Source organism: Lynx rufus, unplaced genomic scaffold, assembly GCF_022079265.1.
Source record: "Lynx rufus isolate CCGP_SWC_20201006 ecotype Redwood Valley unplaced genomic scaffold, mLynRuf1.p SCAF_41, whole genome shotgun sequence".
In the NCBI taxonomy this organism is placed as follows: Eukaryota; Metazoa; Chordata; class Mammalia; order Carnivora; family Felidae; genus Lynx; species Lynx rufus.
In genome coordinates, this window is record NW_025814858.1 from 801,426 (window position 1) to 873,514 (window position 72,089).

Genomic DNA, 72,089 nt, shown 5'->3' on the forward strand with positions numbered 1-72,089 from the left:
TGTTCCATTTGGCACCACGCATCCTCTCAAACGCCCAGTTTTAAAGAATGCAGACTTGGGGCGCCTGGGTGGCTCAGTCGGTTGAGCCTCTGACTTTGGCTCACGTCATGATCTCGCTGTCTGGGAGTTCGAGCCCTAAATAGGGCTCTGGGCTGATGGCTCAGAGCCTGGAGCCTGCTTCCGATTCTGTGTCTCTCTCTCTCTCTCTCTCTACCCCTCGCCCGTTCATGCTCTGTCTCTCTCTGTCTCAAAAATAAATAAATGTTAAAAAAAATTAAAAAAAAATAAAGAATGCAGACTCAGGCCCAAACAGTACCTTCCCCTTTTAGCCTTAGCTGGAGGCAGCCTGTGTGTGTGTGTGTGTGTGCGTGCGTGCGTGCGTGCGCGCGCGCGCGCACGAATGCGCACGCGTGTAGGTGTGTGATTTCCAAGTGTAAGATGGAGGTGAGCTGGAGGAGGCTCTCCTTCCTGTGCAAGAGAGGCTAAGTGGCTGCAAGTCTGCACTCCGTAGTCAGTCCGCGGACGCGGCCACTGTACAAAAGTCAGCTCGTCAGCTTACCCCTCGGCCTACAATCTTTCAGGGACTTCTTGCTTCAGTCAATGTAAAACCCAGCAACCTCGCCACAGCCTACCAGCCCCTGCCTGCATGTGTGCCCTCCCCAGCCCTTCCAGCCCTGTCTCTGCACAGACTCACTCTCCAAATGTGGACATTCTCCTTGTCCACCCGCCCTACCCAGGAAGCCCCTCGCTACCTCAGGACCTCGGCACATGCCAGACCCTCTTCCCAGAATACTCTCTCCTACCACTCCCCTTCCCCCCCCCATGTCACTTCCTTTTCATTTGTCTTCTCTCATGTAAAATGTCATCCCCTTCAGGGAAATATTCCCTTAGCAGCCACCACCACCATCTAGGCCAGGCCAGGCTTACCTCTTCACGCTCCCATTTTGCACGGTACCCTCTCGTCTGCAGCACACACACGGTGACAATTTCACATAGACTGGCCTGTTTCACTTGCTTCTGCCCTGGAGACTGCTCAGCGTTACATCACGGCACCCAGCAAAGTGCCTGGTACACAGCAGACACTCCCAGCTCCTTGCGAACCCACCAACAAACAAGATCTCCTTGTGACCTGTGTGGAGTCCACACACTAGCGAGTGTACTCACTACTCACTTGTTGGCTACTGACACAGCTGGTCCGAACTGAGGTGGCATTCGAGAACTCTAGCGACAAAGTTAATAGAAGCAATCATTGTAAGAGTAACTGAGGTGTTTTAAAACCAGGTAGCAGTGTGGCATTGGGTGCCAGGCACTGAACTTTGCAGAGGGACGTTCCCTCAACTGGAGATGCTTTGAAAACAACTGAAATGTTGAGGAGACTCACAGCCAGGCCAGGGGAAGAACACGTGAGGGACGTGGCAGGTACTACAGGGAATACTGCGGGTTCGGGGCGCCACGTCTGGCCGCCTAATGGTCTGTCCTCTGGGGTAGGGCAGGCATTTGCACAGTGCCTCCAAGTGAGGGGCCTGGATCATGGTGAAAGTTTGCAAAAGGAGATCTCAACCCAACGGAAGGAGGGACAGAAAATTCCAGAGGCTGGAATGCTACCCCACGTCACCTGTGTGGAGCACCAGAGCCCCACTGGGCCTCATTTCCAAATCTGCGAAATGGGGTGATGGTGTTTTCGATCTTATAAATTATTATGAAGGTAAAATTAGAAGTGATGCTGTCTTGGGCTCCTGGGTGGCTCCGTCGGTTGAGCGTCCGACTTCGGCTCAGGTCATGATCTCACGGTTCATGAGTTCGAGCCCTGCTTCGGGCTCTGTGCTGACAGCTCGAAGCCTGGAACCTGCTTCGGATTCCGTGTCTCCCTCTCTCTCTCTCTGCCCCTCCCCTGCCCCCCCTCTCTAAAAAAATAAATAAACATGAAAAAAAAAAAGAAGTGATGCTCTCTTAGTCCATTCGGGCTGCTATAACAACAAAATACCATAGACTAGACAGCATAAAAACAACAGAAAGTGTATCTCTCACAGTTCTGGACACTGGGAAGCTCAGATCATAGTACCAGTGTACTGTTTGGGAAAGTCTTCCTGGTTCCAAGAGTCTTGTACTGTGTCCTCACATGGCAGAGGGGGTTGAAGGATCTCTCTGAGGTCTCTTTTATAAGGAAACGCACTGAACCCATTCATGACAGCCCTACTCTCATGACTAATCACCTCCCAGAGGCTCACTTTCTTTTTTTTTTAATTATTATTTTTTATGTTTATTTTTGAGACAGAGAGAGAGAGAGAGAGACAGAGAGAGATAGAGAGTGACCAGGGAAGGGGCAGAGACAGAGGGAGACACAGAATCCGAAGCAGGCTCCAACGGACAAACAATACCTTGATCTCCGGCCCTTTCCAAAGCCAACTTCTAGCATACGTCAGATCTCTTCGATGATAAATCTCAGTCACTCACATTTTCACCCACCTCCATCGCGAATTCTCCCACGTTCTGGAATTCTCCACCCTTTGGGACTGCCTTGCAGCTATGTGAACCCAGCAGCCCTCTGATCGTGGGCCACGAGCCACGGCTTTGCAATTGGAGTAGGACATCAGTGAATCTCTGCAGAGTCCCTGCCACTAAGCAGAACTGAGTATTGGACGAGTTTCCCCCAAGACCGGCTGGGCCTCTGCGATGCCTCGCATCATATGCGGCTATAATCTCCGGTCTTGAGGAAGGTGTGTTTGAGTTTGTTTTTGTTTCCAAACTTCACTGTGCACCAGCCTTTTCCCTTCCAGGGGAGACAGACCAGTTCTGCACATCATTACCAGCCCCAAGGGCATTCTGGAACCTCTCTGAGAGGACGTTCCCTACCGCGGCTGTTATCAAATCCAGCATCCTAGATTCTAATAAACCACCGTGTTTATGAGCAGATCACCAAGACTGCAAACGTCTACAACATTCACTCACTCTTCACCCTCTGGACTCTGCCCATGAAAGAAGTTGGGTCGGGGTAGATTAATAATTTCTAAGCCATACTGTCTCCCTAGGGCAAGCACCCACACATGAAGAGGACTCCACTTTACACAAATGGACTATTCCCAAAGAGCTGGGGCCTCGCGAGATCTGGATGCATTAAGTGGTAATTTTCCACAGGTGTGCCTCATCGTTGGAGGTATAATGAACATTCATTTTTAGTGCCGATCATCAATGGTAAGTTTTTTTTTTATTTTTAACATTTATTCGTTTTTTGAGAGAGAGAGAGAGAGAAAGAGACAGAATGAGAGCAGGGGAGGGGCAGAGAGAGAGGGAGACACAGAATGCAAGCAGGCTCAAGGCTCAGCCGTCAGCACAGAGCCCAACACAGGGCTCGAACCCACAGACTGCGAGATCATGACCTGTGCTGAAATCGGACGCCTAAACACCTGAGCCACCCAGGCCCCCAACATGGTAAGGTTCTTAAAACATTAATGATTTTTTTTCCTCTTCTGTGAAGACTGCAATTCCATATTTCAGTCCATGAGCTATGAAAAATAAAGCTTGGCATTTCTGACTGTGTGCCATGCACTCGCGGCACAGCTTACATGCGTTACATTCCCGGCTCTCACAGCAAGTCCAAGAGGTAGACAGTATCGTCACTTCATTCACAGATGAGACACAGAGACAGGGAGTCAGTAACTTTCCCAGGTGCTGCGGGCCGAATGTTTGTGTCCCCCCAAATGACACCCACAAGTGCATACACAGAAATGCTAATGCGTAAGGTGACTGTGTTAGGAGGTAGGGACTCCGGGAGATGGTTAGGTCGGGGGGGGGCCCTCATGAATGGGCCCAGTGCCATTATAAAAGAGAGCCCAGAGAGGTCTCTGACACCCTCCACCATGTGAGACACAGCAAGAAGACAGCCATCTAGGAACCAGGAAGCAGGTCCTCATCAAACACCAAACCCGCTGGTGCCACGATCTCGGACCTCACAAATTACACAACCTTTCAAAGTGTCTGCTTCTTATCTGTAACTCATCCTGTGACATTTGGTTAGAGCAGACTGGATGTACTGAGACATGCAAGTCACTCCTAGTGAGAAACAGAGGCAGACAAGACCCCGGCCGGTCTGCACGGGGCCCCTGTGTTCCTCAGCATGCGGTCCACCTACTGGGACACCCAAGCACCTCCACTGCTCTTCCTGAGACACGCCCCCCCAGTACATGCTTAATCTGTCCCTGACACAACACTCAGCCTGGATAAATGCCTGAGACTTCCATTCACACACCGAGACAACGAGGAGTAACAGGAGACACACTCAGCATTGAGGGGCCCCAGAAGGATTAGACTAAAGACAAGACCCGTGGGTCAGGCCAGCCCATTCGTGGCCAGGCTCCCCAGCTCTTGCCTGTACCTACGAGTGGAGCTCCAATGTGCTCCCCACTATGACCTAGGAGAGGTGCCCTTGGCTGGCCAGTCTCTGACGTCTTTCATCAGCAGTCATGAGACTTCAGGGAAATCACAAGCAGTGGCTGCCTGGAAAAGGTTGGAGGCTGTCGTCCAGCAAGGAGTCCGTGAGGATGCAAACACGCAGAGCTAATGAACCGAGGAGAGACGCATCGGATTTGCTTCCTTCGGCTCCGTCTACAGTGACCTCCAAGCATTTTCATCGCTCCGGGGATAAGTGATTTGTGAGCTCTTTGACTGGAAACAGACCATTTTCACCAGGCGGAGGCAGCACTCCATGGGGGCAGAAGAACATGTTTTCTCATGGGCTCTGCAGAGCCATGCTGGAATAAATAAGACACTGCTGAGTAATGAGGTAATGACAGATGGTGCCTTAGTCTGGAAGGGCGTCATTATGTAGGAAGGGCTCGTGTCTTGGGACCATCAGCTATGGGATGTTCGACTGGCAAGCTCCAGGAAACAAGACCACGGAAGCCTGTGTGTGCCTCACTCCATCTCCTGAGGTTCCTGAAATTCTGAGAGATTACGGATGGTCACTTACTCAACAAGGGGCTTAACTAGCTTGACTTTTGTTTAGCTCGTCAGAAAGATGGCTCCTGCCCCCAACACCAATGCTCGTGGGGGGACTCGATACACTCTGACCCTAAAACACTGACTCAAGTTGCATCAAGATGTAGTCACAGTCACATACATATGAGTAGTGAAGTCTCTTTGCTCCAGAGGCGAAGCCTTTCTTTGCCTGCAACCCATGGATAAAACACCCTCCTTTGTGTTGCTGAAAAGGAATAAATTACACAAGGAATTGGCAATGAGAGTGCATTTTCATTAACATCTATTGGGTGCTAGGGAATTACCAATCAGAAAGAAAGCTCTCTCAGAGCAGCACTAAAGAAATGCATTTTCCTTCAGTTAACAGGCTGAGCACTGAGGGATAGCAACAGGCACCTTTTGTTTCCTCCGGACGTCTCAGAAGGTGGTGGTCTTCTCAACGGATGTGAAGGACCCTTGCGCCCATCCACAGCCAGCTGCCGTTTGTCCGGCAGGGGAGCAGGAAACTACTGGTTTGTCTCCCCAGAGCCCGGGGGGCGACTCCCGTCTTGAAACACCCAACGTCCTCTCCGTGCCAGGCACCGGGCACCTGTTGTCAGTGGTCAGTTACAGGAACTCTCCCACCAGCATGGGTGAAATGGAAATAAAATTCACATACACCCAGAAATCTCCTAGATTCCAGCTCATGGAAGGCTATGTGTTCTGAGAATTGCCCAAGGGTGCAGCCTCCCTCCTGGGATGGAGAGTGACTGATCACTCATGGGGAGACTGGACCACCCGGTCAGGTGTGCATCCTGGGGCTGAAGTGAGTGGCCCTGGTCATGTATGTTTTTCCCTGAGCTCATGGTCTAGTCTGGGTCATCTGAGTTACCCTGTGCTGATCTGGTCAGACCTGGTCACGTATGCTTGCCTCCCTGAGCTGACTGATTAGTCCTGGCTGTGTGTGTGCGTGCATGTGTGTGCATGTGTGCGTGTGTGCGTGCGTGTGTGTGTGTGTGTGTGTGTGTGTGTGTGTGTGTGTGTGTTTCCCAAGCTGGTTCGTTAGTCTAGGTCATGTGAGCATCCTGAGCTTGGCTTGGCCAAGGTGCCCGTCCACAAAGGGAGGTGGGGAGATTGATCCCAATGAAATGCACTCTGCACAGGAAAGGGGGGATCCTACTAGCAGAGATGGAAGCAATGCTGGACAGGCAAGACCCAGCCTCAGCCACGTGGCTTGCATTCTAAGAGCCGTGTGCAATACTGGTATTATCTGCATCTTACAGGTGGAAACACTGGCCCAGTGAAGGGAAATGCTTGGCCCAGCCACAGACCTGGTGAATGGTGGTCCAGGATTCCAACCAGGGCCGTGAAAGCCCAAAGTCTGCAGCGTTTTCTGTAGCCTGCTCTACACTTCACCTCTTAGCTCTGGACTTCAAACCCTGCTAATGCCATTGACACACGACCCTCAAGAACAGGGTGCAGATACCGAGGGGTCACCCAGGGAAGGCACGTTATGAGCCTATTTACAATCCCACATGGACAAACTATCTTCTAAAAATGCCCCGTCCCGGCCAACGGAGAGCAGGAGAGCGGGATGTGGCTCATGCAACCACGACAGGGCATGTGGGCACCGGCGACCAGGACACAGCGCAGGTGCAGGGATCCGAATGGCACTAAAGGTCAGCTAAAGAGCAAGGAAGTGCAGGGTAGGGAAATCGGTGGGGCAGTTTCCTGGGGCAGCTGAGGCTGAGGCGTCAGGAGGCAGGAAATGAACAACAAATGTGGACATCCTTATCAAAGCTGAGATCCCTACAGGTAGGTTGCTAGGATTCATCTTGCACTAGGAATGACAGGGCTCTTTCTAGCTACCCACCTAATAAATGGTCCCATGGAGGAGCTTGGGCCGGATGCAAACAGAGCCCCATGCCTGCGGCCACGTTCTGTGTCCCTTACCACTCCCCACAGACTGTCACGCATGGCCGCCATTTTTCCAACTTCGTTCTCCTCCTGCCAGCCCACCAGGTCTGCTCCTTGCACAGACCGTGGTCCAGGGCCTTGCACAGCAGGTGCTCAACCCAGGGCCGGGGAATAATGTCCACACAGACTGAGCAGGGAACGGCTCCAAGGACCCAACCGTATTTTTATTATTTGTGGTCTTCAGAGTCCTGGCTACAGAGACCACTGGTCTGTAGAATCCAAGAAGAATACCATTGACCCGGAAGGTGTCACCATGCTGCCCTGGTCCCAGCCTGAATCAAGGGGAACCCTCAGGAAGGCATTATGATGCCACATCTCGCTGCCTTTCCCCGTTCCCTCCTTCTCCATGGGCAGAAGGAGAACCTCCCGTCCACTCATGCCAGGCACTCACTAAATAGTTCCTGAGCACCTACTGGGTGCCAGAGGCTCAGCTACATCCTTTGGCTACACCGATGAATGAACAGGATACACAGACCTGCCTCCATGGCAGAGCTCGCAGAGAATACGACTGGACAGATCAACAAGGTATTTTAAGATGGCGACAATGTCCTAACCAGAACCAGGGTGATTGAAAACAGGCGCCTTTCTATAAGATGCTCAGGTAAGCCTGTGACAGGAGGTGACAAGTGAGCGGAGACCAAGGAGCTGCTGGAATGCAGCAGAGCAAGAGGGTCCTGAGGACAGTCAGAGGGCAGGGGCAGAGGCATCTGAGACCCATCTGCTGGGCCAAATGGAAGCCCTCAGCACGAAGGAAAGGACTTTCTGCAAGTGTATGGCCTTTGACTCTCACTCTAAGTACCAGGTAACATAAGGCAGCTTTTCTGTCCCTGAGCTCATTTCCAAGTATGGGGCAATATTAGACATTCGAGGGTCATTAATATCATTTAACAAGGTGCCCCTTAAATCCCCCTGACGTGTCTTTCCACCAGGTGAGAAGCCTCTGCCTTGGGGAAGACTCAGAAGAAGGGAAGAGGGACCCTCATGCTCCTCGCACACCCCTACATCCTGCTCCCAAGACCCTCGAGCACGGATGTGAGAAGGGCAGGCCCAGTCCCAGTGCCCAGGTCAGACTTAGTGGGCACTCAGGAGAGGGATGAGCAGGTGGCCTCTGGCTCTGCACGCTGAACCCCTTCCCACACCAGCCCTCCCCCTCCCCCGTACCGACTGCGGTAGAGAGGCGGGCCTGGGTGAGGGAGGTCCTGAGGAACATGGCCACGTCCCTGGGGATGCGAGACAGAGGCACACACTCAGGGAAGGGCCCAAACAGCGGAGCGCCGGTGCAGATGCTGGCAGTGCGGGCCGGGCTGGGGGAGCCCCGCCAGGGGGCACTGTACAGTCCTGGTGTGAAGCAGGGTAGCGCAAGGAGCCAAGCAACGGCTTTGAGCAGATGAAGAACAGGAGACCAGCCCTCGAGAGAGGTTAGGGTGTGGGGGGGCTTGGGTTTTACGAAGCCCAGGAAAATCAGCAACAGCACCCGGGACTTGCGTGTTTCCACGTGCCAGGAATAACTCTGCCAAGCACTTTATAAACATGACTTCATTTAATCCCTGCGGAAGCACGCAAGGTAAGGGCTGTAGGGGTCTGTTTTCTGGCCGACGTCATATTGCCAGGAGAAGGCAAACCCTGACCACTGCTGTGTTACGACCTAGGGTTCCTCTGCCTCCGCACGACAGACTTCCAGCCTGAGTGATTCTCTGTGATGGGGGCTGTGCACCGTGGGATGGTCAGCAGCCTCCCTGGTCTCCACCCCCTAGATGCCTGCACACATCCCCAGGTGTCCCGTGGGGAGGGGACAGCCCCGTGGTGGAGAACCACTGGTCTCAACCAGTGCTCTGTGTTCGTCGACCCCAGAGAGAGAGTCTGGGCCAGGGTGAATGAAGAGCTGAGACCATACTTCCTTGAAGGCTCTCGAGGCTGGGGAGGAAATTAATCCGGCAGGGAGCAGATTCCACACAGCAGGTGGGTTGAGGCGTCTACAGCACTGTCAAAGCTCTCTGGAGGCTGCGGGAGGCTTGCGTCCGCGCTGATGTGACAGGCTCTAAAACAAAAAGATGTCAAGGGAGTGAGCGGTGACCCTGAAGATCGGGATGCAAGTGAAGTCTGCCGGCCGCGAGGAAAGGAGAGAAGGATGTGACGTGTCAGAAGACACTACGTCAGAGACCGAGAGAAGGAAAGGTTGGGAAGAGACTGATGTCCAACCACAGACAGAGAGAAACACAGTGCTGTGCCGCCAAGGGGAAGGGCAGGAACCTGTGCGAACGGCCGACTGAATGTGACCGAGAAACCAGAATGCAGGTAGAGCTGACTTCCACAGGTAGTCACTTAAGAGACACACGTGCTTTTAAATACCTGTGGCCGAGTGGCCTCCGATGGAGCTCTCAGGATGAGAAGTGTGGTGTTCTAAACTTACCTGCGGCCACCCAGGGCTGATGGCAAGCACTAGCCCAACACCTCACCTTGACCGGAGAGGGGCCCAGAGGAGCAGGTGGTCAGGACTCCCCACGAGCCAACACCCTTGACCCGCCACCCGCCCTGTGCCACCCACCCCGCCCACACACCCGGACCAGCGGCTCTGCGCTCCGGAAGCACCAGCTTCTTGCCCGCTGGGAGCCCCGTGCTCAGCCGCCTGTCCAGCCCTCAAGTTCAGCCGGCGCCTGGCTTCCTGAGGAACAGCGGTCAAGCCCAGCACCCCAGCATCAGCCGCTCTCCCTGAATGTTTTCTTTCAGCGTCAAAGCGAAAGCGACCCCTTCTTTTCCGGTGAATTTTCCAGGAAAGAGTCACCGTTTTCCTGGCTCCTCTCTCCTCTGTGGAAGCCTGGGAGCTCTTTACCTTTCTTGGCGGAACCCAGTGCTATTTATTCCTTCCAAGCAAGTGTTACACAAACAGTTCCCTCCAGCTGTATTTACTGTGCTCACAAGCCCTTGCTTGGACTGGGGGAATCTGAACCTGTGAATTGGCTTTGCAAAGCAGACCGATGTAATAGTTACACTGCTCCTGCCTCTGGCGGAAATGTTTAGCTTAAATAAGAGAATGAGGCTGGCAGTGTTTCCACGTGAATGGACCAGGACCACCACCTGGTTTTGGGGGGAAAAGAAGCCACTGCTGGTAAGAGCTGGTGTCGCCAGGGCAGGGTGCCGTGTTTGAGTTAAGAGGGACAGATGTCGGAGGAAATCTTCCAGGGGGAGAAAGAGCTGTGACTTGGGCCCTTCTCTGCAGTCCCTACAAGGCCGCACTTCCATCTGCCGTGACCGCACCACTGACGCAGGGCAGACGCGACCCACTGAACATGGTGCAATCGTACCCTTATTATTTTTCTGTATCTCCAATTTATTCAGGGAGCAGGAGAGATATTTAACAATTACTTAGCAGCCTTCTTTACAAAACGAGAGGATGAATACCGATAACGCTGGAAAAGATTGTTGAGAGCAGAATATTGGATGATCTGCAGATGGGAGCGAGTGCATGAATAATGCATTCTCCGCACCTCAGGTTATCAGGGGCATCAGCCCCTCACGGGTGTTCGAGGCCAGGCTGCTGGGCGGAGCATGGCCGGGGGATGGCAGGGCAAAATGCTGACATCTCGGCTCTCCCCGTTTTGCAAAGAGCGCAGAGCTGCACACAGAACGTGCCGCACAGAAGCGGTTGCACGTCAACCTCTGTGCTTCTCTGCAGAGCATATTTAATTTCTGCACGGCTGTGGACGGTAATCAGTAATGAAGTCACTAAATGCAAGAGGGGTGGAGGGAGATCTGTCTTCCAACCTTCTCCATTAAATTCAGGTACTTTGGCACATCTCTAATTAAGATCGGGAGGCTGAGTTCCAACTGACAAAGCACTCCATCCCCATGAGACGCAGTCAAGAGTGCTGGAGGGCAGAGCTAATACAGTGAGCAGGTAATGGCTTGGGTAATTCCAATAAAGATTTCCAGGTACACTAGATTCTGGAGGTTAACCGGCACTACCCAGAGAAGGAGCCCGTTTCTGGGTGTGTGGCCAGGTGCCTCCCAGACTTCATGGCTCAGAAAGCTGCCCGGAACCCGAGGACACCGCCCTAGAACCCTTGGACTCAGGAACCCCTCTTTCCAAAGGGGCAGTGTCTCTCCTCAGAGCTCAGAGATCTGCAGCATAAAATATTCCCAACTGGATTCACTCAGGGGAACAGGAGATAGCCTTGCCAAATCTGTGGGAAAACGGTGGCCAGGTAATTCCTGAGGGAGGGGGGGTTATGTTGCTTTATTTTCCATTCATTTAGAAATTTGGAGAAAACATGTTGACATTTGCTGATTATCCTACTTTTCCCCTGAGGAACCGAGCTCGAGAGCATTAATTTTAGATCCGTGTCTAAGAAACACATGTGACATATGAGTGGGGGATCCGGGGGTGGGGACAAGGCAGAGGACGTGAGGTGTTCTGGCTACTGTAGCTTCAAGAAAGTACTCCTATTTGGGACCAGGAGAGGCACAGAGCCCTGGAGAATGGGGGGTGGGGAGGTCTGTGAACACAGGAAGGTTCCTCCGCCACCAGGCGTCACTCTCCACAGCCATTGGCTTCCATCCATAGGTGCCCTGCCTTCCAAGGCCAGCAAGACAACTTACCTGCCCACCTGCAAGAGGCAGACACCTGTCCAGGTGAGAAACTAACTCATGGTGGGCACCAAATAAGTCCTGCCCTGACAGTCCTTTTTCAAAAGACCAGGCACCATGTAAGTCACAAAAGGCCAGGTTTTCATAAATCGTCCTTCCAGATGGTTTCCGGTGATGGCCAATATGGAAGTCATTTGCTGGCATTAAGTCTCGCTCCACAGTGTGAATACAGCTTATCTCTGCACCTTTGGATACTCCAACAGAACCCAGACAGATTCTCACTTGGGCTGTAAACTGCAGTTAGGCCAAGTGGCCTTAAAAATCTCCATTAAAGCATATTCCTGAATTCTGTGCGGCTTTGGTAGCCACATTATTTTCACTGGAGGGATTGCCATCTGTCAGGTTTTTAAATGTGGAGTCCTAGAAGTTTATTTCACAAAAGACTCGTTACTTTTCTATATCTGCCGACTGCTTTTAACATAAATTTATAAGACAATTTTAAAAACTAACATTACCACTTCCAGAAGTCTTCCTTCACTGCTTAAAGCAATTCAGTGAAATAGTCTGTGATGAGTATCAATAATGAAAACCATGCACAAACGTTTAGAGCGAACAGGTGAGAGCCTTCCCTGACCCATGTCCCCGGCAGGCCCTGTCCCCCCCCCACCCCGGGGGGGGGGGAAGAGGCAGGAAGCACCTGTTTTGCAAATTTTTTCAAGCCAAGTTTAAAAGTTATACCTCTGTCATGAGAAAAGACGTGGTTTTAATACGACATTTTAGAATTTAATAAAGTAACCAAGAAAGCAAGTAATAAAAGCAAGAGAGAGAAAATCTTGATAAAATTATCCCAATGAACATGACCACAGCAGGAATTAATCTCAAACCTACAGAGGAGGCACCGAATCCACAGCACACAGCCCTTCTCCGGCAAAGACTAATGAATCCCCACTCCAAGGAACAATAGACGGCGGTTTCTGTGAGAAGCATCGGTATGTTAAATAGACAGTCAGATGAAAATCTTATCACATGGGGGATTATGGGGATAGAAGAAAATGCAAAATGAACAAGAAGCAAATAAAAATGGATCGGCGGCTGGTTCTGCCATTCTGGAAAACCGAGTCCTCTCTGCTTTCGGTGGCAGCTGAATTTACAAGGAATCGCCTCCTTTAGGCATAATTTCCCAAGAAGGTTCTGGGGGAAACACCAGGCACATTCTTTGTCTGACGGCAAAAATGGATGCTGCTGGGCCCTCCTCGGGACACACCTGCTGTGTGTGAGGATCCTGGCTCACGCCGAGAAGGACGCGGAGCCCAGGCCTCCAGCCCCCCGCACCTCAGCGCTGCTCTGCAACCTGGCACTGGTTGGAACTGGAGGTCAGCCAGATTTGGGTTCAAATCCCAGCTATTCCTCACAGAAACTACAACACTCGGCAACATACTTAAAGTCTATGACACTTGATTTACACACACACACACACACACACACACACGCACACACACACGCACACACACACGCACACACACACGCACACACACAAACTAAGGATTAAGTATGGCATTCTGGGGAAGGCGCCTAGAATAAATACCCAACAACTAGTAGATAATGTAGTTAATGAAGAACACTGAGGTATGAAAATATGCTGGAACAGAGATTCTTAAAAGAAAATCCTAAATGCTATTCTCCCCTGTCCCTATGCACTGGCTAAGCACTAAGGAACAGTCTGGCTTTATGGTTTAGCGATGATTCACCAGTTGATTGCTAATGAGCGTGGTGATGCCACCCTAACAGCCAAGCATTAACTGAGCACTTGCTGTGAGCTAGACTGCATCCTCCACATCTGACAAGCACTATCTCCAACCCAATGGGACAGGCACCTTCATCAATCCTACCTCCTGACAAGAAAGCCAAGGGTAAGAGAGGTCAGTTTACCCAAGTTAAGCTGCTTCTGGGATTCCAGGGCCCAAATGCTTCCCCTTGACCCCGAACCACCCCAGGTACATACCAACTTTATCCAAGGACCGCCATGAGCTTGAGCCAGGCACACGGGCCTTGATCCTGGCAATGCGGACATCAGAGCCGGCACACTTGGCTGTGGCCAGATGGCAGGAGGGGCCACAGGTGAGCTTAGCTGGCACCACCGCAGGGAGGTGCCCTGGACCCTGTCTGGGGAAGGCCCATCACTACCTCCGTTTTTTTCCCTTCCAGCAAAATTACTGTGATGTTTATGTTCCCCTGGTTTGGCCCATCTTTCCCACGAGCCCACGCCTACCCCTGCCCCCGGTGCTCCCACCCTGTGGCACACTGCAGGTCTCCACTGATGACCATGAGACAGACCAGTGGCTGCCTGAGCCCCTTCTCAGTCCATAGCTCTGCCCTGCTCCTCAGCCCCGGTCTTAGGTCCTCACCTCATGCTGGATTTGCGGGGCCATGCATCTGTCCTAGCTGCAGGACGCGTGACCTGGGCCCCATCCATGGCAGTAGCACGGCCCACAGTAGCTGGGGCAGGGGTGTCACCAGGCCTGGGTGGGCTCCTGTGTGCATGGCCTGTGATCGCAAGTCTCTGACTGTCCCAGGGGATTCTGTGAGCTCACCAGAGTCCCTCAACGGGCTCTGTCCACATTGAAACGAGCCACGAGCTAGAGCGGGGTCTGTTGTTTGCAACCAAGAACCATGAGCAAGATGGGGAAGTAAAGGAGAGGTTTCTTAAAGATAACAGGGAACTAGTTGGGGTGGAGAGAGAGGGAGGAAGGGAGGGAGGGAGGGAGGGAGGGAGGGAGGGAGGGAGGGAGGGAGGGAGGGAGGGAGGGAGGGAGGGGGAGGGAAAGTCGCCAGTTTTTTGTCAGACAAAATCTAGTTGTTAAACCTTTCCTGTGATCCTGTGTGTGTGTTTCCTTTCACCAAACACTTACATCTTTTCCTGGTATATTTTTCATAGGAGGCTGCTATCCAGGCTTAACCCTGATTTTTGACCTCTACAAAAACAGCAGTTTTCAATGAATGCATGGACTTTCTTGGCAATAAGAATTCTTGGCAATGGCAAGAAAGAGGTTTGATTTTTCCCCTGGGCTGTGCTTGGGCACGTCGGAAGGGTAGCAGGTGGGTCTCCCAGGGAGACTGAGCAAGGAATCAGGATGATTTCAGTGTCACTGGAGGGTGCCCTCTGACCCCACATCACATAACGCACCTGCCACTCTGGCTTAGCGGGTCCCGGCCTTCCTGCTCCAGGGACAGAATCTGTTGGAATCAAGTTGCCCTATTTAAGGAAACGGTGTTTGACTACAGAGACCTCCAGGTGAAAAAGAGGTGGCTGTGGCAGGGGCTCTTCAGGCAGGGGCGAGGGCAAGCGCTGAAGCAGATGAGGGGGATAAGGAGGGCACAGAGGCCGACACCCCTTCCAGGGTGGCCCTTCCGACCCAGCCACGGGAAGGGTGAGAGGTAAAACCTCCCACACAGCCTGCTGGTGGCACAAGGAAGCTGTCACTCCGAAGGTGAGGCTGTGCCCCACTGAGCTTCCAGAATGACAGCAAGAACAGAGAGTCCTGCTCTCAGGACTGAAGAGTAATTTGTTAACGGAGCGCCACGCAGGGGTTCTGCCCTCTGGACGGGTCCACGCAATTAGTCACTGTGCGGGTAGCAACTACCAAACACTTATTAAAATGCGGCTCTGCGCCACCCCCTGCCCCAAGCGCCCCCGACTCCACGTGCCCAGCAGGCCAGCTCTCAGGGACAGCCCAGCTCATTTATCCTCCAAGTCCAAGCAGCAGGTGGGGGCAGGAGGCAGGATGAGCTGGGGCATCGCGATTGTGGGTCGGGGAGACCACACTGGACGTGGTAAAAACACATTAGTTCCAGGTTTCATTTTTGTCGCTGCAGAAAATCTTCATTATCCTCTTGTCCGTTATCCTCTTGTCAAGGCCCTGGTGGTTTCCAGAAGGATCCTGAGGTGGGGAGGGTTTCTCCTCTAAGGCAGGAGGAGGAGTGTATGTTGAGTGGCTGAAAATCCCAACAATGAGCCTTGTTGTTAAACCTTTCCTGTGATCCTGTGTGTGTGTTTCCTTTCACCAAACCCTCACATCTTTCCTGGTATATGTTTCATAGGAGGCTGCTATCCAGGCTTAACCCTGATATTTGTCCTCTACAAAAACAGCAGTTTTCAATGAACGCATGGACTTTCTTGGCAATAAGAATTCTTGGCAATGGCAAGAAAGAGGTTTTATTTTTCCCCTGGGCTGTCCACACTTGGCTCTTTACACTGTAACCTGCCCACGTGCACTGCACACTCATGGCAAGAAGGTCTTGCCCCTGAGCCTCTGATGTGGGTGAGGTCAATGCCCAGATACCCAGGATCAGTGCCTTCTGCAGGAAAGGCTGCTGCACACAGACCCATGGTTTCCCTCCACACCCTGCACTTGCCCCACACACCACGCCAGGCCCTCCTCTGCCCCTCAGCACACAGCGCCAGGCCTGCAGCACAGAAGGGCCCATCCACGGCCAGCTCACAGCCAGGCTGAGGAGCACGTCCAGAGGCCTCTACCCAGAGGGCAAGGCATGGTGGCCACAGGGAAAAGGATGGGTGGTGGGTGCAGAAAGGGCTCTGGAGGCCAGGCGCCTGGAGGCCAGACCTGCCAGCAATATTCAGCTGAGGGCAAGAGAGGGGACGGGAGCAGCCAAGAGTAGCCCTGGAAGGCAGGAAGGTGAGCAGGGCAGTGACAAGAGACAGGGGGCCCTGCACTGATGTACTTACTGTACATGGGGCTCTTTTAACAGACCACATGCTCACGGAGGGCAGGCCTTGTAGGATTCATTTAAATGAATAGCTCCCATGCCTGGAGCAGGGCCTGCCCAGCTCAGTGAGAAAGCTGAACGTGAAAAACTAGCAGAGGTCCCCATGAGCCATCTGTATACTGCTAATGAATGCTGTCTTGTCCCCACCGTCCCCATCAGCCCATCCACCAATGGCCCTGAGCATTAGGGAAGTGGGTGAGAGACACTGAGAAGCAGGGCTCCTGGGGCATCTGGGTGGCTCAGTCCATTAAGCCACCGACTCTTGATTTCAGCTTAGGTCATCATCTCACGGTTCGAGCCCCACCTCAGGCGCTCTGCTCACAGCTCGGAGACTGCTTGGGATTCTCTCTCTCTCTCTGCCCCTCCCGCTCTCACTGTCTCTCCTCTTCTCTTCTCTTCTCTTCTCTTCTCTTCTCTTCTCTTCTCTTCTCTTCTCTTCTCTTCTCTTCTCTTCTCTTCTCTTCTCTTCTCTTCTCTTCTCTTCTCTTCTCTTCTCTTCTCTCTCTCTCTCCCCCCAAATAAGTAAACTTTAAAAAAATAAATAAAAGAAGCAGGTCGCCGCTAAGTTGATGCCATTCAGAGCCCACCTACCCACTGCTCTGGCTCAGGCTGGATCAAAACCTGTAGGCCCAAGGGAATCACAGCTGAGGGGATGATACGAACAGGAGCCCCTGGGGCAGCCGGCGAGAGGGGCAGGGAGGGGTGTGATTAGGAACCATGCTCATGGATCTCACATTTGGGTCCTCCAGTGCCCCTGCTGAGGCGTCCCCTGGGATCGCTGTCAAGGCGCTGAGGAAGTCCCCAGGGCAAGCGTGCACACGGGCCCACCACAGACATCCGTCACAGTGGATCCACAGGAACAGCAATTGAATCAGATGCCCCACCGTCCTCTCGCCGTGGTGGGTAATCAGGCCCCCCCGCCCTGCCATGTAGTGGGTCCAGGAACCTCCCTAAGGAGTTGGGGCCTCCTAAGAAAGGGACCTGAGGCTGACGGTCACTCGTCAGCACACTTTACAAACCCAAGACTCAGGGCGGGCGGCACTGGTAATATAACCCCTCATTCCCATGTACAGATTGTAAGACTTGGCTGCCCAATCTCGGTCTCCTTGACTCCAACATCAAGACGTCGTTAACTCCCGGCTTGCCAGTGTCCAATGAGTGCTGGGCAGTGGTGTGAATGTTCTGGATGATTTCTGAGGGACTGAACAAATCAAGGGGGTCACTAGGGAATGTCTGGGGCAAAAGCAAACTGGCAGCAGCACCCAGAGAACTTTCAAGTCAAAATAAAGAGGTTTCTTCGCTCTCCAGGCACCTGCTGAGTGCCCCTTACCTGCCTGGTCCCCGCACAGTGTCCTGCATCGGCTAAAACACAAACTGCAGGGTCAGACCCAGGTTCGAATCCCAGCTCCACCACTAGCCAGCTGTGGCACTTGGGAAATGGCTCACCATCCCCAGTGTCAGTTTCCCCAGTTATAAAAAGGGAACTGCACTCTTAATAGGATTCCTTTAAAGATTAAATGAAGCAAAGAACATGCCATGTTTAGCTGGGGTCTAGAGTCGGCAATGGGGACATCTGAGGCCAGAAGAGCCTGTTTGGGGCATCTGACCTGGGCACTGAGGGATGTTTGAAACATCCTTGGCCTGTACCCAGTAGATGCCAGGAGTGCACACACATGCACACACACGCACACATACACACATGTGTAGGCACATGTGCACACACACACAGTGGTGACAACCACAAATGTCCCCACACATTGTCGAGTGTCAGCCGGGGGGCAGAATCACCTCTGGTTGAGAAGCATGGCCTCCTTCAGCGTTATTTCCTACTGGTCCTCATGCAGCGACCAATCAGAAGCACAGATGCGGGGCATAGACACTCGGGCCACAGCTCCCTCGGGAGGGTTAACAGAGAAGCTGAAGTCGGTGGGAGTTACTCTGACCCCCTGGATGAACGTGCTACGTATCACTCTCCTAGCCCCAAAACCCGCTTCTCACATCAGTGTGGCTACAGACAAGCCCCTGCCCGTGTTGCCAGGCAGTGCTCCCCCTGCTGCCTCCAACATCCAGGCCTGTCCCTGCCACTCCTGCCCCGTCCCCCCACGGCCCTCAACTCCTCCCCAGAGATGCCTCACAACCACGGCTGCAGCCCTGCCGCCTGCCGGGAGCTCACAGGACACAGGGCTGGTCCCTACTTCCTTCTGGTCTCTGCTCACCCCACGCCCTTCCAGGAAGACGTTTCTGACCTAATCTAGAGCTCCTCTCTCCAGCCCTAGGCTTCTTTATTTTTACAGCATGAATCCTGCTGGATGGACCTCAGGATTCTGCTTACTGGTCTCCTGTAGTCTCAGACCTGGAACAGGGGCCCCCGTGGGCTGCCGTTTTGTTTGTAGCTCCAGCCAGACTGCCTGGCTCTTAAAAAGCAGCTCAACAATATTTGCTGAACAGATCGAGGACTAAGATTGGCCAGAGTCCACTGGGGCCAGAGAAGTGAGTGTGGGCCACCCAGACACACTCACAGGATTGATTTGATTCTATAGACGGTGGGTGGGCTCATTATCGATTTGCCCAAAGCCAGTGAATGAGATGGAAGAGGCTGTGACCCCTCTGCAAGGAGAGGACCCTGAGTTGCCCCCCCCAAAGCAAAGCCTTTCCCGACATGGAGAAAAGACCTGACTTCACAAATCAAAAGGAACAGTAGAAATCCAAAGCCCTAGTATAGAGTTTACATACCCTGCTCGCCCTCCCCTAGTGCTCTTGAGATACTTTTACATCAATCCACTTAAGTGCAGCACCTACCTGACCTTCCTCACAAAGACCTTCCCTGCAGTCTGAGAAGCTCCCCACTGGCGGGCTTTGGAGAGGACCTCAAGGGGCGGGCCCCATCAGCTTGTTTACGGATCCCTAAAAGTCTTCATTCTGCTTTTATTTTCTGTGTCTCTAGCTGACTTTTACCTCCTATAGACCTCCTGTGGCCACATGGAAGCACCCCCTTCCCCCTTCCACCCCTTCCCCCTTCTCCCCCTTCCCGGGGGCTGCGGGCTCCCCACACCACAAAAAACCCAGCTTCCAATGGGACCCAACCCCTCCCTGACCGCAGCCTCAAAGGGACACTAAGAAAGGAAGTTTCCAGCATGATGTGGTCACAACGGACAGGTACGGTTCTACCTCCTGTCATTTCTGACACGGGCCTGTCGGTGGCACCACAATCCCTGGGTGAACGCCTGGCCCACGCCGACCCACCTCCCCCCCCAATGAAAGCAGCAGCCAGGTGGCCCTCTCCTCCCACAGCACATCTTCCCAAGGGTCTGGGAGCACACCACCCTCCCCCTGCCTGGCCCGCTCAGTCGACCCAGAAAATGAAGTGTGTGCCACACATCATGCAAAAGGGCTGGACAGACCAGATCTGGACAATACGGCTGGGAAAATATGGCTTAAAAGAGGGCAGGGCGGGACACTCCTGATCTGTCTGGGGACCCTGGGGGTGCACCAAGTGTCGGTGTTGGCACAGGTAGAGGAAAATAAGGCCATGTGAATGAAGAGGAAACAAACGCCTGTGCATGGTTCCAAGCAGAGTCCCAAGGGGGTGGAGCGCAAGGCGGGTGTAGGAGACTGAGCTTCTTGGACAATCTAAGGACTCTGCTAGGAGGGGGTGAGGCAGCAGACTGGGCAGGAGGGGTGGGGGATCTGGTCTCCCATGGGATGCAGGGGACACTGTGTGTGTGTGTTCCTGGGCCTCACTAACTGGTCACTAACTTCCTTTTCCTTTTACCTTGCAATCACTGTCGAAGCTACAAAAGACTGCGAGAATAGTAAAGGAACCCCCATACACCTTTTACCCCGTTTCACTAATACTTTGCTTGGCCAGGTTTTACATATGTACATACGTATGCGCGTGCACTCATACGTAAAGCAAAACCTTGGTTTTCGAGCATAACTCATTCCAGAAACATGCTTGTAACCCAAAACACTCATGTATCAAAGCAAATTTCAAGAACCACTGGCTCAGTTGTGACCACATGACGTTCGGCATCGTGTACGACTCATACTGCAAGACATCGCTCCTTCATCAAGTTAAAGTTTATTAGAAATGTTTGCTTGTCTCGTGGAACACTCGCGGAGCAGATTACTCGCAATCCAAGGTTTTACTGTATTTCTAAATCATTTCAAAGTCAGTTGCACATACCATGCCCCTTTGTCGGTTATGCTCAGGGTCTACACCCTGAGGACAAAACCATCCTCTCACATAGTCACAAGTCAGTGACAAGCCTCAGGAAATTGAACACCGGTACAACAGCATAATCTAAACCATGGGTCATATTCCCAATGTCATCAACTGTCCCAAAAATGTCCTTCTTAAACTTTGTTCCTGCACAGAATGCATTCCAAGATCACTAAGTGTATTCTGTTGGCCACATCTCTTTATTTACCTTCTATTCTGGAACATTCCTCCGCCTTGGTCATTCATGCCACAGAAATGTCGAGGAACAGAGGCCTGTGTGTTACTTTCAGGCTGCGCATCAGTTTGGGTTTCCCCGTTGTTCCTTCATGTTCCTATGATGGTGCATAGACACCCCTCCAGTGGCCTTAGTGGCAGAGTCAAAACCCGCAAAAACACCCAGGCATTTCTGAGTCTCAAAAGGGCTTCTTCCCGTGTGCCCGTCTACCATGTCCTGCCACTGCTGGTCTTCCGTCCCTCTTGGATCCCACCTAACCATGCTGGTGGCCTAGGAATCCACTTGGAGAAGCCACAAAGGGCTGCCATGGCCCCTGAGAGGATGCAGAGACCTGCTCTCTTCCATCGGCCTCTTTGGGGAGGCTCGGCTCCTGACAGAGGTGAGGAGGTGAGGGGAGAGTCTTGCCCTTGCCAGTGTCTGGGCCTGAAGCTCCAACGCTTGGGCTGAACAGAGGGTAGGCTGCCCTGGGCTTGATCCCACCGGCTGCTCCCACAGAGGCTCCTGGCTGGTCTGAGGGCTGGGCCAGCCCACAGACAGAGCCCTCTTCTTCCCTCCCCTGCTCTCCCAGGCGGTCAGCTTTTATAGGACACTCTCATACTCCTCCTCCAGGGCTCCCGTTAGTGGGCACAGACATTCCACTATCAACACTACGGTCAAGACTTCTGGTCCCCAAGTTGCAGGGAGGCCGGGAAGTGAGGCAGGAGCAGCCCACAGGGTGCCCCACCCACACCCCCTCCTGCCAAGGCGGCTGCCTGCAAGGCATCTCTGCCCCAGCATCAGCCATGGAGGGTGGGCTCAGTGCACGCACATGCCCCTGTCCTCTGCCCCCACTAGGCAACGCTGAGGCGTTTCCTACACTGTCCCCACACTATCCCCACGGTCTCTCAGAGGAGCCGCACACCCTTTATTGGCCCCCATCCTGCCCTGCTCCCTTACGAGCATTAACATCACTCAAATCTTGTCTCAGGATGAGTCCCAAACTCAGAGCCCCTCCCTCCCGAGAAAGGTCCCTCAGGGTCTTCGGTGGCCATGCCTGACGTGGCCTAAGCCTCAGAGAGACACAGGCTGAGCCTCCTTGCGCAGACTGCTAGACAACAAAAATGCAACTGAGCAGATTTTAAAGATCTGATTGGCTTTAGGACTCATTAATTGGGTAGCACCCCAAGCAGCAAGCAGAAGGGGCTCCAAGGAGCTGGACAAAAAGGAAGGTCCATCTAGAAGGAGGGCTGGGTAAGAGAGTTACTAGCAACAGTGAAGGGCTGTTGCAGGGAGGCTGCCATCCAGGGAGAAAGCAAGGGGTCCCTGGATCCAGAAGACCTCTTCTTTCTTTGGGGGGGTGGAGAGGCCCCCATGGCAGAGTCACTGGCACTGATGGAACATTCCTGGCTGGCTCAGACTACGTCTCTGAGGGGGGCTGAAACGCAGTTGGATTAGGCATTGAGGCCCAGTTTGGGAACTTCAGCGAAGTGACACTATTTGGGGCCTGTGGTTTTCTTTCTAAAAACACCCACAGCACCCCCACCCCACCCCGCCACCCTGCTCACCTCCAGCTCCCTGACCTTGGGGCTGACCCCGCCCTTCAGGAGGGAGGTGGTGTCAGGTCAAACAAAACTTGCAGGCAGGTCTGAGATGCCTGAGAATTATCGGAGGCCACAGGACAGGAGGGAGGGGGCAGTTTAGGGGTCAAACTGAAACTGACAAGGGTGTCATCAAGGACACCCACACCCTGGATGGGCTCAGAGGAGGGGCCCCTGAGGCCACGTCAGTCCCCCAGATGCTCCTGCTGTACTGCTGTACGTGGATGGCCCAGGGCTCGTCGGAGTGGATGACAAGCATCCCTCACGAGTTATTAACAGCATCGGTAATGGTGAGACAAAACAATCCCTGGAACACTGTGAGGCACCTCAAATTGTGATTCAATCGGAATAATCATTGTTATTGTAACAGTGAGTTAGAAAATGATTTTACGTTAAGAAACCAACAAGCGTGGAACGATTCTATGGGCGCACGCGCGAGCCTGGCCCGGGTGAGTGATCGGAGGTTGAGGGTTTGTCCTGGATGATCAGCGTGTGGGGAGGAGGGCGGGGCAGGGTGGAGGAAGACAGATATTTTCAACGCACACACTTCTAGCACAACAGCAGCAAATCAAGGGGCAGTACCCCCAGGTGTCAGAACGTAAAGGACGGGTTGGTAAGAACCTGGGTCCCTGAATTTTCATTAACCTAGGAGACGCTGGAATTGGAAAACAGCAGCGTGGCTCAGACACCAGGCTCTCAGGACTGCTGTGGAGGCAGTGTAGACAAGAAGAGTAGGGGCATTTACTCTGCTAAGTGCATTTCCGGAATCCTCTGTTCACCCTGCAGCAACCCCATCAGTCAAGCAGCTAGCCAGGCTCGGGGACACAGCCCTGAGCAGCCCTGTGCGTGGTGGAGCAGGGGCTCAAACCCCAGACTCCAACCTTCCCTGTCCTTCCAGAGAGACAGGGCAAGAATAAATGAGTGGGGGAAAGAACTGGGTGTGTGGGAGGGGAAAACAGTGCAGAGGAGAAACCACATATCCAGCCATGTGCAGCGGGGAAGCATACAGCTGAGCTCCTATAAGGTGAACCTTTTATTTCAGAAACAATCCAAGGCTAATGGGCTTGGCTATCCACTTGCTGCCACACCGTAACCAAGGCATGGGCCTCTGATTGCTATTTCAAATGTCACAGAATGGATGCATGTGGAGTGGAATTTTAAACTGGTGTGTTCCTTGTTACCCCCTCGCATCCCTCTTCTGTCCAGAAAAAGGAGGTGTGGCCTCATGCATTACCTTCTAATGAAATTTCAACATATTTTCAGTACACTACAATTTTATAGAGATGAAAACATAAAAGCTGTCAAAACACTTCAAAATGGAATTAGCCTGCAACGTCTATTCAGGCTGCATTTCTTTGTGACCTAGTTTGTCTACTTAAGACAGGAAGGAGAATCTCAAAGTATGTATGGGGATGTCTCTCCCTCTCCTGTGTTCGTCTGCATCAATCGAGCAGTTACTGAGCACGGAGTCGGGTAGGTGCTCTGCTAACTGCTGTAAAAGAACAATCTTAACCAGCAAGCACAGGCCCCGGGAGGCACGGGCACTTTTCCTTCTACATGAAAGGCCGCGAACGGAGCCTCTGGGAGGACAGGTCCCTGTGCGGCTGGCGCGCACTGAGCCAGCCTGCAGGGTGCCGCCTCTGTCCTGATTTGATACCAATGTGGGTCTCTTTCTACACTAATTTTCTGTTGCTACTGCAACAAGTTATCGCAAATGGTGGCTTAGACGACCTCAGTGGATTCTGGAGGTCAGAAGTGGCTGACACCAAGTACAGGCCAGGTGCGCCCCCCCCCCCAGGGGGCCCTGGGGGGTGGGGCCTCTCCTGTTCCATCACTCTGTGGGCACAGCGCACCACTGGCCGGCTGGCCGCTGAGGCCCGTCCTGGCTGCAGGGTCCCCTGCATTCCACAACTCCGCACCCTTCCTGCATCTTCAAGGTGCACTGAGTCCTTCTAGCCCCTCTCACCCCCTCTTTCCCTTTGGCCTCACCTCTCCCACCTCTCTTGTGCCTCCTTCTTCCACGTTGAAGGGTTCATGAGGCAATGGTGCACCTGTCCAGACAGTCCAGGAGGGCTTCCCATCCCCAGGCCCTTATTTAATCCATGCTCGGTGCTCCTTGGGCCACAGCAGAGGACGCGTCCACAGGCCCAACGGGTTACAGTGAACATCTTTGGGGGCCATTTCTCCGCCTCCCACAGGCTTCTCAGAGGCCTGTTCTTTACCATCCTTTCAACTCCTTTTCTGAAACATCCAAGCTGCTGGGATAACGCGGAAACCCATTCCTCTCTTCTCTGATGATCCATCCACCCCTTGCTACACTGCCCGGTCCTCGTTTTACAACAGGAGTCCGCAGAAAACACTTCCCCTTTGGAAGTAACAACTGTTTCCTGGCTTTCCTGCATGTTTTTCAAGCTCTCTCCTTTTATTTCTGATAACAGATCCGCCTCACCCCACACCAGCACTACTGAGATGGGCTCACGCCCAAGGTCTGCTCCTTCCGAACCTCCAGACTGGTTCCTGTCTGTTGGAAGTTTGCAGGAAGACTGTCTCTCCCCATGACATGGGATGGGGCACGGCATGAACCTTATGCTTCTGACCTCCAAGGAGGAGACCTGGTCACCACCCAACCCAATGACTTCACAGAAAGTCTCCTGGTCTGGTCACATGCCCAGCAGAAAACAAGTCACTGTGCCCACATCCACCACCCTGCCCCGTGGTAAGGGAAGGGGGCAGTTATCCTCACTTCAAACCCACAAATGGCTTTCTAACAGAACTGGGGAGATTATGGTAAAGAAAAGAAATCTGACATGTGTCACATTTTTCAGCACATGAGTCCATCGCTACGACATCACTGCCATCATCACTGCTACACATTCTCAGTACTAAATGGAACCGGAAATCTCTAAAATTTCTGATAAGGAAAATGTCTTTTGCGGAGGGATGGAGGGACAACAGTCTTTTGCAAAGGCGTGCCGATGAATAAAAGCTCGTGCCTGAGGTGAGAACTGGACAAAAAAACAGAAGAAAAAACAAACAAACAAACAAAAAAAAACAACCATGGCATCTGGAGGACTTTTCCCCAGGAGCTGAGGAACTTGGTTAAGCCCACACCAAAACAGAGTGATGAGGCCAATTACATTTTTAGTCATTTTAAAAAATAATAAATCAACAAAAGGGCCTGAGCAACAAAGGAGCTTCCTTTCCCCTCCTCTTCCTGGGAGAAGGCAGATGTGCAGGTAAAGACTGGAGTGTGTGTGTGTGTGTGTGTGTGTGTGTGTGTGTGTGTGTGTGTGTGTGTGTGTGTGTGTGTGGTTACTCTGTCCCCAACACCGTGACTCAAAATTCCGAGAATCTGAATTCTTGTGTTCTATGTCCTGCTCATCCCCATAAATGTGTTCTGAGAAGAAAAACCCTTAAAACTCATCAATGTATCTTAAACTGAGATCACTTCCCTAGAAAAATAATCTGGGGAAATTAGTGTCAAAAAATAATAGTTTATGGTTCAGTGCCTTATTTTCTTCGAAGGGGCAGAGTTCAACCCCAAGCTCACTGCAAGTAGTCGGGGTAAAAGAAAGGAATTTGTTCGAAACCCATTCTGCATTCAAATACGAACTGTCCGAAATGTGAGTAACTTGGCAGAAGGCCGAAATGTGTCTCTTCCTAGGCGGCGCTGGGCTATTTTTTCCAGGAAGTCATGTTCTGCAGGAGCTTCGTGGCTGGCTGCTTGTATCTAACATCACCCCTGAGGCTGATGTGCAAGAATTTGGAGTACAGCCCCTCCTCCTACTCAAAAACGTTTCCGGCATTGCTCCTTTGTACCTCCCCTTTACTACTACCATTTCCGGCAGTAATGGAGTGGGTTTGCCTCTAAGAGAACTGACTTCATCTTCACAGGTGCCGAATGCAGTGGATGTTCTTCCCACCTCCCTTTTGTAGACAACCAAGATGGGACTCAGAAAGACGGCTGTATTGAGTGTTCCGATGCCCACCTTTCCAGCATCTCCTACCTGACTCTGGTGCCAATCTCAGCAACCTCCCAAGATCACGTGGTGAGTAGGTGGGAGAGGACCAGGTCTGGCTGGCTCTAGAGCACACATTCCACTCCACCGAGGAATCTGGGGTACGTAACGGTCAAAATTTTGCAACCGATATGACAGCTACTACTTGTCGCTGGAGCACACGTGGGCCTTTTGTTACCCTTTTCTCCGCTGCAAGAAGAGAGCCGGCTTCTGGTCTGCCTAGTATCCCATCCTGGCTTTCTGGCCTCATCACCAATACAGCCAACATGCACCCCACCAGATTCCTCCAACTCTCCGCACCTGACAGGGTGCCACATGTACTAACAGGATCTGTGAGTGTGTCCCCTTCACGGATCCCATGGCGCTATCTGAAAAAACAGTGGGAAATCTACCAGACTCTTTGCAAGAAAAGTGAAACGTGGTTCACCGTTGGCTCTTCCCTGCAGGTCAGGCCCATCCACATGTGACTCTGGAGCAGACGGGAGGTGGAGGCGGCCCCTTGTTTCCTGCCCACCCACCCACCCTCACCACCTTAGGCGTGGCTCAGAATTACTCCCCTCTGTGTGTCTGCCACCACAGCGGAGACGCTGCTAAGACACCGCCTAGTCCAGAACAGCATGTCCTTCGTTAGCCCCTGTGACCTGCCAGGCCGGCACCTTGCCCCTGCTGGGACCCCATCACATCAGCTCTCCTCTCCCACTCCAAACTCTCCTCCACACCAGGGACAAACCTCAACAATGCACGTCGGGTGCATTCTGTGGCTCCCCCTTTCATCCCGAATGAAGTCCCTGCTCCACGGTTCTGGCCCTCACTTCAGCCGCATCTCACCCGACCTCTCCTTTACACACCTGGACCGTTTTCCAAACGGCACGCCTGACACTTCCCCCCATGGACACCATTCTGCTTCATTTCCAGTGTCACTGTCAGGATGCCACTTAACTTACTGGATGGTAGCTTCCAACTAGAAAAAAACGGAGATCTCCTCAACTCCCTTACAAGGTTGCTTTGAAGATGAAGTCACATTATATATGCGGTGCAGACCTCGAAATACGTGCTACTTGGAGATGTTAACAATGAGGAGCCCAGGGCAGCTGGTGACTGCGTAAGTCGGGGCCAGTCATGTGACCCTCCCCAGTGCCTCCTCCCCCTGCCTGAAACACGGGAACAAGAGTAGGACCTACCTCACAGCGTTGCAGTGAGAACTGAGTGGTTTAGACCCTTCGCGGAGCACCTGATGCGTGACAGACAACGAGGAAGCATTAGCCGCCATCGTCATCACTGACAAGGAGAACAAAGGCAAAAGACAGGAAGGTAAAATTAAGCTGCCTTAGAACTCTCAGCCTCCTTGAGGCAGGCAGAGCACAGGAACTCACGACCCCATGAAGCATAATGCGTAAGCATTAACGTTAATGCTTTGCTAGAGGCAAAAAGCCACCTTAGCTTGACAAAAGCCAGACCTCCAGGATCCCACAAGGCCTCTTCAACAGGCGAACACCGTCATTTTGGAAAATGCCTTTATTTCTACCTGCCCCCAAGTTGAAAGCTCCTCACAATCCCAGTGCATCTCTTTCTGCCCAGGGGTCCTGTCCCTGTGCCTTTGATAAAACCACCTTTTGGCACTGAAAATGTGTCAAGAATTCTTTCTTGACTGCTCACACCGAGCCCATATCACGTCACATCACATCACATCACCCACCACCACCAGCACCATCGTCACGATCATCCCTGGTGCACCAGGGGGACGTCTGACCCCCTCGAAGCTCCCTGGGCTCAGCCTCATGAGCAGCCGCGTCAGCGCTTGTCCAATCTGTGTTCCGGCACAGTCCTCGCACCCATCTGCTGTACAAAACCAGTAAGTAACTGCGGCGGCTACTTTTAGCACTCCCCGTGAACGAAACCCCGCCCTGTGACTCTGACACACACAAAGCAGACTAATCTCTCCCCCCCCAGGCAACTGGAGACTTGGAGCCGCCTTGTCTCGTCCCAGACAGGGGCAAAGCCTTTCTGTTCTGGGCATCGCCAAGCAGGTACCTCCATCCCAGGAGCCTGGCAGCGTCTACAGGAGGTGGGCTGGAAGGAGGTCTGCGCAGAGTCCCAGGCACAGACGAGTGTCCTTCCAGCTGGATGTCCAGTGGTCAACCTCCTGACCCCAGCTGAGAGGCAGTTCCCACCACAGAGAAACAAGTTATTGGTGCTACAGTTCCTACTGCTCCCTAATAATGAACCCTGAGACTTTGCTCTTCAAAGACTGTAACACCTGTTATCCCTGTTTTGGGGGGAGGGAGTCATGGGAAGGGGACTCGGGAGCAGCTGTGCCTGGCAGTTCTCGCTCAGGGTCTCTCACAACACTGTCGTCAGATGGCGGCTGCCATGAGAATCGCCTTCCCTCACATGCCTGGAGTCTGCACTGGGGACACTCAGAGACAGCTGGGTCTTAGGCAACATCTCCTTTCCTATGCACCTCCCCCAGCATAGTGACTTCATGCTCCCTGGCCTGGCAGCTCTGAGCCCCAAAAGGGGTATGTTCAGCAAGAGACAGAACCAAGAAGACACTGCCTTTTGGACACCTTTTCCAAACGAGTCCCAGAAGCCATGCATCATCACTTCTGCCACTTTCCCCACCCGGCTGTCACCCCGACCCAATTTCAAATGGAAGGGACATAAGACTGACTTTCTTTTTTTCTTTCTTTTAAAGTCTACTTATTTTAGGGGCAACCCGGGTGGCTCAGTCAGTTGAGCATCTGACTTTGGCTCAGGTCATGAGCTCACAGTTTGTGAGTCCGGGTCCCGCGTTGGGCTCTGTTGACAGCTGGGAGCCTGGAGCCTGCTTTGGATTCTGTGTCTCCCTCTCTCTCTGCCCATCCCCCACTCATCTCTCTCTCTCAAGTTTATGTATTTTGAGAGAGAGCTTCAGGGAGGGAAGGGAAGGGAAAGGACGGGAAAGGAAGGGAAGGGGAGGGGAGGGGAGGGGAGGGAAGGGAAGGGAAGGGAAGGGAAGGGAAGGGAAGGGAAGGGAAGGGAAGGGAAGGGAAGGGAAGGGAAGGGAAGGGAAAGAGAGAGAGAGAGAGAATCCCAAGCAGGCTCTGTGTTATCAGCACAGAGCCTGACACGGGGCTCTAACCCATTAACCCACTAACCATGAGACCATGACCTGAGCTGAAATCAAGAGTTGGACACTTAACAGACCGAGCCCCCCAGGAGCCCCAAGACTGACTTTCAGTGAGGGAGGGGCAGAGTTCCGTAAGAACACATGGACAAAGGGGCGCCTGGGTGGCTCAGTTGGTTAAGCGGCCCACTTCGGCTCAGGTCATGATCTCAGGGTCCGTGAGTTCGAGCCCCACGTCGGGCTCTGTGCTGACAGCTCAGAGCCTGGAGCCTGTTTCAGATTCTGTGTCTCCCTCTCTCTGACCCTCCCCCATTCATGCTCTGTCTCTCTGTGTCTCAAAAATAAATAAACGTTAAAAAAAAAATTTAAAGGACACATGGGACAGGGAATATCAGCATGGCCATTTGTGGAATACGCAATCTGCCATAATCTGGATCCCAGATTTTAAAGAATCCAAGGATGTGGACTATGATTCTGAAAAGTAACCAGCTTTATGAAAAAGTAAAAGATGAATCATTCCTGTTATTAACATCACATCACCTTAGCGGTCTGGCCAGCGTCCGTCTTCTCTCAGAAGTGGGCCAGGGTCCCTGCACAACAAGCTGGAAACCAAAGTGATGGAGTCCCAGACCACATCTTTCTGGGAGCCCTGTTCTCACCATTATTATTGTAATAAGAAACGCTAACTGGCATCAAAAGGAAATCATGTGAACTGTCTGTGCAAAAGGACTACAAAAAACATTTTTTTATTATTGTTATTTCAATTTCTAGATATTTCATTGTAATGAGAGAAATCACAGGCCTGGCTGAGACTTAATCTGGTATTTTGTGGTGCCGTGAGGAATATTCTTCCCTCCCAATCTCTGCTGACAGTGTAAGTAAGAGTGCCTCTATGCACTGCTGTGAACAAAAAGCACAAAAGGATTCAGAAAGTAATAACAAAGATAAACAATAAAATTTCAGCTCCCGTAATTCCCCGCTTATGTTTTCTCACTGAATCATGTAGTCCTGAGCTTTGCACTTTGCACGTGCGTGCTGCACTGTGCAGCCGTTTCATATCCGACGCTTCCCAGTGAGCCCAGTCGACACCTGCTCAGTGTGCCCGTGCAGTCACTGAGTTCGACAGTCGCCCCATAACAGGCCTTCCTGTGCGATTGCCTGGTCTTTCTCAGGCAATCAATCTCAGCGTCTGAGACAGAATGAGTTGTCAGCCAACCTCTTCCAGCAAAGGGGGCCTCCAATGTGATTACTTAAGGCCGCTCACCCTTGGAAGCAAATGCTGAATGTGGTTTTCCCAGCTGAAACCACTGACGTGGTTTTCAGCCAGCGAGTGTGGGCCTCACCAGCAGAGCGACCGCCAAGTGCATCAGGGCACCTCAGGGAACGTTCCAGAGACAGAAAGGAGGTAGAAGGAGGGAGGGTAGGGGGCAGGAGCAGGGGGAGAGGGCTCCTCAGGTGGTGTATAGGAACAGCACTTCTGTTCTGTTGAAACAATGCCCTCAAACCCAAGATAGATTTCACCATGTATTATCACATTATATTATTTACAATTCCCATTCATAAGTTGACGGACATTGGAAGTATGTCCACTTCTATGCAACGCTGCTCTGAACATTCTACGGGTTAAGTTTCATCAGCCTTGGAGAAGGGCGGGGTGGGGGGGTGGGTGTGGAAAACAAACCTCCCAGGACAGAAGGGCAGCATGGACGCACCACGGCCTTCAGCAGAACCCCAGGGCTGAAGGAGCCCAGCCCGGCCTGAGCAAGGCCACTGTGCACTGAGCTCTCTGCACAGACGACCCCACTCACTGCCCTCTACAACTTGTGACTATTTCCTCATTTTACAGATGGAGAAATTGAGGCTTTCCCAAGGTCACATGCTCAGACTCAGATCCAAGCTTTTCCAGCCACAAAGACTAGGTTTTCATTTAGGATGCTATGGAGATCCCAGCGTGGCTCATGAGGGCGGGGGTGGGGGGGAATGGTGTGGACCCCTCAGTGCTCGTCTCTAGCTAGCCACCCTCTGCGAGATCACCCGCCCAGTGGCTCTGTCCCCCGACACCCACCGTCCAGTGTAGCCCACATACCTGACAACAGCCGCTGAGTCCCTTGTCACCGAGCCCCAGCCAGCTCTTCAAACTGCCTTCCAAGGCAGAGTTTTAATTCCCCCACAGGATCTCCCTGAACCAAATCTCATTAATAAAAGCAAGAAATACGTTTTAACAAAGGTCTTGCCGAGATGCCTCTGCAGCAGCAGACGCTGTCAAAAACTTCCCCCTGCTCCTTGAGCAAGAAGGATTTTTCTCCACAGGGCAAAGCAATCTCCCTTCTGAAACGCCCAGAGTCTAAGAGACCCCCAAAAACGAACCACCAGAATCCAGAGTCAAAGCTAAGCAGCAAGGGTCATTTATTGCAGGTTCGAACCTGGACCTCTGCGCCCTCGTTGCCGGTGACGCCGAGAGGTCCTGAGAGAGGTTTTTACACCCCTTTTATAGACAGGTACAAACAAGTCATGGGAAAATCAGGAATACACGGATGTGCTAAGCAATAACGATTGATCGGAAATCCACGGATGTGCCAAGTAACAATGGTTGATCAAGAATATACGGTTGTGCCAGGCAACTATGATTGATCAGAAATACAGGGGCGCGCCAAGCAATTGTACAGAAGCGGAACAAGCTGGTTAAGCTTGGTTAGGTTTCAGTTTCCCGTAACTTAAGCTTTTAAGTTTTAATTTTCTCAGGCCTTTCATTCCCCCCTTTCTCAAGTACCTGAGGACCCAATCTTGGGTCCTACAGTGTTACCTAATTAAGCTCGCTTTCCATGTCGAGGAGCTGATACTGTGGCCTAAGGACCATAACCTGAATGGTGTTTAATCTATCTCTGATAAAGTTTATTATTTTGTTGAATATAATAGGGCCGATGGTAAAAAGAAGGAGGAGGCTTAGTAGGGGGCCCAAAAGGGGGAGAAGGTAAGGGAGAAACCCATGGAGTGCTGACCACAGTGGGTTTTCGGCTAGTTCTTTTCGTCGGCGTGCGAGGTCCTCTTGGAGCTGTTTAATTTTGGTCCGAACTATTCCTGATTTATTGGCATAAAAGCAACATTTTTCTTGTAGGGCTAAGCAGATGCCGCCTTGTTCTGCGGTTAGCAGATCTAACCCTCTTCTATTTTGTAACACCACCTCTGCTAGGGAATCTAGCTGATCCTGCAGATCTTGGATTGTCCCTGACAAGGCTTCGACATCGTTAATTAGCTGCCGAGAAAGTCGAAGATAGGAGTGTATAGAGACTCCTAATCCTGCTGTCCCGGCAGCTAATGCGCCTGTAATTCCTAGGCCTGCCAGGAGGGGGATAACAGCCACAGCTCGTTTGGATCTGCCAGCTACAAAATCTAGACTAGGAATGGGCATGGGGGTTTTTCCTGTAACCAAGTCAATATCTGGCAGTAAGGTGGCCAGGATACATATTCCAGTCCAATTATGAGGTAGATAAGTGTAGGCTTGGTTATTTCCACAGACAAAAACGGTAGTGTTGGTACTGCATAACGAGGAGTTGATAATGATGTACTGGTGGCATTGGGCAAGGGATACGATTCCTACGTCTATGTTGTCATTCTGGGAGGTAAGGTTATTTTTAAAGCACGAGGCATTGAATGGGCTAATGAACTGAACGGGGAAGGGGTCAAGTAGGGAAGAAGGTAAGCAGTCATTGGTTATGCTGATATTAATTTCAGTGGGGATGGCGATGGGTCGGGGAGTCCGCCGGGGCAGGCAAAGCCAACAATCTTGGGCTAGACTCAGGTTAGAGATGTTTAAGAGTGAGAAAGTGGCTTCTAGGATACACATTGTCTGAGGGTCTAACTCATAAGGGTCGTGCCTAGTGAGAATTAGGGGGTGGTAATTAAGCTGTGGATACATGTGTTTTGCAATTTCTTTAAGTTTCGCTTGCGTTTCTATCTGTCTGACAGTGTCTTGGGGTCCTCCGCCATCAGACACATGTATGGGGGCTCGAGGGTTCCAGCAGACGGCTTCTCCCACTGAGCCACGGCAGCCAGCCTGAAGTTGCATGTTATTATCATTAGCTTTTGCTGCCCTGACACTCTGTAGGATAGCTGTAAAGTAGGTTGTGGAATTGTCTGGCCCTATACATTGCTGATAGGAGTCATAACAAGAACTATGCATCGATTCCTGGAAAGTAGAGCAAGGGCATTCTGCTGTGGGGGGCAGGGGTTTAGGTTTGTCAACACATAACCACTGCTGTTTTTGGGGTCCTGTGATATCATAGGTCTGGGTTGAGTGAGCAATTGTGGTCCCACAGTCTTGGGTTTGAGTGTATATTCGCTGATAGTGACCACCCCTTCCTACAGAGCCAGCTATTAGTCTTTTACCATGTGGCAGGGTAAGGGTTTTAACTATGCCACCTCTGCAATCACAGGGCCTCCCATACAGAACTTCATACAATTTCTGTTTGTCAACGGGGGCATTTAGTCCTCCCTCTAGGAGTTTAAGGTTGAGGGCTAGTAGGACAAGGGTTGCTATCTTGAACATGTTTAGGGGAGGCACGGCGCAAGGTTAGTTTGAGGGGGTTTTTCTTACTCCGGTTTACAGTCCAAGTAATATTTTTATCAGTGTGTCCCACTAAGTCAGACAGCAGGTCGACAGGTTTTACGTGGGTGTGGTGAATCCAGGTGGGGAGGTTATCTACCTTGATGGCAGTGGGAGTCGTCAGGATGATTTGGTAAGGTCCTTTCCACCTGGGTTCGAGGTTTTCTTGTCTGTGTCGCTTGACGAGGACCCAGTCTCCTGGATGATACTGATGAGGAGTGGGTGGGAGCTCTGTCTCATACAGTTCTTTTAGTTTAGGCCACACGGCCTCATGAACCCGTTGTAGAGCCCTGAGAGAAGACAAGAGGCTGTTATCTTGGTCTAATTGAATGAGGTTTGACTTAAGATTAGGTATAATAGGTGTGGGTCTGCCAAACATGATTTCATAGGGTGTAAGGCCCAACTTGTATGGGGAGTTGCGAACCCTGTACAGAGCGTAGGGGAGTAACTCTACCCAATTAGCGCCAGTCTCCATAGTCAATTTAGTAAGGGTCTCTTTTAATGTTCTATTCATTCTTTCTATTTGTCCTGAGCTTTGGGGCCGGTAGGCACAATGTAATTTCCAATCTGCCCCAAGTACGGAAGCCAATCCCTGACTTACCTTAGAGATGAATGCAGGTCCATTGTCTGACCCTATCATGACTGGAAAACCATACCTGGGCAGGATTTCCTCTAGGATCTTTTTGGCTACTATCTGCGCCGTTTCCTTCTTGGTTGGAAAGGCTTCAGTCCATCCTGAAAAAGTGTCTATGAACACTAGTAAGTATTTATAGCCGTATTTGCCGGGCTTTACCTCGGTGAAGTCCACTTCCCAGTGGGCTCCTGGTATGGTTCCTCTTTTTCGGTGGCCTTGGACTGTGGTGTGTGGGTGCGCGTTTTGGAGTTGACATGTGGAACGGGCTGACACAACCCTTTCCGTCTGGTCAGAGATGTTTCTTAATACCACTTGAGATTGTCTGAGGAGATCTTGAAGTCTTCGGGGCCCCAAATGGGTAGAGTGGTGTATTTTTGTCAGGATTGCATGGCCCAATTTTTCGGGAAGGATAAGGCGGTCTCTAGAGTCCCTCCACCATCCATCTGTAACTTGGGTCATGGGGAGCTTGCGCATCCAGATAAGATCATCTTCTGAGTATTCAGGCTGTGGGGGTAAATCTCGGGGCCCTGGGTCTGGTAGCTGCGTAGGGAGTACTTGAATGGGGTTTTGTGCTACCTGGCATGCAGTCTGGTCAGCGAGGTTATTCCCTCGAGAGACTGAATCAGTTATTTTTTGGTGACCTGGGCAATGTACTATGGCCAATTTTTTAGGGGCCCAAATAGCGGCCAATAGGGCCAGAATTTCATCTTTATTTTTGATGTCTTTGCCTTCAGCAGTGAGTAGTCCCCTCTCACGGTATATTGCCCCATGTATGTGGGCCGTAGCAAAGGCATACCGGCTGTCCGTATATATAGTCACTTTGCGGTCCTGCCCCATTTTTAATGCTTGGGTTAATGCAATTAGTTCTGCCCTTTGGGCAGAAGTCCCTGGGGGCAGAGCCTTTGCCCATATCACTTCAGTCTCAGATGTCACTGCTGCCCCTGCATACCTCTGTCCTTGATGGACGAAGCTGCTTCCGTCAGTAAACCAGGTGACCTCAGCATCAGGTAATGGCCGGTCCTGTAGGTCTTCCCTTGTTCCATGGATCTGTGCTAGGACGTCGGCACAGTCATGGAGCGGGGAGTCCAGGTCAGGGTCGGGTAGCAGCGAGGCTGGATTTAAAGTTCGGGGAGGGGTGTATGTGATCCGCAAAGGATTTAACAGGAGTCCCTGATAGTGGACCATCTGAGCATTGCTCATCCACCTATCAGGGGGCTGCTTGAGTACTCCTTCAATGGCGTGGGGTGTGGTGACATGTAACTCTTGACCCAGGGACAGCTTATCAGCATCTTTAACCATTAGGGCTGTAGCCGCTATTATCCGGAGACAAGGGGGCCATCCTGCGGCTACAGGGTCCAGTTTTTTTGAAAGATAGGCCACTGGTCTGGGCCATGGACCTAAATGCTGGGTTAGCACTGCCTTGGCTATACCTTGGTGCTCATCCACATATAAGTGGAAAGGTTTAGAGATATCGGGCAGTCCCAGAGCCGGGGCCGATAGGAGAGCTCTCTTTATCTGTTGGAATGCCTGCTCAGCTTCCTCAGACCATTTAAATGATGGTTGGTTTTTAGAAACTGCGTAAAGGGGTTTGGCCATTTCAGCAAAACCTGGGATCCACAATCGGCAGAATCCCGCAGACCCCAGGAATTCTCTTACCTGTCGAGGCGTGTTGGGTCGCGGGATGCGGAGGACAGTCTCTTTCCGAGCATCAGTGAGCCATCTTTGTCCTCCTTTTAGTAAGTACCCCAGATATATTACCTCAGGCTTGCAGATTTGGGCCTTCTTAGCGGACGCGCGGTACCCTAGGTTCTCCAGCGTCTGTAGGAGGTTTTTTGTCCCCACGAGGCAGGCTTCTCGGGTCTCGGCTGCAACAAGGAGGTCATCTACATATTGTAGGAGAGACACATTTGGGTTTAATTTCCGGTACTCACTTAAATCTTCGTGGAGGGCTTCATCAAATAGGGTGGGGGAGTTTTTCAATCCTTGTGGAAGTCGGGTCCAGGTGAGTTGTCCATTTATGCCTCTTTCCGGGTCCGCCCATTCGAATGCAAAGATATCTTGGCTCTTGGGGGCCAAGGGCAGGCTGAAAAAGGCATCTTTTAAATCAAGAACAGTATACCATCGTTTGTCTGGGCTGCGGGTACTGAGAAGAGTATAAGGGTTGGGCACGGTAGGGTGTATGTCCATACCCCGTTTGTTGACCTCTCTTAGGTCTTGTACTGGCCGATAATCTCCACTATTAGGCTTGCGCACAGGCAACAAAGGGGTATTCCATGCCGAATGACATGGTCTAAGGATTTCGACGTCGAGGAGACGACGGATATGTGGGGTAATGCCCAGCCTGGCCTCTGCTGACATGGGGTACTGCTTGACCCTCACAGGGTCGGCCCCTGGCTTAACTTCTATGAATAGAGCAGGACGATGTTTTGCCAGCCCTATTCCCCCGGTTTCTGCCCAGGCTCCGGGACACAAGTGGAGCCAATAGCTAATATCCTGTTCCGGGAAGGGTGGAGTTTGGTGAAGCCGATATTCATCCAGTCGTATGGTGAGGACCGAGATGGGTTGGTCCTGGGAGTCAGTTACTTTAGGCCCTCCGGGCTGAAAGTGAATTTGAACTCCCATTTTTGTGAGGAGATCTCTTCCCAGCAAGGGGCAGGGATTATCTGGGATGACCAAAAAGGAGTGGGTTACCCTTCCTGTCCCTAGATCCACGGTTCATTGGGTGGTCCAAGGATATTTTTTAGTTCCTGTAGCTCCTTGGACCCAGGAGGACTTATCAGAGATTTTGCCATGAGGGATAGTGAGTACTGAATGCTGTGCTCCTGTGTCCACGAGGAATTGCACAGGGGTCCCCTCCACTTGTAGGATTACCCTGGGTTCGGGGAGGGGGTCCGAACCCCGTCTCCCCTATTCTGAGTTCTGGGTAAATAGGATGGGGGCCGCTTTGGTTTGCCATGGCTTTGACCCCGAGCGCAGTTGTTTCTTTTTGGGACAGTCACGAATCCAATGTCCTCTTTCTTTACAGTAGGCGCATTGGTCTTTGTCTAGGGGGCGCCTAGGGGGGCAAGTTTTCTGTTCTCCTGTGGGCCCTTGATCCTTTTGAACTATGGCGGCTAAAACTTTAGTCATTTCCCTGGTAGCTTTGAGCTGCTTATCCTCTGGAGCGTCCCGATTATTATATACTTGCTGAGCAATGCGGAGTAAATCTTGGATCTGTTTTCCTTCTAAATCCTCTAATTTTTGGAGTTTCTTTTTGATATCAGGGGCAGCCTGGTTTACAAATGACATTACAACAGCAGCCTGATTTTCAGGAGCCTCAGGGTCCATGGGAGTGTACTGCCTAAAGGCTTCCATTAATCTCTCTAAAAAGGTGACAGGGCTCTCTGTCTTACCTTGTACTACCGAGTACACCTTGGCCAGATTAGTGGGCTTGCGTGCTGCAGCCCGGAGACCCGCCATTAGAGTCTGGCGATAAATGAGCAGTCGTCCCCTACCTTCTGCCGCGTTGTAGTTCCAGTCAGGCCGAGTCAGGGGAAATGCTGCATTAATGAGGTCAGGGTTAACAGTGGGTCGACCGTCTTCCCCGGGGACCAGCTTCCGCGCTTCAAGTTGAATTCTCTCTCTCTCCTCCGTGGTAAATAGGATTCGCAAAAGCTGTTGGCAGTCATCCCAGGTAGGCTGGTGGGTGAACATTATGCTCTCTAGGAGGGCTATAAGATCTTTAGGGTTATCAGAAAACCGAGCGTTTTGAATTTTCCAATTATAAAGGTCACTGGTGGAAAAGGGCCAATACTGGAGTCGGGGATTGCCCATTTCATCGGGGGGTCCTATTTCCCACAGGGGTAAGGCTACAGTGGAGTCGGGGAAGCGAGAGCTTGGCTCACGCTGGGTGCGCCCGCGAGTTCGGCCGGCTGGCCCTTCATGGTTGGTTACATTTTCAATAGGGCTTGGTGCGGCCGCTGCTTGTAGCCTCCCTGGTTCTGGCACAGCTGCCGCTTCCTGCTCCCCCGGTTCCCCTTGAGGGGCAACCAGCGGGGCAATTGGTGGGGCAGCTGCTGCGGGCAGGGCCTGGGGTGCAAGGGGAGGGGGTAGATAGGGTGGAGGGTCCAGGGATAGTAGGTCCTGGCTATCGGGCAATATGGGATTTAGGGGTGCTGAGGGGGTCGCGGCTTGGTTGGGTCAGTGGAGCGGGCCGCGAGAATCTTACAGGACCCTGAGGAAAGGAAGGGGGACATCCAGGGTGGAGGGTTCTCAATAAGATCTTGCCAGAAGAGGATGTAGGGAACCTGGTCTGGGTGACCTTCCTCTCCTGGCCAGAGGGTTTTGGCCCTTACCTTGGCAACTATAGGCAAACAAAAAGTGCCCTCAGTAGGCCAGCCCACCCCGAAAGTGGGCCACTCTGACTGGCAGAAAGTGATGAGTCTTGACCGGCGGATGTCCAGGCTTAGGTTATGGCCTCTAGCCTGAACATCCTTGAAATTAGCTAGAAGAAGGGAGAGAGGTGTACTCTGGTTTTGTCCCATAGCCTGTATAGGAAAAAATAAATGGGCCAAGTTAGTTTCTGTTCCGGAAGCGAGTTGGATACACCTGCAGGGGAGAAGAGACAAGTTAAATCGCAAGCGTGGCGGCAAACAGAAAGTGCCTTGGAGAAGAGACCAGATACAGAACGGGTGTCCGTAACCCGAACAAAGAGTTCTGATGGGCCAAAATAGTGCCCCAGACGGGAGCCAGAGGACGTCTCCTATTGGTCCCGACTGACTGCCCTATAGCGCGTCCGCCAGGGCTAGATCAGTCACTGATACAGATCCTGCACGGGAGAGCCAGAAACGGTCAGACAACTGACACAGACACAGACACAGATACAGACACAGACACAGATACAGACACAGACACAGACAGAGCCGGCTCACTCACCGATCGGTCTCAGAAATGACCCGTTGACTTGGGGTCTGGTGGGTTTGGGGGAGGGCCTTCCCGGCCAATGCACCAAATGAAACGCCCAGAGTCTAAGAGACCCCCAAAAACGAACCACCAGAATCCAGAGTCAAAGCTAAGCAGCAAGGGTCATTTATTGCAGGTTCGAACCTGGACCTCTGCGCCCTCGTTGCCGGTGACGCCGAGAGGTCCTGAGAGAGGTTTTTACACCCCTTTTATAGACAGGTACAAACAAGTCATGGGAAAATCAGGAATACACGGATGTGCTAAGCAATAACGATTGATCAGAAATCCATGGATGTGCCAAGTAACAATGGTTGATCAAGAATATACGGTTGTGCCAGGCAACTATGATTGATCAGAAATACAGGGGCGCGCCAAGCAATTGTACAGAAGCGGAACAAGCTGGTTAAGCTTGGTTAGGTTTCAGTTTCCCATAACTTAAGCTTTTAAGTTTTAATTTTCTCAGGCCTTTCACTTTCTTCCAACAGGTCCTTGGATTGCCAGCCCGGAAGCAGCCTGAGTGTGAACTCGTATTTGTACGTGTGCTGTTACTTCCTCCCTTGTTGAAAAATGCAAATCTCCCTGGTGTACTTAAAATATGCCATTAATTACCGAACATTGTCTGGGTTTGGAAAGAAAAGAAAAAAGAAAAAGAAAAGAGAGTACATAATTGGAGACTCCCTTTCACTCTGAAGATGTTCTGGGCAACATGGAAGGAAGTCACTGGAGTGTGACTGGCTGTCACCCGGAGCCGGCTGGTGACAGTGGCTGCGAGTGCCACACGGCAGAAAGCTGCAGCCTTGGGAGGCATAGCTCCCAAGTCTTGGAAGCCTTCGGAGGGCAGAGACACTGTCCCTGCTCAAGGAGACCTTGGGTGGGCACTGAGGAAGCGGCTTTGTTTGACCGCGTGGTCTGAAAACCTGCAGGGCCCAGCCCACGCTGCACATGTCCAGCAGGGGACACAGGCATCTGCTCTGGCAGAAGAGGCACCAAGACAACTCCCTCTAAGCCAAACCTTCAAAGAGGCGCCTGGTGTCCTCCCGCGCAAAGGTCTGCAATGGGCCTGCCTTGCGCACGTCCTCCCTCTAGAGTCTCCTGCTTTCCGTTCAAGTTTACTTATGCTTGTTTCCCACGTCATCATGCTCAACAGACAGGAGGGCTGGCTAGGAGCCCTCCAGCCCTGGATCAGAGATGCACAACAGGAAGGCATGTGTCCTGGCTGCACCGCGTGGGCTGGCGGTTTCAAAGGCCAGGGACGGTGCCGGGGGCCCAGCCACACATGGCAGGTAGTCGCAGGCTGCTTCTAGTCCTCTCCACTGCCTTTGTGTTTTGCATCTCAGGAGCCTGAGTTCCGTGCAGTGCCCTGCAAAGCCGGGCATAGAGACAGCCCCGTGGAGTGCTCAGGAAGAGTGGGAAACGGGGGAAAGAGAACCGGCGGGCTCCCTGCCAATAGCTCTGAACAATGGCGTGGAGTAGTGTGGGCCCCACGCAGCTTAGATCAAGTAAAGTCATGTTCTTGCTCATCCTCCATCAAGACAGCAGCCTGCGCATCCCTGGCTGTCAGGCTTGGACTCTGGGCCGAGTGACCATCCTCCAGGAACGGCGTGCTGTGTCCACGGGGCAGATGCTGTGGGCAGAGGTCGCATCGCGCCACCAACCGGAGCAGTGGAAACCCGAGTGAAGGGAGAAGGGCCCACAGTGGCCACCTCCCACTGCCTGCCTGAACACAAACAGGCCCATCGGGTGACCTGCCTCAAAACAGCGACGAGCCCTGCCTGCTCACCTTCCCCCTGGAAGACAGCCCCGCACCTCCACTGCATGACAGACGGCCTCTCCCTCCCCCTCTGTCCTGACCCAAGACACCAATAAACTTCTGTCTCCTTTTTTCTGCCTCCGGTGAATCTGTCACCATATACATACATATGTGTGTGTGTATATATATATGTGTGTATATATATGTGTGTATGTGTGTGTGTGTGTGTGTGTGTGTATACACACACATATATATATGTGTGTATATATATGTGTACATACATGTATATATATCCATATATATACATATATATGGATATATATACACACACATGTGTATGTGTATGTGTATATGTGTATATGTATATGTGTATATTTGTATATGTATATATGTATGTATATATATGTATATGTTTGGACTCTTTCCATACTTTGGCTATTGTCGATAGTGCTGCTATAAACATTGGGGAGCATGTGCCCCTTCGAAACAGCATATTCGTATCCCTTGGATATTGCAATTGCTGCCTCACAGGATAGTTCTACTTTAGTTTTTGAAGAACCTCCATACTGTTTTCCAGAATGGCTGCACCATCTTGCATTCCCACCAATGATGCAACAGTGATCCTCTTTCTCTGCATGGTCAGCAACATCTGTTGTTGCCTGACTTGCTAACGTTAGCCATTCTGACAGGTGTAAGGTAGTATCTCATTGTGTTTTTACTTGTATTTCACTGATGATGAATGAAATTGAGCATTTTTTCACGTGTCAGTTGGCCATCTGGATGTCTTCTTTGGAGAAGGGTCTATTCATGTCTTTTGCCCACTTCTTCACTGGATCATTTGCTTTTTGGGGGGTTTGAGTTTGATAAGTTCTTTATAGATTTTGGATACGAACCCTTTATCTGATATGTTACTTGCAAATATCTTCTCCCATTCTTTCACTAGCCTTTTAGATTTGCTGATTGTTTCCTACGCTGTGCAGACGTTTTTATTTTGATGAGGTCCCGGAAATTCGTTTTTGTTGTTTCCCTTCTCTCCAGAGGACATGTTGAGTAAGAAGTTGCTGGGGCCAAGATCAAAGAGACTTTTGCCTGCTGCTCCTCGAGGCTTTCGGTGGCTTCCTGTCTTACATTTAGGTCTTTCATCATTTTGAGTTTGTTTTTGTGTATGGACTAAGAAAGTGGTCCAGGTTCATTCTTCTGCATGTCGCTGTCCACTTTTCCCAGCACCACTGGCTGAAGAGACTGTCTTTATTCCATTGGATAGTCTTTCATCTTTGTCAAAGATTAGTTGGACATATGTTTGCTGGTCCATTTCTGGGTTCTCCATTCTGTTCCATTGATCTGAGTGTCTGTTGTTGTGCCAGTATCATACTGTCGTGATGATCATTACAGCTTTGTATCATCAACTATAGCTTGAAGTCTGGGATTGTGAGGCCTCCTGCTTTGGTTTTCTTTTTCAAGATTGCTTTGGGTATTCGGGGTCTTTTCTGGTTCCAAACAAATTTTAGGATTATTTGTTCTAGCTCTGTGAAGAATGTTGGTGTTACTTTGATAGGGATTGCGTTGAATATGTAGATTGCTTTGGGTGGTATCGACATTTTAACAATAGATGTTCTTCCTATCCAGGAGCATGGAATCTTTTTCCATTTCCTTGTGTGTCTTCTTCAGTTTCTTTCATAAGCTTTTTATTGTTTTCAGTGTATGGATTTTCCACCTCTTTCGTTAGATTTATTCCTAGGTATTTTGTGGGTTTTTGTGCAACTGTAAATGGGATCAATTCCTTGATTTCTCTTTCTGTGGCTTCGTTGTTGGTGTATAGGAATGCAACCTATTTCTGTGCATTGATTTTATATCCTGCAACTTTGCTGAATCCATGGATCAGTTCTAGCAGTTTTGGGGTGGAATCTTTTGGGTTTTCCATATCGAGTATCATGTCATCTGTGAAGAGTGAAAGTTTGACCTCCTCCTGGCTGATTTGGATGCCTTTTATTTCTTTGTGTTGCCTGATTGCAGAGGCTAAGACTTCCAATTAATTCTCTGTTGAATAATAGTGGAGATAGTGAACATCTCTGTCTTGTTCCTGACCTTAGGGGGAAAGTTCTCAGTTTTTCCCTATTGAGGATGATGTTAGCGTTGGGTCGTTCATATATGGCTTTTATGATCTCCAGTTAGGCTCCTTCTATCCCTACTTTCTTGAGGGATTTTATCAAGAAATGTTGCTGTATTTTTTCAAATGCTTTTTCTGCACCTATTGAGAAGACCATATGGTTCTTGTCCTTTCTTTTATTGATGTGATGAATCACATTAATTATTTTGTGGATATGGAACCACCCCTGCATCCCAGGTATAACTTCCAGTTGGTTGCGGTGAATAATTTTTTTTTAATATATTGTTGGATCCGGTTGGCTAATACCTTGTTGAGGAAATTTGCATCCATGTTCGTCAGGGAAATTGGTCTATAGTTCTCTTTGTTAGTGGCGTCTCTGTCTGGTTTTGGAATCAAGGTAACGCTGGCTTCATAGAACGAGCTTGGAAGTTGTCCTTCCATTTCTATTTTTTTGGAACAGTTTCAAGAGAATAGGTGTTAACTCTTCCTTAAGTGTTTGGTAGAATTCCTCTGGAAAACCATCTGGCCCTGGAATCTTGTTTTTTTGGCAGATTTTTTTTTTATTACTAATTCGATTTCCTTACTGATTATGGGTTTGTTCACATTTTCTATCTATTCCTGTTTCAGCTTTGGTAGTGTATATATTTCTAGGAATTTGTCCATTTCTTCCAGATAGTGCATTTTAGTGGCATGTAATTGTTCATAATATTCTCTTATTATTGTTTTAATTTCTGTTGTGTTGGTTGTGATTTCACCTCTTTCATTCTTGATTGTGCTTATTTGGTTCCTTTCCTTTTTCTTCTTGATCAAACTGGCTAGTGGTTTATCAATTCTGTTAATTCTTTCAAAGAACCAGCTTCTGGTTTCATTGATCTGTTCTACTGTTTTGTTTGTTTGTTTGTTTGTTTTTGGTTTTGATACCATTAATTTCTGCTCTAATGTGTGTTATTTCCTGTCTTCTGGTGTTTTTGGGTTTTATTTGGTGTTGTTTTCCAGCTCCTTAAGGCATAAGGTTAGGTTGTGTCTCTGAGATCGTTCTTCCTTTTTTAGGAAGGCCTGCGTTGCTATATACGTTCCTCTTATGACCACCTTTGCTGCATCGCAGATGTTTTCGGTTGTGGTGCTATCATTTTCATTGACTTCCATATACTTAATTTCCTCTTTCACTTCTGTGTTAGCCCATTCAATTTTTGGTAGGATGTTCTTCGGTCTCCAAGTATGTGTTACCTTTACAAATTGTTTCTTGTGGTTGATTTGAGTTTCATATCATTGTGGCCTGAGAATATGCACGGTATGATCTTGATCATTTTGTACTTACTTAGGGCTGATTTGTGTCCCAGTATATGGTCTATTCTGGAGAATGTTCCATGTGCACTGGACAAGAAGGTATATTCTGATGCTTTAGGATGATGCTAAAGGTATATGTATATGTATATATATATATTCCGCCACTCCTTTGTGGCCTGCCAAGTTTCTGTGGATAGGTCTGCTGCAAACCTGATGTGTCTTCCCTTGTAGGTTAGGGACTTTTTTATTTTTTCCCTTGCTGCTTTCATTATTCTCTCCTTGCCTGAGTATTTTGTGAATTTGACTATGATATGGCTTGTTGATGGTCGGTTTTTGTTGAATCTAATGGGAGTCCTCTGTGCTTCCTGGATTTTGATGTCTGTACCTGTCCACACTTTAGGAAAGTTTTCTGCTATGATTTGCTCACATAACCTTTCTACCCCTATTTCTCTCTCTTCCTCCTCTGGGTCCTCTATGACTCTGATGTTTTTCCCTTTTAATGAGTCACTGATTTCTCTACTTCTTAAATCGTGCTCTTTTGCCTTAATCTCCCTCTTTGTTTCTGTTTCGTTCTTCTCTATAAGTTTGTGCCCTATATTCTCAGAAAACTGATTCTCTGTTCTGCCTTGTTCATCCTTACCGCCACTGCATCCATCTGTGATTGCAGCACAGTTATAGCATTTTAAATTTAATTCTGGATATTTTTTACTTCTCTTTTCTCTGCAGAAGGGGATTCTAATCTATGTTCGACTCCAGCTAGTATTCTTGTTATCGGGATTCTAAATTCTTGTTGAGACATGTTTCTTGTATCTGTGTTGGCTAAATCCCTGGCTGTCATTTCTCTGCGCTCTTTCTTTTGGGGTGAGTTCCTTGGTTTTGTCATTTTGAAGGGAGAAAAGGAATTAATGAAGTAGAAAAATTGAAATTAAAAAAAATTAAAATAAAATAATATTAAAATCAAAAATTAAACACACACACACACACACACACACACACACACACACACACACACACATCTAATAGATGATGCTACACCCTAGGCGTGCTTTGGTCTGGGTGTTAACGTGGTTTGACAGATTAGAGAAATGAAAAAAAAGGGGGGGGTGAAAAAAGACGGAAATCGTTTGAGACTTTGAGAAAATGATTACACTTAAGTAGACTAAAATGAGATGATGTGGGTAAAATAGAATTTGAAAAAGTTATACACAATAGTAGAGAATATAGTATAAAAATTATAGAAAAATATTTTTAGTAAAAATTAATAAGAAATATGAATATTTAGTTTTTTTTAGTTAAGAAAAAAGAAAAGAAATGAAAAAGAGTACAAAGATAAAAAAAGAAAAAAGAAAATAAGAAATATTTTGAAAATTTGTAAAAGTCAAAACACTGTAGTAGTTGAAATAAAATGATGGGAGTAAGATAGAATTTGAAAAAAATTACAAAAGCAAAAAAATAGAGTAATAAAAATTAAATAAAAATATTTTAAAATAATTTTATTTTTTATTTATTTTTTTTAATTTTTTTTTCCAACGTTTTTATTTTATTTTTGGGACAGAGAGAGACAGAGCATGAACGGGGGAGGGGCAGAGAGAGAGGGAGACACAGAATCGGAAACAGGCTCCAGGCTCTGAGCCATCAGCCCAGAGCCCGACGCAGGGCTCGAACTCCCGGACCGCGAGATCGTGACCTGGCTGAAGTCGGACGCTCAACTGACTGCGCCACCCAGGCGCCCCTAAAAGAATTTTAAAGTAAAAATGAAGTTTTTCTCTTTCTGCCTTCAAGAAAAAAAGAAATGAAAAAGAGAAAAAAGAAAAACAAAGAAAAAAGGGAAATTGCTTGAATATTTGAAAAGGTGAGTACACTGAGGTAGATTAAAATAAAATGATAGATTTTTCCCTGAGATCAGGAACACGACAGGGATGCCCACTCTCACCGTTGTTGTTTAACATAGTGCTGGAAGTGCTAGCATCAGCAATCAGACAACAAAAGGAAATCAAAGGCATCAAAATTGGCAAAGATGAAGTCAAGCTTTCGCTTTTTGCAGATGACATGATATTATACATGGAAAATCCGATAGACTCCACCAAAAGTCTGCTAGAACTGATACATGAATTCAGCAAAGTTGCAGGATACAAAATCAATGTACAGAAATCAGTTGCATTCTTATACACTAACAATGAAGCAACAGAAAGACTAATAAAGAAACTGATCCCATTCACAATTGCACCAAGAAGCATAAAATACCTAGGAATAAATCTAACCAAAGATGTAAAGGATCTACATGCTGAAAACTATAGAAAGCTTATGAAGGTAATTGAAGAAGATTTAAAGAAATGGAAAGACATTCCCTGCTCATGGATTGGAAAAATAAATATTGTCAAAATGTCAATACTACCCAAAGCTATCTACACATTCAATGCAATCCCAATCAAAATTGCACCAGCATTCTTCTCGAAACTAGAACAAGCAATCCTAAAATTCATATGGAACCACAAAAGGCCCCGAATAGCCAAAGGAATTTTGAAGAAGAAGACCAAAGCAGGAGGCATCACAATCCCAGACTTCAGCCTCTACTACAAAGCTGTCATCATCAAAACAGCATGGTTTTGGCACAAAAACAGACACACAGACCAACGGAATAGAATAGAAACCCCAGAACTAGACCCACAAACGTATGGCCAACTCATCTTTGACAAAGCAGGGAAGAACATCCAATGGAAAAAAGACAGCCTCTTTAACAAATGGTGCTGGGAGAACTGGACAGCAACATGCAGAAGGTTGAAACTAGACCACTTTCTCACACCATTTACAAAAATAAACTCAAAATGGATAAAGGAACTAAATGTGAGACAGGAAACCATCAAAACCTTAGAGGAGAAAGCAGGAAAAGACCTCTCTGACCTCAGCCGTAGCAATCTCTTACTCGACACATCCCCAAAGGCAAGGGAATTAAAAGCAAAAGTGAATTACTGGGACCTTATGAAGATAAAAAGCTTCTGCACAGCAAAGGAAACAACCAACAAAACTAAAAGGCAACCAACGGAATGGGAAAAGATATTTGCAAATGACATATCGGACAAAGGGCTAGTATCTAAAATCTATAAAGAGCTCACCAAACTCCACACCCGAAAAACAAATAACCCAGTGAAGAAATGGGCAGAAAACATGAATAGACACTTCTCTAAAGAAGACATCCAGATGGCCAACAGGCACATGAAAAGATGTTCAGCGTCGCTCCTTATCAGGGAAATACAAATCAAAACCACACTCAGGTATCACCTCACGCCAGTCAGAGTGGTCAAAATGAACAAATCAGGAGACTATAGATGCTGGAGAGGATGTGGAGAAACGGGAACCCTCTTGCACTGTTGGTGGGAATGCAAATTGGTGCAGCCGCTCTGGAAAACAGTGTGGAGGTTCCTCAGAAAATTAAAAATAGACCTACCCTATGACCCAGCAATAGCACTGCTAGGAATCTACCCAAGGGATACAGGAGTACTGATGCATAGGGGCACTTGTACCCCAATGTTCATAGCAGCACTGTCAACAATAGCCAAATTATGGAAAGAGCCTAAATGTCCATCAACTAATGAATGGATAAAGAAATTTTGGTTTATATACACAATGGAATACTACGTGGCAATGAGAAAAAATGAAATATGGCCTTTTGTAGCAACGTGGATGGAACTGGAGAGTGTGATGCTAAGTGAAATAAGCCATACAGAGAAAGACAGATACCATATGGTTTCACTCTTATGTGGATCCTGAGAAACTTAACAGAAACCCAATGGGGAGAGGAAGGAAAAAAAAAAAAAAGAGGTTAGAGTGGGAGAGAGCCAAAGCATAAGAGACTGTTAAAAACTGAGAACAAACTGAGGGTTGATGGGGGGTGGGAGGGAGGGGCGGGTGGGTGATGGGTATTGAGGAGGGCACCTTTTGGGATGAGCACTGGGTGTTGTATGGAAACCAATCTGTCAATAAACTTCATATAAAAAAAATAAAATAAAATGATAGAAGTAAAGTAGAATTTGAAAAAAAGTACACAAGGGAAAAATTTTACTAACAAAAACTAAAGACAGATATTTTTTAATAAAAATTGAAAATAAAATGAGTTTTTTTCTTTCTGTATTCAAGAAAAAGAAAAGAATTCTAACAACGAAAAAGGAAAAGAGAAAAAAAGAAAAAAAATGAATAGATGAAACTGCTAACAGATTGAAGTAGGACTGAAATGGCTTCATTTTCCCCTACAGATCAGTCCATGTAGCTCTTTGTAGTCCATAAATTAAGCCGGGGATGAGTTTTTGTTTTTGAAGAGCAAAGTTGGCCCAGTTGGGCAGGGCTTCATGTAACAGCTCTGCTCTCCACTAGATGGCGCTGCTAGCCTACTGTGGTTGATTGTTCCAGCGCATAGGCATTGTGCCAGTGGTGAAAATGGCGCCACCCAGTTACCAAGTCTGTTCTCCTGGATCTTCAATCGCTCACCGGTCCTCCATCTTCAGCTCTCATCCACTCCCCACTTATGCACTCTCCGTGACCAGGCCCAAGGCAGTACTCTGTCCCAAGTTTTGTCTCAGATGCGGCTGTTTTCCCCCAGCCCCTTACATCTGACAGACTGCGGCTTTGATCTGTTCCACCCCTCTGTGGGAGGGTCTCACCGAGCAATGGCCAAATGAGCAACGGCGGAGGTTGGCTGCACCCAGGAATGCCCGCCGGACTCTGCTGTTGCCAGTACCCCGACACTGTGGCCAGGTGCCAGCCCGCCCCCAGAAAAGATCGCGAGACAGTGTAGCATCAGTGTTTCAGGGATTATGGAAAATCGCAACACAGATCTGGCGCCAGGCTTCACCCTCAACAACCTTGCCCCAGCACCAGCGAATGTGGCTGTCTTCCAGGGTCTTCTGGGACCAGGTGGCGTCAACAGTCTCTACCAAATGGTCTTCCAGCAGTGAAACCACTTTTCCCCATGTGGCCTGAGAACCTCCCAGACCCCACTCTGTTCCTGGGGATTCACCTTTCCTACCAGAGCACTGCCAGGTATCGAGCTGAGGAGTTGCAGCCTTTGCACTCCGCTTGTTTACAGTCTTAATGGAATTTAAATCCTCTGCTTTCTCCGTGGTCCTTTCTCCCTTTTTAGTTTTGTTCCTGTGGGTGTTTCCAATTTTCTACTTTCTCTCCAGCTGCTTTTGGAGAGGCGTCCTTTTCCCGTATGTTTTCTCCCTCCCCCAGTCTCCGTCCTCTCTCTGCCCACAAAATGGGTTCCCTACCTTTTGGGGCTTCTTGCTCCCCAAGCTCAGCTCTTTGTGTCACATACTTGCTGAAGTCTGTGGTTCAGGTTGTGCACATTGTTGTGTTATACTTCCAATCAGTTTCTAGGTGTGTAGGATGGTTTAGTGTTGGTCTGGCTGTATTTCATGGATGTGAGACACACAAAAAGCTTCCATGCTGTTCTGCCCTTCTGGCTCCTCCCCCAGGATATCATTTATCGTAGCTGAGAGTGCAGTATCCTTCGTTATACCTGGGAGTGTGAATACATTCAATCTGCCTGGATGTGCTGTCTACATTTTCCTGCCCTGGAGAGCAATATCCATCATGTTCCCTTTGTTGCTGTGTCTCTTATACTGCCTGAGAGCATGATCTGTTTCATTATGTCTAGAGTAAGATTTCTGGTTTATTGCCTTGAGGAGAAATCCCAGTCTCCTAACATGGGAGTGTCACCTTTTTCTCCTTTTGGGAAAATGGTTTCCATCATTTCCATGAATTTTCCTGGGAGCATGATCTCCAACATTTCTCCCTGTAGGGCAGTCTACAATTCCTGCCTGAACGTGTCATCTCTGTCATACTTACTGGGTGTGAGAAACCATAGTTCTGCATAGAAAGGCCATCTCTTTCATCCTGCCATTGAGCACAGTCTGCATAATCCTGACTGGAGGTGACTCTCCCTCTTCCAGCCTGGGAGACTGACGTACTTCATCATGCTTAGCAACATGAACTATATCATTCTGTCTGGAATTCAAGTTCTCAGACATACCGTCTGGAACATGATGTCAGTCAACCTGCCTGGGACTGCTGTTTTATTCATCCTACCTGGTAGCACATATCTTGCATGCTGCTTCAGAGAACCCTATGGTCATTTACCTTGCTAGAACAATCATCGTCATCCTGCTTGGGAGCATCATCTCTTTCATCCCATGTCAGGGTCTGGAAGAAGGACCTCTTTCATCATACGCTGGAGTACCATCTACAAATTCTACTTGGGACTGCATATCTGTCACCCTTCCTCAGAGCACAATCTCCAGCATCCTGCCTATGAAGACTGTCTTCATCATCCACCCAGGGAGCATCTTCTCCAACATTTTCCCTGGAGCACATCTCCTTATCCTGCCTGGAAGAGTGGTTACCTTCATCCTGCATGGGACATCCATCTCCGTCGTCCTGTCTTGGTGCCTGGGAGAATGATTTTTCTTTTCATCCTGCACTGGAGTGCCGTCTAAGAAACCTGCCTGGTAGCACGTATGTGTCATCCATCATGGGGGCATGATCTTCACCATCCTGCCTCATAAGACCATATCCTTCATCCTGCCAGGGAGCATGTTCTCCAACATCTTGCCTAGGAACATGTCTCTCTCACCATGCCTGGAATAGAGGTCCCCTTCATCTCTAGGACCTCTACCTCTGTCATGCTTTCCAGGAGCGCCGACTCTGTCATCGTGGCAGGAAGCACAAACTCACTTTCGTCATGGGGAACCATTTCTCTCATCCTGTCTGGTAGTGCAGTATCCCTCATCCTGTCATGGAGGGCCTTATCTCTCTTTTTGCCTGGGAGCACCATATCCATCATCCTGCCTAGGTGTGTGGTCTCCCTGTGCCTCGTTTCCTGAAAAAGGATGGTATCCTTCTTCCTGCTTGGATCATGATCTCTGTCATGCTGCCTGGGTGCGGATCCATGTCATCCTGTTTAGATGGCCATCTCAGAAATCCAGTCTGGGAGCATGTTTTCAGACATTCTACCTGGGAGTGAGATGTCTTTCATCCTACATGGGAGAGGCCTCTCCATCATCCATATGTGGAATGCAATTTCTATTGTTTTACCTGAGTAGCGATCTCTGTCACCCTGCCTGGGGACATGGGCTCCTTCTTTCAAGGTGGAAACACCATCTGTCATTGTGGCAGGGAGCGTGGAAGCCACATAGTTCCTGGTTATACTATATCCACCATCACCTGGGGACATGAACTCCATCTTCCCGAGTAAAAGTGCTCTTATATCAACCTGTCTAGGAGTACAATATGCCTTATCTTGCATGGGAAAGCCTCCTCTTCATCTTTTTTGCAAGCACAGTCTCAGTCATCATGTCTTGAAGCATGATATTATTCACCCTACTTGAGAGTGTCCTGCCCTTCATTGTACCTGAATATGTGATTACCTTCAAACAGACTGGGAGTGCCTTCTAAATTATCTCCTCTCAGAGCACGATCTCCATCATGCTCTTGTGGTGTATCATGTCTATCGTACTGCCTGGGAAGGCCCATGTCTCTCATCATACCTGGATGCACAATATCCTTCAACCTACCTGGATACCCAGTGTATGACATCCTGTCTCAGAGTGCCTTCTATGTCACCCTTCCTGTTATCATTTTCCCCATCCTCCTGTCTTGGAACACTATCTCTATCATCTTACCTTGGATCATTGTCTCTGTCTTTTTTTTTCCCCCCTGGGAGCACAATATCTATCCTCCTGCCTGCCTAGAAAACCTGTGTCCATCCTCCGATCTGGAGGTATGATCTATGTCATCCACCCTGGAAGTGCTATCTCCATCCTCCTTGCCATTACCCTGCCTGCGAGTGCATTCTTTGTCATCCAAATGGGAGGACGTAACTGTCATCCTTCCTGGGTGGGTAATACCCTGCGTCCTGTGTAGTAAGCTCATCTCTTTCATCCTGCAAAGGAGCATTTTCTCCATACCTGGCCTGGGAGTGCATCTCCCTCATCCTGCCTGGACGAATCGTCCCCTTCATCTTACCTGGGAGTGCCATTTCTGTCATCCTGCTTAGGAGTGCCAACTCCTTCGCCCTTGCAGAATGCATGATCTCCCTTTTTCTGCCGTGGAGCACCATTTATGTCCTCCACCATAGTTGTGCAGTATCATATTCCTACCTTAGGGGGCCTAATCCATCATTTTTCCTGGGAGGGCCTTTGTCGTCCTCATGTCTGGGACTACCTTCTTTGTCTTTCTTCTTGGAGCAATGTCTCCATCATCCTGCCAGGATGCATGATCTCGCTAATCCACCTGGGGTGGAAGTCTCATTCGTCCTGATTTGGAGAAAGATCTACGTTATCCTGTTTTGAGCATGATTTTTTTTTCCTTACACCTTGAGAGCTTTATTTCAGAAATCCTACATGGAAGCGTGATTTCTTTAATCCTTCTGGAGAGTGTCCTCTCCACCATCCATTTGAAAAAGCTGTTTCTTTTGTTTTAACTGGAAATGCCATCTCCATTACCATGACTGAGAATAATATCTCTGTCCTTCAGGTTGGAAAGGCCATCTCTGTCGTCCTGATTGAGAGCGTGGTGTTCACATCACTCATAGGAACATGATATCCACCACCGTCTGGAGTCATGAACTCCATCATCCTCCCGGAAAGCACCGTTTTGTCATCTTGCCGAGGAGAGCAATATCTCTTATCCTGTGTGGGAGTGCCTTCTCCGTCATCCTTCCTGCTAGCGCATCTCTGTTACCCTTCTTGAGAACAGGATATCATTCATCATACTTGAGAGTGCTGTGCACTTCATTATAACTGGGAGTGTGATGACCTTCAACTTGCTTGGGTGTGCCGTTTACCTTATTTTGTCTTAGAGAGCGATTTCCATCATGCTCCCTTGGTTGCTATGCCTATCATCCTGCCTGACAGCACAATCTCTGTAATTGTGTCTGGAGGAAGATCTTGGACTTACTGCCTTGGAGAGCTATCTCGGTGTTCCTGCATCATCTCCATTCCCTCTTCACGAACCTGATTCTCATCATGGTTTTCCCCTGGGAGCTCCTTCTTTGTCATCCTTTCAGGGTGCATGATCTCCTAATTTCTGTGCTGGAGTGCAGTCTACAATTCCTGCCTGAGAGTGTCTCTCTGTCATACTTACTGGGAGTGGGACATAATGATTCTGCATAGAAAGGTCATCTCTGCCATCCTGCCAGGGAGCACAGTCTCCATAATCCTGCCTAGGAGTGATTCTTCCTCGTATGGCCTGGGAGAACAATGTCCTTCATCATGCTTAGGAGGGCCAACTGCACCATTCTGTACGGAAGTGAGTTCTCAGACATCCTGTGTAGAATATGGTCATGATCATCCTGCCCGTAACTGTCGTTTATTCATCCCACCTGGAGGCACAGTACCCCTCACTGACCAAACCTGCCTGGCAGTGCTTGTCTGTCACACTTCTGGGAGCACGATGTACATCACCCTGCCTCAGAAGGCTGTCTCCATTGCCCTTCAAGGGAGAAACTTCTCCAGAATTTCCCTGGGATACATTTCCCTCATCCTGCCTGGAAGAGTAGTCAACTTCCTCTTTACTGGGACAACCATCTCTGTCATCGTGCCTGGAATGCAAACACCATCACGTTTACAGGAAGCATGATCTCCCTTGTTCTGCCTTGGAACACCGTTTTCCTCGTCCTGCCTGGTAGCCCAATACCCTTCATCCTGCCTTGCAGGGTATTTTCTGTCATTTTGTCTGGGAGTGCCATTGTAATCATCATGCCTGGGAGCACCTTCTTTGTCATCCTCCTGGGAGCAACATATCTGTCATCCTACTGTGTCCATGGTCTCCCTGATCATCCTGAGAGGACTATTTTCTTCATCCTGCTTTGCACATGATCTCTGTCACCCTGTCTGGGAGGACAATTTCTGTCATCCTGTTTAGAGAATGATCACTTACATCCATCATGGGAGCACGGTTTCCTTCATCTTACTTGAGGTCATTCTGTCTATGATGCTTTTTCTGTTGTTTTGCCTGAGAGAGAGTGTCACCTCTCTCATCCTGACTCAGGGAAAGGTCTAAGTTCTTCAGGTCGCAAACATCATTTCTATATTGTGGCTATGTAAATCCCATGCCCACTAACTCATTTTTAAAATCTAGAAATAAATGGCATTTCACTAAAACTACAATCAAAGCAATGCATGATTGTGTAGGAGTTTAAAGAAAAGGAACGTCTTCTTCACCTATGCTGAAAGTTATTTCTCATCCAGTATACCCACATGCATCAGCAATGTGATATTACATACTGAATTCACAGCACATTACAAGTGTAACTCCTCAGGATAAATTGAAATCGGGTGATGTGAATCCAAATTTATGGACATGAAAAAAAAACAAACAAAAAACACCAAGATCATAAACATAAAAAAATCTCAATTGCTAAAGACAAAACGCCACTTCATTCAACAATTTTATTATGGATACCTAAGAAAATTGCTTTTAATTGTATCTTACCATGATAACGCCCCGGTAATAATAGCACTCCACATTGTCAAGGGTGAATGACAGCCAAATACACCCCAGGGTGGAAAGCAGTAGATCATGCTTCCAGAAACGATGACAAAGAGGGAGGTCCCAGGAAAAATGATGTATACAGCACTCCTAGGCAGGCATGATGAAGGATAAGGTGCTCTAAGGAAGGAGGACATGGGGAGAGTGCTCCATATCAACATTATGGAGACGGTATTCCAAGGCAGAGTGATGGGGAACACGATGGCAGAAGGATGATGTAGAAGGTTCTCGTAGGCAGGAATTTAGAAACTGAGATGCCCAGGCAGGTTTAAGGAGATAATGCCCCTAGGCATGCTGAAAGATGCTGTGCTCCCCAGCAGTATGACAGGCATGGGATGCCAAGGGAGCATAATGGAGATCATGCTCTGGGGCAAGATTAGGTAGACCATGCTCCAAGGAAGCTTGAAGGAGGTCATACTCTCAGGAAAAATGAAAGACATGGTAGAATGAACAATATGTCCTCCCATGAAGGAAGATGAAGACTGCTGCTCAAAGGAATGATGACGGAGGAGCACTCCCACATAGGACAAGGAATACTGCACTGCAAAGCAGGATGACAATATGGCATTTTCAAGCAGGATTATGGAATCTGTGTCCCCATGCAATGATGGGCATAGTATTACCGGCAGGAGGTAGTTAGCCCATTCCCTGCCACGAAGCCATAAATGTTGCTTCCAACCAGTGGGGCAGAGATGGTGACCACAACCAGGGTGATGGATATGGAACTCCAAGGAAAAACGAGGTAAATCTCATTTCCAAAAAGGATGGTGGAGAGGATGCTCCCAATTTGAATGAAGGAAATTGCACTCCCAGGTTGAATGACCAAAACCACACTCCCAGTCTTAATATCAGTGATCATCCTCTAAGCAGGAAGGCTTAGATCATTCTCTCAGGCAGGATGATAGAGATCATGCTACAGAGCAGGGTGAAGGTGGCTATCCTCCCAGCAGGAGTATGGAGGCCATGAACCCAGGCATGATGATGGATATGGCGCTCCCAGGAGGATGACAAAGAAGGTGTTCTCAGGTGAGACGGTGGCAACGACTCTCCCAGACAAAGTGACAGATAAGCCTATCCAAACCAGCAGGAGGGATATTGCACTACGAGGCAGGATGAGGGAAATGATGCTCCAAGTAAGAATGAGGGAGGTTTTCAGGGAGAAAGCAGGAAAAAAAAAATCTTTGCTCTTGGCTGCAGCAACTTCTTACTCAACATATCTCCAGAGGCAAGGGGAACAAAAGCAAAAATGAACTAATAGAACCATATAAAAAACAGAAACAGAAACAAACAAACAAAAAACAAACAAAAAAACCCTTCTGCACAGCAAAGGAAACAATCGACAAAATTAAAAGGCAACTGACAGAATGGGAGAAGACATTTGCAAGCAACATATCAGATAAAGATTAGTATCCAAAATCTATAAAGAATTTCTCAAACTCAACACGCATAAAACAAATAATCTAGTGAAGAAATGGGCAAAAGACAGAAATCGACACTTCTCTAAAGAAGACATCCAGATGGCCAACTGACACATGAAAAAAATGCTCAACTTCACTCACGATCATGGAAATACAAATCAAAACCACAATGATATACCACCTTACACCCGTCAGAATGGCTAACATTAACAACTCAAGCAACAACAGATGTTGGTGAGGATGCAGAGAAAGAGGATCTCTTTTGTTTTGTTGGTGGGAATTCAAGCTGGTGCAACCACTCTGGAAAACAGTATAGAGGTTCCTAAGAAAACTAAAAATAGAACTACCCTATGACCCAGCAATTACACTACTAGGCATTTATCCAAGGCATACAAGGGTGCTGTTTCGAAGGGACACATGTATCCCAATGTCTATAGCAGCACTATGAACAATAGCTAAAGTAAGGAAAGAGCTCAAATATTCATTAATGGATGAATGGATACAGAAGATATATATATTTATATTTATAATTATATTTATATTTATATTTATATTTATATTTATATTTATATTTATATTTTATAATTTATATATGTATATATGTATACATACATTCATACATACATACATACATACATACATACATACATACATACATACATACACACACACATACACAATGGAGTATTACCAGGCAATCAAAACGAATGAAACCTTGCCATTTGCAACTACGTGGATGGGACTGGACGGTATTATGCTAAGTGAAATTAGTCACAGAAAGACAAAAGTCATATGCATTCCCTCATTGGATGACTTTAAGAGACCAAACAGGTGAACACAAGGGAAGGGAAACAAAAATAATATAAAAACATGGGGGAGGGGGACAAAACATAAGAGACTCATAAATATGGAGAACCAACTGAGGATTACTGGAGGGGTTGTGGGGGGGTGAGCTAAATGGATAAAGGGGCACTAGGGAATCTAGTACTGAAATCATTGTTGTACCACCTGTTAACTAATTTGGATGTAAATTTAAAAAATAATAATAATAAAAAGAACGAGGGATATTATGTTTCCTGCTAGGATGATGGATTGGTGCTCCCAGGCAAGATGATGGGGACCACTCTTCCAGGGAGAATGAGGGAGACATGCTCCCAGACAAGATTCTGAAGAAGACGCTCCTTGGAAGGATGATGGAGATGGCCTTCCTAGTCAGGATGATGGATATATGTTCTCAGGGAGGATGACAGATAAGTGCTCCCGGGAGGATTCATAGAGAGCACTCCATGGCAGGATAAAAGGGATATTTCTTCCAGGCACCGAGGCAGCATGATGGAGACAGGATCTCAGGCAAGAAGACAATGATGGCTCTACTGGGGTAAATGACACTAAGGCATTTGAGGCAGGAAGAGGGTTACTGCGTTACCAGATAGGATGACAAAAACGTTGCTCCCAGGTGTGCTGATGGAAATCATGTTCCCGACAATAGGTTGGAGAACATGCTTCCTGTAACGATGCTGGAGATGGCTCTCTCAGGCATGATGAAGGAGATCCCTCTTCCAGGCATGAGAGAGGGATGCACTTGTAGGCAGCATGATATAGAGATGGTGCTCCTTGGGAAGATAATATTAATGGCCTTTCAAAACAGGATATGGTTTCTTGTTCCCAGTCAGCATGACAGAGAATGTATTCACACGCTGGAAATGTACATTAGCCTCCAAGGCCGGCAGATGGAGATCATGATCCCAGACAGAATGATGGAGAGGGTGCTCCCAGGTAAAATGATGTAAATAACCTTCCCGAAAGGAGATAAGAGATTACACTCCCAGACAGGAAGGGAGAGAGTGATATCCCAGGGGGGGAAAAAATGGACATTCTATTCATGGCAAATGTGAAAGATTGTATTCCCTGGCATGATGAGGGGGCTTGTGTTCCTGGGCATTATGATGAAAATGTACCTTCCAGACTGCAGGAAGGAGATGGAACTACCAAGGAAGATTTACAGAGATTGGAACTCCACACAGGAGGATGGACACAGCACTCCAAGGCAGGTAGGAGGACGGATAAGTACTTCCAGGCAAAAAGACGCCAATGGTGCTCCAAGGAAGATGAGGGAGACAAGGTCCAAGCAGGAGGACAGGAAAAATGATAGCAGGAAGGATGAAGAAAACACTTTCCCAGGCAGGAAGTTGGAGACTTAGTATCCAGGTAGGTTGAGGGAGGTCATGTAACCAGGCAGGATGAGGGACACGGTGCTCCCTGGAAGTAAAACAGACACAGCACACCAAGAAAGCATGATGAAGATTGTGCTCCTGGAGGAGCTAACGTAGATGGCATTTGAAGGTGGGTGGAAGGAAATCACATTCCCAGGTATAATAGAAGACATGGTGTTCTTGGGTAGGATGAACGATATCATGGTCTCAGGCAGGATGATGGAAACTTCACTTGCAAAAAGGAAGTTAGAGAAGGTGCTCTGACACAGGATAAGACATATTGTGCTACTAGGCAAGAGAACGGCCCTTTCAGGGATGATGGAGTCTGTGTACCCGGGGTATGGTGCATATAATGTTCCCAGGCAGGATGTGGACACCATGCTCCCTGCCATGATGGTGAAGATGGCGCTTCCATCCTGAAGGACGGAGCTCATGTCCCAGGCAGGCTGAAGGAGATGGAAATCCAGGTAGAACAATACAAATAACGTTCCCCAAAAAGATTATGGAGAATATTCTCCAAAGTTGAATGAAGGAAATAACACTCTTAGGTAGGATGACTAAAGACATGTTGTGAGGCTGGAGAGTGGAGATCGTCCATGAAACAGGATGACATAGATCATGCTCACAACGGAATCACAGAGATCACTCTGCAAAGCAGGATGAAGGAGACTTCCCTCCTTCAGGTCAGGAGGAACAGGGAGACCACGCACCCAGGCAAGATTATTAATGTGGTGCTCCTGGGGAAAGTGAAAGATAAGGCCCTCATAGGGATGAGGAATATTTTAAGGGCATACAGGATGAGAGAAACAAGTGAGATCTTCTAGGATGCTGGAGTTGGTGCCCTTGGGCATAATGACAAAGATGGCGGGTCCATGGCAAGATGAAGGTAATGACTCTTACAGGCAGGATAAGAGTGGTGCTCTCTTAGGCAAGATGTTGGAGAATGTGCTCCCTGGTAGGATGAAGGAGACGGTCTTCTGAGGCAGGATGTTGGACATAGTGGTTCCAGGAAGGAAGATAGATAACCACTCGCAGGAGGGTTTGGTACACCATGCCCCAGGACAGGATAAAAGAGACCATTCTCCCAGGCACTGAGGTAGTGTGATGGAGAAGTCAGCCAAAGGAAAGGTGAAGGAGACCACTCTTCCAGGCAGGATTGAGGGAGATGAGCACCCAATCAAGATGTTATAGAATATGCTCCCTGGCAGGATGACAGACACTGCCTTCCTAGGCAGGATGATGGAGATCATGCTCCCAGGAAGAAGACAAATAAGTGCTCCCAGGCAGTATTCAGAGAAGGTGCTTGAGGGCAAGATGAAAGAGATTCTTCTCCCAGTCACCGAAACAGGAAGATGGAGATGGCTGTCCAGCAATGATGATGATGATGATGATGATGATGATGATGATGATGATGATGATGATGATGATGATGATGATGATTGTTCTGACGGGGTAAATGACTGTAAGGTGCTCTGAGGCAAGATGAGGGATATTGTGCTACAAAGAAGGGTCATCTCTCAGGATGACTGAAACATTTCCAGGCAGGATAATGAGGATCGTGTTCCAGACAGTATGTCTACGAACTTGCTTCCAGAGGGGGTGATGCAGTTGGTGCTGCTAACCATGATGAAGTACATCACTCTCCCAGGCAGAAAGGAGAGTGAGAATCGCTCCTAGACAGGATGATGGAGACTGTGTTCCCTGACAGGATGACTGAGACAGCCTTTCTAGGAAGAATGACATTTTTTTCCCTTGCTCGCAGTCAGGATGGCAAAGAAAGCAATCTCAGCAAGGAATCGTAGACTGTGCCCCAGGGCAAGAAGTAGGGGATCATATTATCAGACAGAGTGACAAAGAGGTTGCCCCACACCTAATTATGGAAATCACGTTCCCAGAAGGAGAATGCAGATGATGCTCCCATGTGGGAAGAACAAGATTGCTCTCCAAGGATAAGTCGAAGATCTCCCTCTAGGCAGAGTGAAGGAGATCACACACACATAGGATGATGGAGATTGCATTCCCAGGCATCAAGAAAGAGGTGGCCCTCTAGGCAGGAGATTGCACAGAGCATCCATGGGCATGCAGGATGACCGATATTGTGCTGCCAAGCTGGAAGACTGAGATGCTCTCCATGGCAAAGTGATAGGGATGGTGTTCCATGGCAGGAGGACAGGGAACATGATACCAGGAAGAATTATGGAGAAGACACTAAAGGCATGAGTCAGAGACTGAGTTCCAAGGCAGGTTAAGGAGAACATGCTCCCAAGAAAGATGAAGGACATAGCGCTCGCAGGCAGTTCAGCAGATACCGCACACCACGGAAGCATGATGGAGACCTCATTCCAAGGCACGATAAGTCAGGTGGTGCTCCCAGGAAGGCTGAATAAAATACACTCACAGGCCTAATGAAGGACACAGCGCTCTCAGGTAGGATGAAAGATATCATGGTCCTAGAAAGGATGGCAGTGACTGCTCTAGCAGGAAGGATGACAGAGCAGGTGCTCCTACACAGGATCAGGGATATTGCACTCCTTGGCAACATAAAAGAATGGCTCTTTCAGGTAGGATGATGTAGTTTGTGTCCCCAGGCAATGGTGCATATCGTGTTCACTGGCAGGCTGCCTTTACAGTGCTTCCTGCCACAAAGATGGAGATATTGCTTCCACCCTGAAGGACGGAGATGATGCCGCCAAGCAGATGGATGGAGAGCATGCCCAGGTAAAACAAAAGAAATCACTTTACCATAAAGCGTGATGGAGAGGACACTCCCAAATAGGATGAAGGAAATCATGCTCTGAAATAAGATGACCAAAACCACTGTCCCAGGCTGGCTTTTGGAGCTCATGCTCTAAACAGGATAACGTTTATCACACTCCTAGGCAGGGTGATGGATATCATGCTGTAAAGCAGGATTAAGGAGACTACTTGCCCAAGTGGATCAAGGAGACCATGCCCGCAGGCAGGATGATGGAAACAGTGCTACAAAGAGACTGACAAAGTAGGCACTCCCAGGCATGAGGATGACAATAATGCTTCCAGGCACATTAACAGATTAGGCCTTCCAAGACAGGATGGCTGATATTGCATTCCCAGACAGGAGGACAGAAATGGTGCTCCAAGGCAGAATAAGGGAGATAAGGCATCCTGCCAAGATGAAGCAGTTGGCACGCCCAGGCAGAACGACAGAGATGGTGGTTCCAGGCAAGAGGAGGAGGGCCATTCTTCCAGGCAAGATGAGGGAGATAACACTCACAGGTAAGATTCTGGAAAAGATGCTCCCAGGTAAACTGACTGATACCAGCTTCCTAGGCAGGATGCTAGTGATTGTGCTCTGAGGCTGGATTACCATGATTGCTCCACAAGGGCAAATGACTGTAGGTCACCCCATGGCAGGATGTGAGACATTGTGCTATCAGGTAGTATGAGGAAAACGCTGCCAGACAGGTTGACAGAGATCATGTTCCAGACAGTATGTCTCATACCTCGTTTCCACGCTGGATTACCCTGTAGTTCCTAAATAGGATGAAGGACATCACTCTCCCAGGCAGGACAAGGGAGAAGCACTCCTAAGCCAGATGAAAGAGATAGCGCTCCCCGGCAGGATGATAGAGGTGGCCTGTCTAGTCATGATGACAATTTCTTTCTCCCTGACAGTATGAGGCAGAAGGCACTGTCAGGCAGGAGTTGTAGTCTTCCCTCCAAGGTGGGAAGTAGGAGATCATGATCCCAGTCAGGGTGACAAAGAGGGTGCTCACAGGCAAAATGATGGAAATCACATTCCCAAAAGGAGAAAATGCTCCCAGGCATGAAGACCAGGATTGCTCTGCCAATTAATATGTTGGAGATCCTCTTCTAGGTAGAATGACAGAGATCACACTCCCAGGCATGTTGAGGGAAATTGCATTTCAAGGCATCCAGAAACAAATCACCCTTACAGGCAGGAAGGCAGAGCCAGCACTTCCACGGAGGATGAAAGAAATAAGGCCTCCAGGCAGGGGGACCTACACAATACTCCTAAGCCAGGCAAAATGGTGGATATAGTGCTCCCAGGGAGTAAACCCGAGACGGCGCCTAATGGCAAGGTTGATGAATATGGTGTTCCAAGGCAGGGTGACATGTAACACGATACCAGAAATGGAGACGTTGAAGGCGCTCCCAGGCAGGATTTCGAGACTGAGTTCCCCCAACAGGTTGAAGGAGATGATGGTCCCAGGCAGAAAGCAGGACATAGGGCTTCTGGGAAGTATGAAAGAAACGACACACCAAGGGAGCATGATGGAGTTCACAATTGACAGGAGAAGATAGTCAGTGCTCCTAGTCAGTTTGATGGAAAAAGGACCCCCAGGCATAGTGAACAGCTTGTAGCTCTCAGGTAGGGTGAATGATATCATGCTCTCAGAAGGGACGATGGAGACTAAATCTCAAAAAGGATGGTGGAGAAATGTCTCCTACAGGGACATTGCGCTCCTAGGCAAAATAACAGAATGGCACTTTCAGACGGGATGATGGGGTTTGTGTCCCTAGGTAACAGTGGATGGATATCGTGTTCCCATTCAGTATGCAGACACCATGCTCCCCACCACAATGACGGAGCTTGAGCTCCTACCCTGAAGGATGGAGGTCATGCCCCAGTAAGCACTCACAGGTAAAAGAACAGAAAGCATGCTCCCAAAAAGTATGAGGGAGAGGATGCTCCCAAGTAGGATGGAAGAAATAGCACTCCTAGGAAGGATGACAAAAAACACAGTTCCATGGTGGATGTTGGGGATCGTCATCTGAACAGGATGAAGAGCATGCTTCCAGACAGGACGACAGATCATGCTATAAGTCATGATGAAGGACACTGAACTCCTTCAGGTCAAGAGGGAGAGGGAGACCATCCAGCCAGGCAGGATGACAGATATGGCTCTCCCAGGCAAAATGTCGATAAAGACCTCTGAAGCAGGATGAGGGACATTGCACTGCCAGGCAAGATGAGAGAAATGGTGTCGTAAGGTAGAACGCGAGGGATGGTGCTTTCTGCCAGAATGAAAAGGATTTGGTCCTCCCGGGCAGAATGACAGAGTTGGCGGTTTCTTGCAAGACGAAGGGGACCATTCTTCCAGGCAAGATGAAGGAGACGTGTACCCAGGCAAGGTGTTGGGGAAGATGCCCTCTGGCGGGATGATGCAGACGACGATCTGAGGCAGGATGGTGGAGACTGCATTTTCTGGAAGGAAGAATAAGCACCCCCATGCAGGATTCGTAGATGACTCTCCACGGCAGGATGAAAGAGATCATTGTCCCAGGTACAGAGGCAAGAAGAGGGTGATGGTGTTCCCAGGCAGGATGATGGTGATTGCTCTACCGGAATCAATGACCATCAGGCACTCTGAGGCATGATTAGGGATTTTATGCTACCAGGTAGGGTGACCAAAACAACACTCCCAGGAAGGATGATGGAGATTGTGTTACATACAGTACATCGGAGAACTTACTACCAGGCACGATGATTGTTGGTGCTCCTAAGCATGAGGACTGGTCATATTTCTCCCAGTCAGGAAGAAGGAGAATGCTCCCAGGCAGGAAGACATACATTGGTGCCCCCGTAAAGAGGACAGAGACAGTGTTTCCAGGTATGGAGATGGTTCTGCACTCCCAGTAAATGTGATGGAGTAGGGACTTTCAGGCAGGAATCAGAGTGTGTTACAAAACAGGAAGTAGGAGATTCTGCTCCCAGATGGGATGACAAAGAGGGCACTCCCAGGCAAATAATGGAAGTCAATTTCCCAAAAGGATAAGAGAAATGACTTCCCCTACAGGGACACTGAGATCCATGCCCAGGAACTACGTTGGAAATCTTCCCTGAGGCAGAATGACAAGATTGTGCTCCCACGCATGATGAGGGAGGTTGCAATCCCAGGCATGATGAAGGAGATCACCAATCCAGGTAGGCAGAAGGAGAGAGCACTTTGAAGGAGGATGAGAGATCACCCATGGAGGAAGGATGACATACACATAATTTCTAGGCAGACAGGATGACAGATATAGTGCTTCCAGGTAGGGTTACTGAAATGGTCCTCCATGGCATGTTCATGGAGAAGTCGTTCCAAGATAGAATTACAGGGAATATGATAACAGGAAGGATGACATAGAAGGCTCTCACAGTCAGGATGTCAAAAGCAGAATTCCCAGGCTGGTTGAAGGAAATCATATTCTTAGACAGGAGGAGGTACGTGGTGTTCCCAGACAACAGGAGAGACATGGCACACTAAGGGAACACGATAGGTTCACACTCTGACAAACTAAGTTAGATGGCACTCCCAGGCAGGTTGGAGGAAATCACCCACCCAGGCAAAATGAAGGACACAGCGCTTTCAAGTAGGATGAATGATATGCTCCCAGGCAGGGTAACAGAGACTGCACATGCAGGATACAGGACGGTAAAGGCACTCCCACAGAGGATAAGGGATATTGCGCTCCTAGGCAGGATGCCAAAACCCGACACTTTGAGGTAGGGTGGCAGAGGCTGTGACCCCCATGTTATGGAGGATATCATGGTCCTAAACAGGATTCAGATACCATGCTCCCCACCACGATGACAGAAATGGCTCTTCCAACCTGAGAGATGGAGATCCTGTCACCAGGAAAGATGAAGGAAAAGTCCCTCCAAGGTAAAACAACAGAAATTGCACTCCCAAAAAGAATGGTGGGGCAGGATGCTGCCAAGTAGGATGAAGTACATGACGCTCTCAGATAGGATTGCCAGAAGTCACGCTCCCAGGCTGGATGTCAAAAAATCGTCTCAACAGACTGATATAGATCATGCTTCCAGGAAGGATGATAGAGATCACACAGCGTGGCAGGAAGAAGGAGTCTGCACTGCAGGAAGATCAAGATCACGTACTCATTCAAGATGAAGGATACAGCATTCCGAGGCAAAATGACAGAAAATACCCTCCAAGGCAGGATGAGGGATATTGTGCTAAAAGGTAGGATAAGAGAAAAATTTCTCCAAGGAAAAGAAGAGGGATGGTGCCTCCTGCCCGGATGACAGATATGGTGCTGCCAGGTAGGATGATTAAGATGGCAGTCACAGGCAAGATAAAGTGGAGTTATCCACTCAAGGCAGGATGAGGGATACACGCTCCTAGGGAAGATGTTGGAAAAGATGCTCCCTGGAAGGATAACGGACATGGCTTTCTAGACATGATATGGAGATTTCACTACTAGGAGGAATTACAGATACGCACTTCCACGTAGGATTCATAGATGGCACTCAAAGGCAGGATTAAAAGAGCATTCTCCCAGGCACTGAAGTAGGGTGTTGGAGATGGTGCTCCCAGGCAGGATGAGGATGATTGTTCTAACAGCTTGAATGACTGTAAGGTGCTCTGAGGAAAATGAGGGATATTTCACTACCAGGTAGGTAGGATGGCTGAAATGGCGTTTCCAAGGCAGGGTCACCTACCACAGGGTAGGTCACGTTCCAGGCAGTATGTTTGAGAACTTGTTTCCAGGCAGGATGATGCAGCTGGTGCTCCAAAGCATGAAGAAGGCCATCATTCCCCGAGGCAGGAGGAGGTAGAAGCCCTCCTAGCAGGATGACAAAGATGGTGCTTGCTGGCAGGATAACAACACAGCCTTTCTAGGCAGTGTGATGGTTTCTTGACCCCAGTCAGTATGAGGGAGAAAGTACTCTCAGGTAAGAATCACAGACTGCACTCCAGAAAGGAAACTAGGAATTCATGCTGCAAGTCAGGATGAAAAGAGGGCACTCCCAGTCAAGATATTGGAAATCACCTTCCCTAAAGTAGAAGGGAGATGACTATCCCAGGAAGGAAGACTGAGATGGCTCTCTCAGGCATTTGTCAGAGATCTTCCTCTCGCCAGAACAGCAGAGACTATGCTACTAGACGTGATGAGAGAGATTGTGTTCTCAGGCATCATGAAGGAGATGCGTCTTCCAGTCAGGAGGACCGAGACAGTACTTACAGCAGGATGAGTAACATCAAGCCTCCAGGCAGGAGGACATACAAAGCACTCCCAGGCAGGCGTGATGACAGATACAGTACTGCCAGGCAGGTGTACAGAGATGGCGCTCCATGGCAAAATGATGGAGATGGTGTTCCAAGGCAGGGTGATGGCAAATATGATATCAGGAGAATGATGTAGGGGGCACTCCCAGGCAGGATATCAGAGACTGGGTTCCCAAGCCAACTGAAGGAGATCATGCTCCAGGAAGGATGGATTCTGTGCTCCAAAGGAGGATGAGGATTGCACTCCTAGGCAAGAAAAATGACACAAATCTCCCAGGTATGATGAAAGAGAAGTTGGCCCAGGCATGTTGGAGGATATAATGCTCCCAGAGAGGAGGAGGATGGAGATTCTGGTCCATGGCGAGATGATGGGGCAGTGTTCAAAGTCAGTGTGGTGGGGAACACGATAGCAGTAAAGGTGATGTGAAATGCACCCCCAGGCAGGACATCGGATTCTTGGTTCCCAGGAAGGTTGACGGAGGTTTTGCTCTGAGGTAGGCTGAAGCAGACTGTGCTCCAAGGCAGCGCAACAGACACAGCAGACCAAGAGATCATGATGAAGATCCTGCTCCAAGGCAGGATATGGTAGACTGCCCTCCAAGCAGCTCTAAGGAAATCATCCTGCCAAGCATAGGGAAAGACACAGCACCCTGAAGTAGAGTGAATGAAATTGTGCTGCCAGCCAGGATGATGAAGAAAGCGCTCCAACACAGGAAAAGGGATATTGAGCTCTAAGGAAGGATGACAAAATTGTGTTCCTGGGCAGGATGATGGACTTATTGTCCCCAGGCAATGGTGGATACCATGTTCCCTGGCAGAATGCGGATACCTCGCAACTTGCCAGGATGATGGAGATGGCACTTCCAACCTGTCAGGCGGAGATGGTGTCCAAATCCAGGGTGATGGAGATGGACCTGCAAGATACAACAACACATATCACATTCCCAAAAGAATTATGGAGGAGACACTCCCATGTCGGATTAAGGAAGTCTCACTCCCAGGTATTATGATCAAAATAACACTCCCAGGCTGGATGTCAGAGATCTTCCTGTAAACAGGATAACGTACATCGTGCTCCAAGGCAGAGTGACAGAGAACACGCTGTAAAGCAGGATGATGGAGACTGCCCTCCCAGGAGGATCGGAGGGACCACACACACAGGGAGGATGATGGATTCGGCACCCCCAGAAGGATGAAAAAGAAGGTGCTCCCAGTGAGGATGATGGTAATGGAGCTCCCAGACAAAAGGACAGAAAATATCCCTTATCCAAGCCAGGATAAGGGATAATGCACTTCCAGGCATGATGAGAGAAACATTGCTCCAAGGAAGAAAGAGATAGGTTGTGTTTCCTACCAGGGTGACAGAGTTGGTGCTACCAGACCTGATGACAGAGATGGGGGTCCCAGGCAAGAAGAAGGGGATCACACGTCCAGGCAGGATGAGAGAGATGTGCTCCCAGGCAAGGTGGTGGAGAAGATGATCTCTGGCAGGATGACAGAGGTGGTCTTCCTAGGCAGGGTGATGGTAACAGTGCTCACAGGCAGGATAACGACGATTACTCTACCAGGGTAAGAGACCATAAGGTGTTCCAAGACAGGCTGAGTGATATGGTGTTACCAGGGAGAATTACTGAAACAGTGATCCCAGGCAGGATGAAAGAGACCATGTTCCAGAAAGTATGTCACAGAACATTCTTCTAGGCGGGATGATGGACTTGGAGTCCCCAGGCATGTGAAAGACAATAACTATACCAGGCAAGATGAGGGGAAAATTCTCCTAGGCGAGATGACAGAGATAGTGCTTCCTGCGCGGATGACATATACAGCCTTTCAAGGCAGGACAAAGGGTTTATCACTCCCAGTCACTATGACACAGAAGTGACTCTCAGGCAGGAAGTGGACTGTGCTGAATGGTGGGGATTAGGAGTTTATGCTCCCATAAAGGATGACCATGATGATGTTCCCAGGCAAAATGACGTGAATAGATTTCCAAAAGGAGAACAGAGATGATATTCTCCCAGGCAAAAAGACTGAGATCACTCTCCCAGAACATATGTCGGAGATCTTCCTCAGGGCACAATGACAGAATACATGCTCCCAATCATGAGAGGGAGATTGATTTCCATGGCATGATAAAGGATATGGCCTTTGCCAGAAGGAGGACATACTCAGCACTTTTAGGAAGACAGGATGACAGGCATCCTGCTCCCAAGGCAGTAGGACGCATACAGACTTAATGGCAGGATGATGGAGATGGCATTCCACGGCAGCATGTTGGAGAAAAGGATACTAGGAAGGATGATGTAGAAGGTGCTCCCACACAGGATGTCAGAGACTGAGTCCAAGGCAGGTGAAGGAGATTGGGCAACCGGTGATCCATGGAAACTGATGGAGATGGCGTTCTGAGGCAGGATGACAGGGAACAGCATACCAGGAAAGATGACTTAAAGGGTGCTCCTAGGCAGGATGTTGATGACGAGACCAAGACAGGTTGAAGGAGATCTTATGACCAGGCAAGATAAAGGACATGGTGCACCAAGGGAGCATGACAGAGATTGGGCTCTGAGGCAGGAAAAGGTAGAAGGCACTCCCAGGCAGGTTGAAGGAAATCACACTCTCAGGATAATGAGGACACTGCTCTCTCACGTAGGACGAAGGATATGCTTCTCTAGGCAGGATTATGGGGATGACACTCACAAAAAGGATGATGGACAAGGTGCTCCTACACAGGATAAGGGATATTGCTCTACTATGCATGATAGCAAAAGGGCGCTTTCAGGAAGGATGGTGGAGTTTGTGTCCCAAGTTGTTGGTGGATATCCTGTTCCCTGGCAGTATGCAGAGACCAAACACCCTGTCACAATGACAGAATGGCATTTCCACCCTGAAGGATGGAGATCGTGCCCCATGCAGGCTAATGGAGACGGCACTCCCAGGTAAAACAAAACAAATCATGTACCTCCCCCCCGCCAAAAAACAAAAACAAAAAAATGATGGAGGGGGCACTCCAAAATAGGATAAAGGAAATCATGCTCTCAGGTAGGATGACTGAAAACAGGCTCCCAGACTGGAAGTTGGAGATGGTCCTATAAATAGGATGATGTACATTTTGCTCCCAGGAAGGGAGACAGAGAGCATGCTGAAAAACTGCATGATGGCGACTACCCTCATTCGTGGCCACACAACCAGGAAGATTGATGGGTATGGTGCTGTCAGCCAAAAAGGCATATAAGGACTTCCAAGCAGGATGAGTATATTGCACTACGAGGCAAGATGAAAGAAACGGTGCTCCAAATGAGATTCAGCTTCCTGCCAGCATGACATATTTGGCGCTCCTGGACAGGATGACAGAGTTGGACGTCCCAGGAAAGATGGAGGCGACTTTTCTTCCAGGCAGGATGAGGGAGACAGGCTCCCAGGGAAGATGTTGGCAGAAATGTTCGCTGGAAGGATGACAGAGTTGGCATTCTGAGGCAAGATGATGGAGATCACACTCCCAGGAAGGGTGAGGGATAAGTGCACCAGGCTGGGCTGTAAGAAAATGTCCCAGGGCAAGAAGAAAGAGATTATCCTAAATTCAACCAAGGCAGAATGAGACAGATGTGCTCCCAGGCAAGATGCTGGAGAAGATGCTCCCTGGCAGGATGTCAGAGATGACATTCCTAGGCAAGATGTGGGGATAAACCTCCAAGGAAGGATGACATAAGAACTCCCAGGCAGGAATCACAGACAGAACTCCAGGTCAGGATGAAACACATCCTCCTCCCTGGCACCCAGACAGGATGATGGAGGCAGATCTCCCAGGCAGTATGAGGATGATTGCTCTGGCAGTGTAAATGACCATAAGGTGCTTGGAGGCAAGATGAAAGATATTGTGTTACCAGGTCGGACGACTGAAATGGAGCTCCTGGGCAGGATGATAAAGGTTGTGTTCCAGACAGTATGTCTCAGAACTTGCTTTCAGATAGGATGATGCATTTGGAGCTCTAAATTACGACTGTCACTGCTATCTCAGGCAGAATGAGGTAGAATTGCTCCTAGGCAGGCTGGTGGAGACTGTGTTCCCTGGCAGGATGACAGAGGCAGCCTTTCTAGGCATAACGATGGTTTCTTGCTCTCGGTCAGTATTAAGGAGAAGGCACTTTCAGGTAGGAATTGCAGACTGTGCTCCAGGGTGGGAATTAGGAGAACATGCTACTAGGTACGATTAGAAAGAGGGAGCTCCAAGGCAAGATGATGGAGAGCTGTTCCCAAAAGGATAAAGGAGACAATGATCCCATTCAGAACGACCAAGAATGCTCTCCAAGATAATAAATTGGAGATATTCCTTCAGACAGAATTACAGAGATCGTGCTTGTAAGAAGGATTATGGGATTGCATTCCCAGGCATCATGCAGGAGAGGACCCTTCGAGGCAGGAGGATGGATACAGGACTCCTAGGCAGGCAGGATGTCAGATATTGTGCTGCCAGACCAGAGTATAGATATGCTGCTCCATGGAAAGATGATGGAGACGGTATCCCAAGCCGGGGTGATGGGGAACATGATACCAGCAAATATGACATAGAAGGCACTCCCAGGCAGGATGTCAGCGACTGACTTCCCAGGCAGGTTTAAGGAGATTGTGCTCCCAGATAGGATGAAGGAAGGATACAGCACTCAGAGGTAGTACAACAGAGACAGCAAACCAGGGGAGCATGATGTGGATCATGATCAGAGGCTGGCTAAGGTAGATGATGCTCCCAGGAAAATTGAAGGAAATCACACTGCAAAGTATAATGAAGGACAAGGCGCTTTTAGGTACGATGAATGATTTCATGCTCTCAGGCAGGATAATAAGGATGAGCTCACAGAAAGAATGATGGAGAATGCACCGCCACACAGGATAAGAGATTGTGCACTCCTAGACAGGCTGACAAAATGGTGATTTCAGGCAGGATGAAGTCGTTCATATCCCCAGGCAATGGTGGATAACGCGATCTCAGGCAGGTTGTAGGTACCATGCGTCCCACCATTATGATGTACGTGGCGCTTCCCACATGAAAGACAGAGATCATAGCTCCAGGCATGGTGACAGAGATGGCACCCCAAGGTAAAACAACAAAAGTCACATTCA

General features: G+C 49.1%; 1 protein-coding gene across 1 annotated transcript; it reads right to left on the reverse strand.

The window, feature by feature from the left end:
• Window positions 1-28,030: 28,030 nt before the first annotated feature.
• Window positions 28,031-51,486, reverse strand: LOC124525415 (uncharacterized). Its single transcript, XM_047097795.1, is given in 7 exon segments — window positions 28,031-28,159; window positions 34,096-35,160; window positions 35,251-37,451; window positions 38,088-38,234; window positions 38,580-38,763; window positions 50,916-50,978; window positions 51,409-51,486. Coding segments are annotated over 7 exon segments (3,867 nt in total).
• Between the last annotated feature and the right edge of the window lie 20,603 nt (window positions 51,487-72,089).